Genomic DNA, 65,112 nt, shown 5'->3' on the forward strand with positions numbered 1-65,112 from the left:
TTATCTGTTGTAATGAGTAAGCATCAAGGAATTATTTCTGTGGCTACATCCATTTGTAAAGTCTAGAGTTAAAGTATTTTTTTAATTATAATTTGTATCCCACCTTTTTTTAAATAGTATTTATTACATTTTCAACATTTAAAAGACAAAACACAAATTTACACTTGTAACAGCTTTTCCATATCAGTATCCATATTTTCCGTAACTCCTATTTACAAAAAAAAATCTATTTCTATATCATTATCCTATCCTTATTTAGATACTCTCTATACATTTATACATTTACCCTTTAAGCTGTAAATTTGGTCTTTACTCTCAAGCCAGGAATACCATCTATTCCAAATTTGATAGTACTCAGTTTCTTCCCCTTCCTTCGTTTCCAAAGACAATCTATCCATTTCTGCACATTCATAGATTTCCCTTCTTATAATCGGTCTGGGTGTATCTTGCCTTTATTATTTTCACAAATAACTCAAGGAGGTGAACATGTCTACACACCTTTCTTGTCCTGTTTTGTGAGGTGTGGCTTGGACTGAGAGAGTAGGACTGGCCCAAAGTTATCCAGCTGGCTTTCATTGCTGGGTGGGACTAGAACTCAGGATCTCCCAGTTTTCTAGCCTGATGCCTTAATCACTAGACTAGCCCAAACTGGTGTGGAGAAGGCATGTGCTGAGCTTCTTCTACACAGCTTTCTGCACAGTCCTCTTCTACCAGTGTAGCAGTGTGTCTGATCTTTGATTAAGGGTATTGACTGTACACCTATAAAACTTTATTTAAAAATGACAATGCAGAGAGGAGAAAGGAGAGGGAAAGAAGAAAGGGAAAAGGAGTGATGGAGGGAAAATAAGAGTAGGAGAGAGGGTAGGAAAGGGAAGAAGAGGGGAGGATGGGGGAAAGGAAGAGGAAGTAGAGAAGGGAAAAGAGAGGAGGAAAGAAGAAAGGAGAGAAGAAGGGAGAGAAGGAAGGAAGGAGAAGTAGGATTGTTGTAAAATAAGACGGGTATATGGGATGGTAGAAAAGCAATCTCAATTATATTGTTAATTATAGGGGAGAAAATTGTTATAAATATTACAAGATAACACATATTATTAATAATAGTTATGAGATTGTATATTTGTGAATATATATGAGAAATAAAAATAAAAAAAACTTTTCTCAAAAAAAGAATGACAAGGCAGGAATAGTGGAGTGGGAGACCAAGGCAAGGCAGATCCCTGCTGTAAGGTTTGACAATATGTTGAGACCCATAGAAGTTTGAGAAGTCACAATGAGCCAAACATGAGATTGCAGATTGATAAGAGTTCAAATGGCAAGGATCACACATGTTGACATTTGCCAGATATTCTACAGACCCTAATAACAGGGACACAGGAAGTCAGGTGCAGGGAACAAAATGCACTTACAGCATGCAAGCATATACCTTACAAATACAAGGCATAATATATGTGTGTTACCGAAAACAAATGTTTCTACTAAAACCAACAAGTTTGTGTCCTTATTACTATTCCCCTTCACTACAAGACAAGTCCTGCTGCTTTTGTGCATGCATCAACAACACACACACACAACATGCAGAGTTCGGCACATACACAAATCCGGAGAGAGGGAGAGCTTGGGTGCTGGTGGTCTTATTATCCTGCAAAGTTTGACATCCTATAATCGTGATTCTCAGAGATGTCAGCGCCAGCTTGGGGGGGAGGATGACAAGAGAATTGTGCAGGGAGGGGGGAGAGGAAATAAGCGTAGGGTTTCAGTCTTCCAATCCCACTGGAACAAGAGGGGAAAAGAAAGTGAAGGAGATGGCAGAACAGGCATAGCATCAGCTGATCCGCAAGGCTGAGCCATTGCAGTTTACAATTACATTGCAGCGGTCTGGCAGTAAATGTTTAACCCCATGTCAGAAAAAAAAACCCACCCTGATCCACGGGGGGGGGGGGGGGGGCGGGATAGTTACTCTGGAGGGAACAGTGCTGGGGAGCAGATCTTTTACTGTGGGACCAGACAACTGGAAGCAAAGGAGAGGTTTAAACACACACACACACACACACACACACTTTAAAAAAAAATTCCCCTGAGCTGCTTCTCTGGCATCCTCACTTCGCCCCCCACCCACTTTCCCCATGGCAAGAAAAGCAGAGGACAAGTGATGGAGGAGAAATGGATTTTTTGGCTACCAGTTGCAAAGAGATGTGTTCCCTCCACATTTTTCTCATAAAGGTGGCAGCTGAAGAACTATTCCAGCCCCCTTTCCCATCTCACGTGTCTTCTCTCACGGAAGAGAAACAGAGGAGAAATAAAAAAAATCCATAAAAACAAAAGCCAGCCAAAGTTCTGTGTGTTACCCTGAGACATCTCCCACCAGGGTTGGTGTCCATGTTCCTCATCTCTTACTAGCTCGGATCTTGGAAGTGGAAATGTAGCGCACCTCTGGAGCACTAAAGTAGAAGAGCTTGTCTTAAGCCCCAAAGAGATTAAATCAGTTGATCTCAAAAAGGAGAAGGAGAAAATTCTTCATGCTTTTTGTGTTTCCCGTCTGACCAAGAAGGGGCGGGGGACTGATCAAGGAGAGATTCAACCTAGAAATAAGGAGGGACTTTCTTTTCCTGCACAAGTTTTTTTTATTTTTATTCTTCATACATACATTCACAAATATACATTCTCGTAGTTATTATTAATATTGTGTGTATATATTTTAACATAACAATTCTTTTCTCCAGCTAAAAATGTAGATATATAATCCAGGACTGCTCTTCCTGCCATCCCATTCATCCATCTTATTTTGCCACAACCCTACTTTTTCCCCTTCCTTTTCTCCTTCCCTCCCTTCTTCTCTACTTTCTTCTTTCCTCCTCTCCTTTCTCTTTTCTTCTTCCCCTTCCTTTCCCCCACTCCTCCTCTCTTCTTCTCCTTCCTGCCCGCTCTCCTACTCTTACTTCCCCTCCATGTCTTCCTCTCCTTTCCTCTTTCTTCTTTCCCTCTCCTTTCTTCTCTTCTCCTCTCCTATAAGGAGGAACTTTCTGACAGTGAGAGCAATCAACCCATGGAACAGAAGTGGCCTTGGAAGTGATGGGAGCTTCATCGCTGGAAGCTTTCCAGAAGAGACCGGACTGCTATCTGTCAGAAATGGTGTAGAGCAGTGTTTCTCAACCTTGGCAACTTGAAGATGTCCGGACTTCAACTCCCAGAATTCCCCAGCCAGCATGTAGAGTCTCCTACTTGGGCAGGGGGGGGGAGGTTGGACTAGATGACCTACAAGGTCCCTTCCAACTCTGTTAATTTAAATCTATCTAAGGAAGCTTTTAGCTGCTACACCCATGAGATAAAACGGGAAGATATCAGATTGTGGTGCCTGGAAAAATTGTCCCTCCCTCCTCTTCCCCTCTGCTTTTCTTGCCTTGGGAAAGGAGCAGAAGCAGGACTGGAGGTGGAGAGAAAGCGCAGAATCCCCTGGTTTCATTACTGAGCAAGAACCCAACTACGCAAAACATCCCATTTTTGGAGCAAGTTCTTTTTCACCGCATGTGTTACCGTAACTTTCTTTTCACAAAATCACCCTAGCCAAGTGGGCATAACTCCGCCCTTCTTTAACCAAATTGTCTCTCTCTCTCCCGTGTATTGTACACACACAAACCACAATGCAAATCTTTTTTCCCCTCCTGTGGTTAAGGTGGCATCTGAAAGTGACATCATTGATTCTGCATGCCTTGTAGCTGTTTCTGAAACTGTGTGTTAATAACCAGATTCTTCCTTTTTTTCTAATCAAGAAACTGAATCCAGATAATCTGGCCGGTCCCTTCCTTTCAGCCCAATCTGCCTCACAGGTTTGTTACACGAATAAAATGGGGGCTGTTGTTCCCAGCACACCGTCTTCAGCTTCTGAATAAAAACAGAGAAAGCAATCTAAAAAAAAAAATGATCCTCAGGCAGGATGTTGGATTAAGATCTGAAATTAGATAAGGAATTATACTGGCAGGTTTTCTCCCTTCTATGGATACAGATGCAGTCTGCACAGCATTTATTTCTAGACAGCCAAGTGAAGGAAGTTAGCATCAGTGGTGGGTTTCAAAAATTTTTTAGAACCTCTTCTGTAGGTGTGGCCTGCTTTGTGGGAGTGGCTTGTTGGCCATGTGATTGGGTGGGAGTGGCTTGTTGACCATGTGACTGGGTGGGCGTGGCCAACTTGTAAAATGTGGTGAAACTCACTTAACAACGCTCTTGCTTAGCAACCAAAATGTTGGCTCAGAAACTCTGGCATTGAAGTGTGCAAGTCTTAAAGCTGTCAAGTTACAAGACCCTTGCACCCCTAACCCTTCAGAAAAAAAAAAACCAGGGGTGTTCAAACTAGACAGCTTTAAGACTTGTGGACTTCAACTCCCAGAATTCCTCCTCTCGCTCTTCATCTTGATGATGTGCGGGGGGAGGGAGCTGGAACCGGTTCTAAACGGCACTGTACATTTGTGGAACCTCTTCCACGAATCCAGTATCTTTTCCCCCACTTGGAACTGGACCCTGAAGGATATTTCTTCCAACACAAGGAAAAGAAAAATTGAAAGATATATGAGTCACATTGGATTGCAAAGTGGAAAACGTGTTTCATCAGCAGTGTGAACACACAAGGATGTAATAGTATTGTAGGTGTTACGTTGACTTTTTTGACCATTCCATCCTTTTTCAATGTCTACAATATTTTTTTCCTTCCAAATATCTTTTGACTAAGGAGCTGAACTTCAGTGTCACGCTCTTTACTTTGTTTTATATTTTCCGCACACTTTGAAAAATTGTGATAAAAGTATTGACATATTGACAGACATAATTCCGGGAGATGAGGATTATAGAAGTTGAAGTCCAATACAATTGAAGGTCACCTCTTTGGCAAAAATCGGTCCGCCCTATTATTTATGGCAAACCAAAGGCAAAGGTGACTGGGTTGACATATGGTTAAAAATCCTGGTTTGCTTAATTATGGTTTGTGGAATAAGTCACAATGGCTGGTTTAAGTGGTATATAATAAGAAGAGAGATACGCATTATCTAACACAGGGGCGTCAAACTTGCATCATCATGCAAGAGCCGAGGTGGCGCAGTGGTTAGGGTGCAGTACTGCAGGCCACTTCAGCTGACTGTTATCTGCAGTTCAGCGGTTCTAATCTCACTGGCTCAAGGTTGACTCAGCCTTCCATCCTTCCGAGGTGGGTGAAATGAGGACCCAGACTGTGGGGGCAATGTGTTGACTCTGTAAACCCCTTAGAGAGGGCTGAAAGCCCTATGAAGCAGTATATGTCTAACTGCTATTGCTGTTGCTATACTGTATGTTCTTATGAAATTGCACAAATGAGGTTATGAGGTTTAGCAATCTTACAGATTAAGACATAGAGATTCGGTAGATAAGATGTTGCAATCTGAAGTGCAGGGGGTGGGGGTCAAACTCAATTTCATTGAGGGCTGCGTAAGAGTTGTGTTTGACCTTGGGGGGCTGTGGGGCATGGCCAGCTCGACGTCAACTCGTGTCGGGGGGTGCCAGCAGTGGCCCAAGCCCTCTGTCAGCAAAAACAGGGTCCTGAACTCCATTTTCACTGGCAGAGGGTTGCAAGAGGCCATTGCAGCTAAAAATTTAATTGAGCCGAGGTGGCGCAGTGGTTAAATGCAGCACTGCAGGTTACTTCAGCTGACTGCAGTTCGGCTGTTCAAATCTCACTGGCTCAGGGTTGACTCAGCCTTCCATCCTTCCGAGGTGGGTGAAATGAGGACCCAGACTGTGGGGGCGATATGCTGACTCTGTAAACCGCTTAGAGAGGGCTGAAAGCCCTATGAAGCGTTATATAAGTCTAACTGTTTTTGCTATTGCTATCATGTGACATATTGCGACTAAACTGGGCATGGGCGTGGCCAGCAAGTGATGCATCTGGCCCATGTCACGCGGGTTTGACAGCCCTGATCTAACATATGTTCAGTTTGTAATGGATGGGCTCCCTTTGAATTAGACGACTGCCTATATATATAATGATCAAAATATATAATAATTAAAATTATTAAAAACTATCATGGCAAGCAGAAAAAGAAAATGATGGAGGGTGTTAATAATAATGAAGCCACCTCACACATTTCGCCCATCCCCAGCCAGGCCTGCTAGCATAACCAGATCTTCAGGGACCTTCGAAAGACTGATGAGCTTGATCTCACCTCTGGAGGAAGAAGATTCCACAATGCAGGGGCCATCACGGAAAAGGCCCTGCCATCTAGGGCCCACCACATGTAGCTCCCTAGGTGATGGAACCTTCAAACATGCAGTCGCAATCCTGTGCTGTATAGGGCTTTAAAGGTCAACAAACAGCACCTTGAACTAGGATCAGAAGCAAATTGGAAACCAATGGAGCTCGCACAGCAAAGCTATAATGTGTTCTCCACCAGAAACACACATAACTGCTCACACTGCTGCATTTTGCACCGACTGAAGTGTCCAGATAAGTTGTGGGATTCAAAAAATGTTTTTCTACCAGTTCTGTGAGTGTGGCTTTGTGGGCGTGGTGTGGCTTTGTGGGTGTGGCTTTGTGGGCATGGCAGGGGAAGGATACTGCAAAATCCCCATTCCCGCGCCATCCCACTAACCTGCTATCCTGCTCCGTTCTCCTGTGCAGGACAACAAAAGAAGATCAGCTGGGAGGAAGCACAGCTGCGGCCAGCCTATTTGCCCGTTCTCTGAACTACTACAAATTTCCGCTACTGGTTCTCCAGAACCTGTCAGAACTGGCTGAATACCACCTCTGGTTTAGATATTCTTCAAGGGCAGCCCTATGTAGAGTATATTGCAATAGTCCGGCTGGAAGTTAACAATTGAATAGGGTCCCTGGATCCAAGAATTGGCCCAATTGGTACACAATACAAAGTTGGGCAAAAGGCAGTCGTAACTGCCACAAGTAGGAGACATGAGTCCAGAAGAGCCCCCAGGTCTGTTTTTAAAAATCTACTTTTAAGTAATATCAGGCTATATTAAAGCTCCTTTATTAATCTTATGAAGCTGCTATCTCTGTGATCTTTTGCAAATACTCAGTGTAAATGTGCACAACCAACTATCCTTGCTTCCAGTGTCTTTCACACCAAAGAATAGCAATAGAAATAGCACTTAGATTTATATACTGCTTTACAGTGCTGTATAGCCCTCTCTAAGCAGTTTACAGAGTCAGGCTATTGCCCCCAACAATCTGGGTCCTCATTTTGCCGACCTTGGAAGGATGGAAGGCGAGTCAACCTTGAGCCTGGTGAGATTCGATCTGCCAAACTGCAGGCAGCTGGCAGTTAGCAGAAGTAGCTTGCAATACTGCATTCTAACCACTGCGCCACCAAGGCTCTTTCAACTGCAGTTTGCCCTCAATTTAGGAACATTCATTTAACAATGGTTTGAGATTATGACTGCCTCAGAAAAAGTGACTTGTGATCTGTCCTCAAAGTTATGACCGTCATACCACGTTCACATGATTGCCATGTGGGTGCTTGGCAACCAATTCAGAATTTACGATGGTTGCAGCTTCTTGCAATCATGTATTCGCAATTTATGACTTTTCTCAGTCGGCTTTTGATAAAACAATTGAGGAAGCCAGATTCACTTAACAACCACAAGAGAAATGATAGTCAAATTGCGTCCAGCTGTGTGGTGACTTGCTTAACAACTGCACGGCTTAGTGAACAAATTTCAGTCTTGGTTGTGGCTGCAACTTGAGGACTACCTGTAATGTCTATAATAGTTGTGCTCGGCAGGCTGCACTTTTCTTGTGTTATACAGCTAGTCCTCAACTTATAACAGTTCATTTAGTGATCATTCAAAGTTACAACAACACTGAAAAAAGTGATATGATCGTTTTTCACACTTACAACCGATGCAGCATCCCCACTGGTGGTGGGTTCCGGGAGGTATGGCCCAGTACGGGCGTACTGGTGGTAGCTGGGAGCAGTGGCCACCATACCGGAACGGTGGCTCGTTTGGCGCACCCACCTGCTGGCGTTCCTTACCGGGTTTTGATGCAAATTGGCAATTGCGCACACGCGCACAGCATGCTGCGCCTGCGTGAACTCCACCAAGCAGCTGGGTGTCACAGGGCAGAGGTGTGTGCAGGCGTGCGCAGTGCATGTGCCTGACTATGACGCCCAGCCCCAGTTGCAACGGGATCTGGAACCAATCTGATCCCCACTGTCACGTGATCAAAATTTGGATGCTTGGCATCTGACTCATATTTATGACGGGCTCATATGATCACCTTTTGCAACCTTCTGACAAGCAAAGTCAATGGGGAAACCAGATTCACTGAACAACTGTGTTACTAACTTAACAACTGCCATGATTCACTTAACAGCTCTGACAATATAGCGTGTAAAAGGGGGGAACAACTCACAACTGTTTCACTTAGCAACAGAAACTTTGGGCTCCGTTGTGGTCGTACGTCGAGGACCACGTGTATGGCCTAAGAAAGAAAATGCAGGAAAACTCTTCACAGAGTGATGATATATTTATATATGCTGCTGGAGTAGACAAGAATGCAATTGATTAAGCTCCACTACTATGCTTCTTTCGTCCATCAAAGACTTGCGAGAACTTCGTTTGTGGCCCAAATACGCACAGCTGGGGGCCGTTTATATTTTTAAAATTCTTCCCCATCATTTTCTTCTTCCAAAGAATCCGTGCCAACTTCCTCATAGTCTTTCTCCAATGCAGCTAAATCTTCCCGAGCCTCCGAGAACTCTCCTTCCTCCATGCCTTCACCAACATACCAGTGAACAAAGGCTCGTTTGGCGTACATCAAATCAAACTTGTGGTCCAATCTGGCCCAGGCTTCAGCGATGGCAGTGGTGTTGCTCAGCATGCAAACAGCTCGCTGCACTTGAGCAAGGTCACCTCCTGGCACTACGGTTGGGGGCTGATAATTGATGCCAACCTGGAAAACAGAAGGAGAGATAAAAGATCATTCAAAACGGCCTTAATAGGAAGAGTAGAATGGCCTTGGGGAGGGCGGGGGGAGAGAGCAATGAGAAATCTGAACTACCGTTATTTTTCGGAGTATAAGACAAGATTTTGAAGAGGCAAATTTAAGAAAAAGTTTTTGCACTCTGCAGGCCTCCCAAAAACAGCCCATTTTTAGTCAAAAAAAGAGAGCCTGCATAGCTTTTAGGAGGCTTATAGAGTGCTCCTGGAGGCTGGGGAGGGCACAAATGAGCAAAAAACAGCCCATTTTTAGTCAAAAAAAGAGAGCCTGCATAGCTTTTAGGAGGCTTATAGAGTGCTCCTGGAGGCTGGGGAGGGCACAAATGAGCAAAAAACAGCCCATTTTTCACTCATTTTTGCACTCCCCAGGAGCACTCTGGAAGCCTCCTAAAGGCTATGCATGGCCATTTTGATGAAGGGGGCGCGGTTTTGGGAGGCCAAAAATGCTGTGTATAAGACGCACCCAGATTTTCATACCCTTTTTTTGAGGAAAAAAGGTGCGTCTTATATTCCGAAAAATATGGTAGGGAGATTCTGATGACACTGCAACAAATTTATTCCCATAATTTCCTCTAATAGCTAACCTGAGCAATGCCATATTTCAATTACTTTAGAGAAAAAATAATGGCACAGTGTCAGTTAAGATGCTGGGTTTGTCAGCTGGAAAGTCAGCACTGCAGCCCATGTTCGAGACCCAAATGCCACGGGTGAGCTCCCATCCTCACCCCAGCTCCTGCCAACGTAGCAGTTCGAAAACATGCAAATGCGAGTAGATAAGTAGGTACCATTTCAGTGGGAAGGTAATAGTGCTCCATGATGTCAGACTGGCCACCTGACCATAGAAATATCTTTGGACAGCACTGGCTCAATAGCCTTGAAACGGAGATGAGCACCACCCCCTACAGTGGATAATGACTAGCGGAGTAAAATCCAGAAGAAGGAAAAGTAACTTCAGGATATTTTTGCTGTGCAAAAGCCTGTGATGTTAAAAAGAAAATATTTGCAACTCTGCTAAAATTGATTGCTAAGGGCTAAGAATATGGGCTCTCCAACAAAAGGCTGTTTTTGACAAACCCCGAGTCGATCAAAATAGAAATAATAAGATAGTGCTTGTTTAAAAGACATGTTTTTATAACACTTTACACATACTAAGTTTGGGGATAAAGTATTGGGTTTTATAAATATATTTACAAGGACAAAAGCTAAAACATTCAGATGATAATATTCTTTTGAACTGCAACTATATGAAGTCTTCTTTCATTTGATTACCATTGAGTTTAAGACACAACAGTATTTGGCAACTTTCAGAACTTTCAACTGGCTGAGAAATTCTGAGAATTAAAATCCACCCATCTGAAAGTTACTGAAGGTGAGAAATACTGGAATAGCATATGACATACTGTCTTCACCATGGTTGCTTCCTCTCAAAGCCCTCCATGTTTCATCAAGTACATAGTGAAATCATCCACCCACTGTAGCAGGTGACCAGGCTGAACACAAGGGAGGAGTCAAACACGCCATCAGTCATGAGTCCCTTTACGCCCACAAGAGAGCTACTAAGTCCGGCCCACCGTGAATTCTGTTGACTCTTATCTATGCAAATTTGCTTTGACTGTTAGTGGTTCACATTCTTGTAGAGAGCTTTAGTTTGGAAGTTTGGAAGTTTATTGACATTTGTATGCCGCCCACTCCCTAGGGACTCTGGGCGGCTTACAGACAAACAAGGGAATATATAAAAATTAAAATAGAAATACAATTATTTAAAATTCCACAACATACATACTACTTAAAGTGGGGCTGGATGCTAATCAACAGCCCCAGGACTGCCGGAACAGCCAGGTCTTAGTGGCATTACGGGAGGCCGGAAGAGTAGTGAAGGTTCGGATCTCAACGCGGAGATCATTCCATAGGGCTGGGGCAGCAACAGAGAAGGCCCTCCCCCGGGGGAGTCGCCAGCCGACATTGACCGGCCGATGGTAACCGGAGGAGGCCCAATCTGTGTGATCTTATCGGTCTTTGGGAGGTAAATGGCAGGAGGCGGTCTCTCAGGTAGCCAGGTCCTAAACCATGTAGCATACAGTAATCAAGTGCTGAAAATTCAGACACTTAGCCACTGGCATATACTGTATTTTTCAGAGTATAAGACCACCTTTCCCCCCCTAAAAGAGCGTGGAAAAGTTGGTGCGTCTTATACACCGAATACAGACATTTTTGGCCTCTCGAAGGCCCACCCCCACATCCCAATTTTGTGAAAAATGGAGGCATTTTCCCCTTCCTGCAGCCCCCAGGAGCACTCCGCAGGCTTCAGCAAGCTGGGGGAAGGGGAAAATGCCCCTGTTTTGGGGGGAAACAGTCCATTTTTCCACCCACCTGACTGGACGTGGTGGCTTGTGTGAGCAAAGCAAGCATGCACACTCTCACATTTGTGAACCAGCAGCGAAGGTAACTTGATTTCACCCCTGCTGTATTACTGTTGTTCTTCTCTTCCTTCCTAGTACCAATCTCTTCCCAGTTATGACTATAACCATGTTGCTTGTATCTTTAAAATTTATATTGTTTTATTGTTTCCTAGTACAATTTGATTGCTTATTAGTAACCTATGACTATCACTAAGTGTTGTATCTTATGATTCTTGATGAATGTATTCCATTTTATTTTTCTTATGTAGACTGAGAGCATTTGCATCAAAGACAAATTCCTTGTGTGTCCAATCACATTTAGCCAATAAAGAATTCCATTCTATTCCATTCCATTCCATTCTATTCTATTCTATTCTAAATTGATGTTACTTACATTTAATACTTACCTTGGGACATGGATTATACCCATTATGTCAATGTGCATCTTTTTAAGAAAGAAGGAAGATATTTAATTATTTGCTCCTCACCTTGAAACCAGTTGGACACCAGTCCACGAACTGGATTGTCCTTTTAGTCTTGATAGCAGCGATCGCGACATTGACATCTTTGGGCACCACATCTCCACGGTAGAGCATGCAGCAAGCCATGTACTTGCCATGACGGGGGTCACATTTGACCATCTGATTGTTGACCTCAAAACAGGAGCTGGTGATCTCGGCCACGGAGAGCTGCTCGTGGTAGGCCTTCTCAGAGGAGATGATGGGCGCATAGGTCACCAAGGGGAAGTGGATGCGAGGGTAGGGCACCAGGTTGGTCTGGAATTCAGTCAGGTCCACATTGAGGGCACCGTCAAAGCGCAAGGAGGCAGTGATGGAGGAGACAATCTGGCTGATGAGACGGTTCAGGTTGGTGTACGTGGGGCGCTCAATGTCCAAATTACGACGGCAGATGTCATAGATGGCCTCATTGTCCACCATGAAGGCACAGTCAGAGTGTTCCAAGGTGGTGTGGGTGGTCAGGATAGAATTGTAGGGCTCCACCACTGCTGTGGACACTTGAGGGGCCGGATAGATAGCAAACTCCAGTTTGGACTTCTTGCCATAATCCACGGACAAGCGTTCCATCAACAAGGAGGTGAAACCTGAGCCCGTGCCTCCTCCAAAACTGTGGAAAATCAGGAATCCTTGTAAACCTGAGCAGGAATCGGTCTACAAAGAATTACAATCCAAGGTGAGCTATGTGTATCTCAACCATTCTTTGTAGCCCACTCACTATTTGCTACATGCAAAGACCATTTCTACAATTCCAATGTTTGGCAACAGACTCATATTTATGATGGTTACAGTGTCCCCAGGGGTCATGTGATCACCTTTTGTGGACTTCTGACAAGCAGAATCAATGTGGCAGCCAGATTCGCTTAACAACCATGTTACAATGTTGAGCTGTGGTGGCGCAGTGGTTAGAATGCAGTACTGCAGGCTACTTCTGCTGACTGCCAGCTGCCTGCAATTTAGCAGATTGAATCTCACCAGACTCAAGGCTGACTTAGCATTCCATCTTTCTGAGGTTGGTAAAATGAGGAGCCGGATTGTTGGGGACAATAGGCTGACTCTATAAACCACTTAGAGAGGGCTGTGAAGCGGCATATAAGTCTAGGTGTTATTGTTATTGCTACTAACTTAACACCTGCAGTGATTCACTTAACAAATGTGGCAAGAAAGGTTGTAAAACGGGGCAAATAACAAATGTCTCACTTAGCAACAGACATTTTGAGCGCAGTTGTGCTGGTAAGATGAGGACTACCTGTATTGTGACTGCCTTATAATAGAAGAAGAATATAAAATAACAAGATAACAATTCCTCCTTCTCTACAATATGAGGAATGTATAGTTGGCATAAAAAATATTTGTCAAACAAGATAGCCTAGCAAGATTTTCCTAGAATTGAAAGTATGAGATCCACGAGTTTTATAGATATTTAGATTTAACTTAAACAGATTATTATTTCCCAGCTCATTCTGCATCGGTGGGTTCTGGAATCCGTTCCAACCGCTACAGTTGGAATGGCCCCGGAGTTACCCACATGCACGTGCGCGATGCGCGCATGTGTTGTAGCATCAAATGATTACGCAAGCCTCCTTGATGCTCCGGCTGCTCTGCAGAGCATCACGCAGGCGCCGTACATGCCATGCACATGCGTGGAAACGCCAACAGCATAAAGCACCGGTAAGGAGCATGGGCAGGTGGGTGGGCCCTCCGGAGCACCATACCGGAACAGTATTCGGTGCTCCAGGCAGGATCCAGTACGCCCGTACTGGGGTGTATCGCCTGCAACCCACCACTGGTCTGCATATTAATACAGCTCATGGCATATCCAGCTGGCATGACTGTAACTGGACTTCCTATCATTAGATTTCTGCCTCTAGCCCTAAAACCATGTCACTTTTAATTGTCATGCATGTGCTTACCAGCTTGCGAATACGATCCAGCACCATATCAATGCTCTCCTTTCCAATGGTATAGTGGCCACGGGCATAGTTATTAGCGGCATCCTCTTTGCCAGTGATCAGCTGCTCCGGGTGGAAAAGTTGGCGGTAGGCGCCAGCCCGTACTTCATCTGTTAAGAAATGGAAATATATTGTGACAAATATAAGACATTTTTTGATAATCGTGATACGTTCCTTCCTAATTGACTTCTGACACCATTTTTGTTTGCTAAATGGCAGAAGCTTTTGTGTGTAATTTTGGCTTTAACGTCATTTGAAATGATTCCGGCACAGATTATTAACATCAAATATGATCTTGCTTAATTCTTAGTATTCTGACCCAGGCTTCCTTAAAAAGCAAGAAGCAGAGTTTTGGTCCCCTTTTATTTACATGACTGTGAATTCCTTTCATTTACTGTCAGCAAGGCTTAGCAAACAGTCTTTCAGAGGAATATTTATCTATACGAACCTTATCTCGTTTGGAGAACTGCCAGATAACTAGTTTCCAAATGCAGGGCAAGGCAAAACTGGGCACAGAGTCTCTTATAGTCACAAACAGAACTTACCATTCTTGAAACGACTGAATGAACGGATTGTTTCCTGCAAAAGCCCACTCCCCTCTTTTGTTTCCTATGGGAGGGGCCAATCACCTCCTACGTGTGGCTTATCTCCTAAGTCGACCCTGCTTTCTTAGTTGCTCTTGTCTTCTGGCAGCTCTGCGCATGCGCACACTGCTGTCTAGCTCCCTCTCTGCCTCCGATGCAGAGCCCTTGTCTGAGCTTTCCTTAGCCCCCAGGACTGGCCCATGTTCCTCCCCAACCTCCTCACTATCCGACCCTGCTGCCAACTCCGCAGGCTGCCAGCAGGCCACAACACTTAGAAACCAAGTAGGAACTATATAGCAATGCTCGATTTGATCCTTGGTGAGCTAGGTTGCGCAACTGAGGATAGAATTATTAATACAGGTATTCCTCAACCACAATTGAGCCCAATACTTACGTGGCTAAGTGAAACATTTGTTAAGTGAGTTTTGCCCCATTTTATTACTTTTGTTGCCACAGTGAATCATTGCAATTGTTACGTTAGTAACATGTTTGTTAAGTGAGTCTAGCTTCCCCATTGAGTTTACTGGTCAGAAGGTTGCAAAAGATAATCACATGATCCCGGGACAATGCCAAGGTGACGCAGTGGTTAGGGTGCAGTACTGCAGGCCACTTCAGCTGACTGTTATCTGCAGTTCAGCAGTTCTAATCTCACCGGCTCAAGGTTGACTCAGCCTTCCATCTTTCCGAGGTGGGTGAAATGAGGACCCAGACTGTGGGGGCGATATGCTGACTCTGTAAACTGCTTAGAGAGGGCTGAAAGCCCTATGAAGCGGTATATAAGTCTAACTGCTATTGCTATTAATGCAACCGTCATAAATGTGAACCAGTTGCCAATCATCTGGGTTTTGATCATGGGGCCATAGGGATACTGCAATGGTCATAAGTGTGAAAAGCGTTCATAAGTCACTTTTTCAGGGCCATTGAAACTTTGAACTGTCACTAAATGAACTGTTGTAAGTCAGTGACTACCTCTACTGGTGGCACATTTTGAGTTGTTAAGTTAAAAATAAACTCTGATTCTTTTTACTTCCCCCCCCCCTTACAATACCTCTTTCTTTTCCCCATACACATATACATGCAAACAAATATACACAAACTATTTAAACTAGACATTTAGTGTATCCGAACTTAAATCCAAACTGTTTGAAAAGTAAACAGGCGCAGGGTACCTTCTTTCATACATGGTGGTTATGCCCGAAAGCTAAAAAATATTGGACTAAAATACAAAAATGGTTACAGGAAATTACAAACACTCAAAGCAGAATTGTTACCTCTGGGGATTATTAAGGGAAAGTATACGAAAGAGATAAAATATTTAATTTTGCACATAATTACAGCAGTGAGAATAGCACTCGCACAATGCTGGAAAAGGGATACCATGCCGACAGACTGTTTGATAATCCAAATGATTCTTGATTGCGCAGAGATGGATAAACTCACATTGTAGTTAAGGGACAAAGAAGACTCGGAATATTATACAATTTGAGAAAACTGGTATAAATGGATAAATTACAGAAACATGAAATGTACAGCTTAGAAACATAGATGTATAGATATAGGAATCATTAGGAATGTATAAAAGTGTATTTGAATAACAAATGCTTATGCTAGTCCTGTCAAAAAGGATCGTAATTTATACAAAACTATTTTTAAAGATATTTGTATTGTAATCAGAGGTGGGTTCCTACCAGTTCGCACCTATTCTGTAGAACCGGATCGTCAAATCTACCGAACCGGTTAGAAGAGGTTCCACCAGTGAACACAGAAAGCAGGCTACACCTACAGAAGAGGTTCCAAAATTTTTTGAAACCCACCACTGGTCCTTGGATATGATTATTCTACACTATCATGCTCATATTTATAAAACTCAGTGCCTCTGTGAAAGGTAAGGATGACTACTGCGTTTGTGGTGCAATCAGAATATTGCGTGTGTTGAAGTTGAAGTTGTAACGCAAACCAAAGATGCCTTTTAAAAAACAAGTTTACATCATATTCTTATGCATGCCAGTGCTGTGTGTGAGGTAATCTAAGGTGGTTCTGACAAGTGTCGTCAGTATCTTCATATCCAGTCACATGGGCGGCAAGCCACTCCCATCTGGTCACATGGGCGGCAAGCCACTCCCATCTGGTCACATGGGTGGCAAGCCACTCCTACAAAGGAGGCCACACCCACAGAGTAGGTTCAAACAATTTTTGAAACCCACCACTGATTGTAATGTATTAAATTTTCAATAAGAGGTTTTTTTCCAAAAATAAAAAATAAACTAGACATTTAGATATCCAACATATTAAAAGGCTCTACCAAGTAAAATCCTGTCCCAGATGGATATAATGAAATATTCACACAAGGTAGCCAGAAGGATGCCCTTTTCTTTTTCTGTTTACTCTTTCAAAATTCAGGAGAAACAAATTTTCTCATATTTCAAAAACTAATATATATATAACTACCAGAACAGGGCTAGAAGCCCCCTACAATAATTATAATAATAAAACAACCTGCTTAGGGCCTTGTTGTATAAACTGTTGTTCCAAAGCTGTATCAACCTCTGTTAATAGTAATATTGGTGTTAGGTTATAGTATATAGAATAGAATGGAATGGAATGGAATAAATAATAATGTTATGACTAGAGAGCTAAAATGGAAACCCAATTCATTAAATTAGGAACATGCAAACAGGTACGTTCCCAACATTTATTAAAAATGGTACATAATTGAATTTCTTTCAATGTATTCATGTAATGGAAAGTATGGAATTAAAGTGAACCAGAGTACAATTATCTATTTTAATAATTTTCTGCCTATGATATTAAAAATTAGAGGCACACATTTGTAGAGCATATGTGTGGAACTTGGGCTATAGATTGTGTTCCTCTAATCTTTAACTACACAGTATAATTAGTCAGAGTTAAGTCAGTCAACTAATTTTAGAAGCCAGAAAGGGCAGCATATTCTGGTCTCTTTTTTCCTGCCAGGGAGGGGGAGGGAAGGCGTAAACATAAGTGGTTTTTTGCATCAGGTATCCAAATTACCTGATTGACTGGATATTATTTTTTGGTTTATTTTTTGATGTGATTCATTTGCTCCTTCAATTAATCATTTGATCTTAATTCAGTCAAGCTCCCCAGTAGTTAAAACTGTGATATTTATCCTCTCCTTCCCGGTTAAGATAGAAAAAAAGATTAGCTCTGTAAAAATACCAGTAAGTGAGAAGTTCGCCCTGACCAAATTAAGTTGCTGCAAAAGAAAATAAAAACAATTTTCAGCATAAATAGGCTTACGGGATTGGTTTTAGCATGAATCACAATTTTTTTTTTTTGCCTCAGCATAGGCTCAGAAGTGCTTTGATTGTAGATATCTTCTTAGCACCTTGATTCCCCAAAATCTCAAGGACGTTTCTGGTATAGAATTCTGCAAAATAGGACTTGATGGCTGAAGACATCCCGTTAAATGTTAGGTTTTTTTTTTTTTTCCCCATCCTTGAATTTGCCATCAGAAGTCACCTTTCCATAACTGGTAAAAGACTAAGATACCTGATTTCTCCCCTCTTATCTCCAGCACTGCAAATGTTCAGTAACTCCCACTCTATTTGCAACCACTCATGATTTCACTGACCTACTACTGTGGGTTCTAGGTCCACCATAACAGCTCGTGGCACGTGCTTCCCCGTGCGGGTTTCACTGAAGAATGTGGTAAAGGAGTCATCATTATTAAACTTGTTGGGTTCGGCCTGAAAGGTGCCATCTGGCTGGATGCCGTGTTCCAGACAGAACAGCTCCCAGCATGCATTACCAATCTGTACGCCAGCTTGACCAACATGAACTGAGATGCATTCACGCTGTGAGGGGAAAAAAATAAAGATAACATTAGAAGAACAGGACGCATACAATGCCCGTTTATCTCCCCTTCCCACTCTTCTAGAGAAAATTATCATTGGGCCTTCAGGGATAGAGGACTTCTTATTTTCAATTCTTCAATCCAACTTGGAACTCTTAAGAGAATTCGGATGAATACCCCATCATTTCCACTTCATAACAAACAACTGGGTTGACTACGTCCACCAGATCATGTCCATCATCACAGTTGCAGGATACCATGTTGGAGAAGACTAATCTAGACAGTGATGTAAAATTTCTGAGCATCAATATCTGTGTAATCAAAATGAATAATATCTGTGAAACCACTCAGGGAGAAGATAAAGATGCTAGCAGTCTTGGGAAAGCCCTTATTTTGAAGAAGTACAAACAATATTGACAAGAGTAACCAACACTTGCAAAATGCAATGAGGAACAAGATTAAATTTTGGCCATAAAATGCTGTTGGTCTGTTAAAGGATAACAGCAGTGAAGAGGGAAATGGCATATTTCTACACTGGGCTGGCTCAATGTTTTTATTGCGGTGATTAGTCTGTAAATAATTAAATTATGGATGCTATTTCAATGATAGAGCCAGTGGTTAAGGCCCTTGGCCAAAAACTCTTTGAGTTCTTCTCCCACCTTAGGCACAAAGACAACTGGACAATCTCTCAGCCCTAGGAAACAGACAATGACGATGCACTTTCAAAATCTGGGCCACAGCCAGCATACATTTTTTTTCAGCAAAAATAACATAATAATGAAACAATGAGCATTTTTCAGGATTTGTTAAACATTCTTAGGTTTCATCTGCATACAAAAAGCAGATTTAATATCATACAGATTGTGATAAATCTCAATCCCATAATATGCGTAACGGGTTTGTTTTTATTTCTGCCTGGCTCTTAACTTAGCTAAATGATATTACTGCATGAACTGTAACTTAAGAAGGTTGTGGTCTTTGGATTCCTTAACCCAGTGGTCCCCAACCTTTTTATCGCCGCGGACCAGTCAGCCTTTGATAATTTTACCGTGGCCCGCTGAGCGCGCGCAGGGGTGCACGGGGCTCTCTTCCCTGGAGCCTTTGCGCACGGCCCAGGAGCTTTTGCGCACGGCCCAGGAGCCTTTGCGCTGCAGCCTGGTCCTTCGCCTCCCCCCCCCCCGGAGAAAGCCGGTCCGGAGAAAGCCAGTCCCCGCGCCTCTCACTCCCACACGTGCCACCTCCGAGCGTCACAGCCCCACCAGCCCCGCATAGAGCGAGCGAGCAGCTCAAGGTCACCTCCGGACAGCGGCAGTGGCCCCTTCCAGAAAAACCTGCAGCAAAGGCGCCAGTTAACCACCACCTGCTTACCAGGGTTGGCTGCCTCGGGCGCTTGGGCAAAAGTGGCCCCGAGGAGGCTGACGCGCGTCTTTCCGAGCTCCACAAAAAACCCCAACGGCCCCCTTTCGGTGCGGGCTGGAAGCCAGGCGGGAAGTTCCCGTTCTCTTACCTGGGCTGTGACGACTATTGGGGAAGTGTGCAGCGCCTCAGAAGTAAAGCTGCCGCCGCTGACGCCGTTCCTTGGAAGCGACGGAGCGGCTGAGGCAGGAAGGTGTGCGGCGGTGGCAGCTGTTCAGCCAGCCGCCTCGCAGGAGAAGAGCCACTCTTGGGTTTCGCAGGGGGCGGCGGGGGCGGCGGTACCAGCAGCGCCCGGGGATTCCACCAGCGTGCGCACGGACCTTTGGGCAGCTGTTCATGTCCCCCGGCCGCTGCGCGGCCCGGTGCCAGGTACTCCACGGCCCGGCACCGGTCCGCGGACCGGGGGTTGGGGACCACTGCCTTAACCCATATGATTGATAGGAAGAGTGGCAATGCTTCCCTCCCCACCCCCCATCCACATTTTTTTTTTGTTATTTCTATTTCATATGTTTAACTTAAGAAATTAATGCTGGCCAGAGTCATTATACATTTACTGGCTATAAAGATCAGGTTAAACCATGCAAAATGAAGTTGGTTACAGTAAAAAAAAAAAAAGTAAGTTTCTCTTTTGTTTCTTGCAAAACTTCCAGTTTAGCAATTTGGAGTCATCGAAGTTGGATGGGAGGAAGGGACAGAAAGTCGGGAAATAGATTAACTTTCAAAGTTACCTAACAAAGAACGAATTAGTTCATGGTTTTAGTTCAAGTTCTAGGCTACATCATACAGTCAAGTAGTTAGTAAGTAGTAGTAACCCTTTTATAGGAAAAAGAAGTGTATTGCTCTAAGCTGTGATGTTTAAGTATAGATTGCTTTGCTAAGCCAAAGTGATCCAAATCACACATGCTAAAATCGTGTTCTCCTCTTATCCAACTTCTTTGTGGCACCTTACGATACTTGAGGTTATGCTGGTGGATTTTGGTGGTCATTTTGGATATTTGAAGGGTGTGGAAGGGTGGAAATGTAGTGGCTTGCTCTCATTCCCAAACATAAAGATAAAAGTAAAGGTTCCCCTCGCACATATGTGCTAGTCGTTCCCGGCTCTAGAGGGCAGTGCTCATCTCTGTTTCAAAGCCGATGAGCCAGTGCTGTCCGAAGACATCTCTGTGGTCATGTTGCCAGCATGACTAAATGCCAAAGGCGCACGGAACACTGTTACCTTCCCACCAAAGGTGATCCCTATTTTTTTACTTGCATTCTAACTGCTAGGTTGGCCGAAGCTGGGACAAGTAACGGGAGCTCATTCTGTTACACGGCGCTAGCAGGGGTGGGTTTCTCACCCCGTTCCAACCGGTTCGGTTGGAACGGGGCCGGCGGCGTCCTCATGCACGCACGCAGTGCACGCATGCATACTAGCGCCTGTGCGATGCTCCAGGTGCTCCTGGAGGATCGCGCAGGCGCTGTATGCTTTCTGCGCATGCGTGGAAGTGCAGAACTCGTCAAAACCGGGTAAGAAACGCGGGCAGGCGGGTGGATCCTTCGGCGTTCCCGGAAGTTACTTACTTCCGGGTTCGCCGACCAACCGGTTTGCGGGGACCGCCGCGAACCGCCTGAAACCCACCCCTGGGCGCTAGGGATTCAAACCACTGAACTGCTGACCTCTCTGATCGACAAGCTCAGCGTCTTAGCCGCTGAGCCACCGGGTCCCTTCCCCAAACATAATACCACGATAAAAGCTAAAAGAGGATACAAAAACCATGAACCAGTGTCTTCCAGTTATGGTGCCACAAAACTGGACAATCTCTGGCAACTTTCCAGAGGCTAGAAAGACAGAGGTGAAACCTCTGATTCTTTAAAAGTTCTCCTGTCTTGGCTTAGTGGAATGGGTGATCCCAGCCAGTATCATCTGGGCAGGTTATGAATTCTAGGTTTCCCACTTATTCTCAGGGTAGAGATTGCCGTTTCTCTTGTTGCAATTCATCCTAGAGGTATTTTTTTTAACTCAGGTTTGCTGCTGACTTCTGCTATCTCCTGTTTATTCCCAGGTAAGCATGCTTAGGATTGCACTGTTAACCACTTCAGCTTACTATGGAATCTATGCTAAAAAACTGTACAGTCTGGCGAAGGAAGTAATGCCTAACTAGTTTTGGGATATAAACATTACAACCTTTTAGAGCCAGTGGCTGTGAATTTCTTCATTCTTGTTTCCCCTCTGTTTCTTTAGCTTACCATAATGCTTTGTCTGATTGTGGCTTCTTTTCTTGATCAGGAGCTAGAAGGTTTTGTTTCTGTTTTCCCTGTCTCTCCACAATTCCTTCTGCCACCCGTTGAGCTGTAATGAAGGAGGAGACTGGCACCAAACACCTGTTGTTGCCTCTCAGTGTCATAGAGCAGGGGAGGGAAGAGGTCATAATTCCCAACATGTACACCCTCTGGACCAACTTACATCACCAGCCTCTGAAAGTCATAGCTTCAGCAGCTTCATTACGCCCAAAGGGACACACGTCCTAAAAATTCTAAATTATCCACTGTTGCCTGTATCTGGCAGCATTTCCAACATTCTGGTGATCTGGTTGGAAATATTTTTGCTAGTCTTGGTGGGGGTAGATACCATCTATAGAACATTTTATATAAGTTTTCTCTATAAGCTGCTGACATTGTCAATTTATAATTTCCCCCCCCCTCACAATTTCTCCCACTTGTCTAACTCTATGGTGTAGCCGAATTTTTTTCCCTTCCGTTTTAAACCTCAATAAATCATTATATAATTTTTAAATCCATTTTTCATCCATCCCCTGTAATATCTTGTCTAATTCTTGTGATTCTTTATAAAACCCCATAGTTCTCTACATCTTTCTTATATCTCATCTGGATTTGCATATAGGACCACCAGTCCAAATCCCGATTTTTTTAAATTCCTGTTTTTAGCTTCATCTAATATATCTTTATAAATTGTCCACTGTTTGGGTTTAATCTGCCCAGCCACGAGAAATAGTGGTCTTTAAATAAATTAAGATGAGATTGGATATCTTTATTATGGTCTTTGACCAGCCTTTCCAGTAAAAGACATAGCTTGATGCGACAATTTGTTATTGCAACATGAAGGAAAATAATAGAATAAAAAAAAATCTATTTAAAGGTTTTGCACATTTGTAGAACTCGGTGAAGATATTTCACTATGTAATATGTGAGGGTGGATATTTCGCTAAACCGGGCAGGGATGGGGCCAGCCCATGACGCATGTGGGCTGCGGGCTGCGGGCTGAGGCCGGGGGCCACAGGCTGCAGGTTTGACAGCCCTGACCTAGAGCGCTGCCCCCTCCCCCTTATATTAATTTAATCACAGACATTCAGGCTCAGTGTCTTAATTGTCTTAATTGAGTGGTCCTCATGAAATAAAATTGTTAATGATTATGTGTTATGTAACTGAAGGTCTGTCATTCATTTAGGACTGCACTGGAAGGATTATTTTTTTTAATTTCCCAGGAAGACCCACCAGTCAGAGCCAGTTCCTGGATCTCGCTTCTCAGCAAAAGCAGAAGTCCTTGTTCCCCAAAACAGGGAAGAAACAAGCTAGGAAGCTTCCACAAGAGGCCCAAGTTGGAGTCATGCGTTGAATTAAGTCATGCTTGCTTGAGGCCTCAGATGATATGGGACGCCATCCATCATGACTTAACATTCTACAGGTCGTCCTCTATTTATGACCAGCTGCTTAGCTGCTGTTTGAAATTCCAACGCACCGACCTAAAGGGGTATTTATGACCGAGATTCAAAGTTCCAACATTCACCCCATGTTCATATATGACCACATTTCAAATGCTTGGCAACCGGTCTTCATTTAGAGCCGTTTCCAGCACCTTGTGAACAGATGACCATGTTTAATGAAGGTTTTGCTGAAAACTGGTATTCACTTAAGGTTTTTTAACAAACCCTACAGCAAAACATTTGTTCACTTAACCTTGGTGTTTGCTTAATGACCACGGCAAAAGGGGTTTGACTGAATAACTTTAAAACCCCCATGAGTTAATAGGCAGGCTCCATTACATTCATTTCTCGTGGACTACTTCAGAGGTCATATTCAGCAGGTTCTGACCAGTTCTGGAGAACCAGTAGCGAAAATTTTGGAGAATCAGTAAATACCACCTCTGACTGGCCCCACCCCCATCTGTTCTCTGCCTCCCGAGTCCCAGCTGATCGGGAGGGAATGGGGATTTTGCAGTAACCTTTCCCTGCCACGCCCACCAAGCCATGCCCACCAAGTCATGCCACACCCACCAAAATACGGCCACAGAACCAGTAGTAAAATGTTTTAAATCCCACCACTGTACACAGTTCAAATGATCATTGTTAAACACTTCTAAAAGAAATATTCTGGCTTGCTCTAACTTGTTACAGGAGGAGGGTTTCTTAGTTAATTTTCACTTAGTTCTTACTTAGACTAGAATAACTGAGCTGGAAGGGACCTTGGAGGTCTTCTAGTCCAACCCCCTGCTTAGGCAGGGAATACTACACCACTTCAGACAAATGGATATCCAACATCTTCTTAAAAACATCCAGTGTTGGAGCATTCACAATTTCTGGAGGCAGGTTGTTCCGCTGATTAATTGTTCTGACTGTCAGGAAAATTCTCCTTAGTTCTAAATTGCTTCTCTCCTTGATTAATTTCCACCCATTGCTTCTTGTCCTGTGGTGCTTTTGAGAATAGCTTGACTCCTTCTTTGGGGCAGCCCCTGAGATATTGGAACACTGCTATTATGTCACCCCTAGTCCTTCTTTTCATTAAACTAGACATACGCAGGTTCCTGCAAACATTCTTTATATGTTTTAGCCTCCAGTCCCCTAATCATGTTTGTTCATCTTCTCTGCACTCTTTCTAGAGTCTCCACGTCTTTTCTACATTGTGGTGACCAAAACTGGGTGCAGTATTCCAAGAGTAGCTTTACCAAGGCATTATAAAGTGGTATTAACACTTCATGTGACTTTAATTCTATTCCTTTGTTTATGCAGCCTAGAACTGTGTTGGCTTTTTTTGCAGCTGCTGCACACTGCTGGCTCATATTTAAATGGTTGTCCACTAGGACTCCAAGATCCCTCTCCCAATTACTACTGTTGAGCGAGGTACCCCATATACTGTACCTGTGCACTTTGTTTTTGTTTTAGCCAGATCTGGTTGATATCACATAAAATGAACCCCTGACCAATAAATCTTTGTAGGCATGAATATGCTTTAGCCACCCACATAACAAGTCTTCTTCTTAGAGATCTACAAATGTTTCTTTTTTTAAAAGAAAATTAGAGCGGAGACAAGTTAGTGCAGAGAGAGGAGCAAACTGTTAAATTTCTTCGCTGTCAAGAATCGAATCAAAGGAATCAGTTGCCACTTCCTCATAATCTTTTTCCAAGGCGGACAAATCCTCTCGAGCTTCTACAAACTCTCCTTCTTCCATGCCTTCGCCAACATACCAATGTACAAATGCTCTCTTTGCAAACATGAGGTCAAATTTGTGGTTCAGCCGTGCCCAGGCTTCAGCAATGGCCGTGGTGTTGCTAAGCATGCAAACGGCACGTTCTACCTGGGCAAGGTCTCCTCCAGGAGTCACAGTAGGGGGCTGATAATTGATGCCAACCTGGTGGGGAGGGAAAGAAGAAAACAGCAAAACAAAACAGTCTCTTTGAAACACAGGGGGAAAAGGCAAAAGGGGTGCATTGCCTGATTTTTGAACTGAGATCAGAGTCCATCATAGGTCCAATTTATCTATGTCTATCTATGTTCTATGCAGCCAAGTAATCAAAAGACGCTTGCTCCTGGGGAGGAAAGCTATGGCAAATCTAGAGAGCATACGAAAAGCAGAGATATCACCCTGCCAACAAAAGTGTGTATAATCAAGGCTATGGTTTTCCCAGTTGCAATGTATGACTGTGAAAGTTGGACCATAAGAAAGGCTGAGCACCAAAGAATTGAAGCCTTTGAACTATGGTGCTGGAGAAGACTCCTGCGAGACCCTTGGACTGCAAGGTGATCCAACTGGTCAGTCCTAGAGGAGATCAACCCTGACCGCTCTTTAGAAGGCCAGATCCTGAAGATGAAACTCAAATACTTTGGCCACCTAATGAGAAGGAAGGACTCACTGGAGAAGAGCCTAATGCTGGGAAAGATTGAGGACAAAAGAAGAAGGGACGACAGAGAAGGAGGTGGCTGGATGGAGTCACCGAAACAGTTGGCATGAGCTTAAGTGGGCTCCAGAGGATGGTAGAGGACAGGAAGTCCTGGAGGAACATTGTCCATGGGGTCGTGATGGGTCAGACACAACTTCACAACTAACAACAATAATCTATGTCCTTTTTGAATCCACTACATCTGTAGAGTTAAAAAATATGTGTGTTGCATTGGGAGTTAGGAGCAGAAAATCAGCCTCATTTTAGATGAGAAGCATCCATAAGGAGCACATAAATTCAATAAATCAATTTAATTAATTAATAAACCCTCTGGCCCAAAATCAAGAGCCACAAGTTCTTAGCTCTCATCTACTCTTATTTCTACTGCTACTGCTACCTACTAGTAGTTAAGAGATCCTGGCAGCTTTTAATTATTTGCTCCTCACCTTGAAACCAGTTGGACACCAGTCCACGAACTGGATTGTCCTTTTAGTCTTGATAGCCGCGATCGCGACATTGACATCTTTGGGCACCACATCTCCACGGTAGAGCATGCAGCAAGCCATGTACTTGCCATGACGGGGGTCACATTTGACCATCTGATTGTTGACCTCAAAACAGGAGCTGGTGATCTCGGCCACGGAGAGCTGCTCGTGGTAGGCCTTCTCAGAGGAGATGATGGGCGCATAGGTCACCAAGGGGAAGTGGATGCGAGGGTAGGGCACCAGGTTGGTCTGGAACTCAGTCAGGTCCACATTGAGGGCACCGTCGAAGCGCAAGGAGGCAGTGATGGAGGAGACAATCTGGCTGATGAGACGGTTCAGGTTGGTGTACGTGGGGCGCTCAATGTCCAAATTACGACGGCAGATGTCATAGATGGCCTCATTGTCCACCATGAAGGCACAGTCAGAGTGTTCCAAGGTGGTGTGGGTGGTCAGGATAGAATTGTAGGGCTCCACCACTGCTGTGGACACTTGAGGGGCCGGATAGATAGCAAACTCCAGTTTGGACTTCTTGCCGTAATCCATGGACAAGTGTTCCATCAACAAAGAAGTGAAACCTGAGCCCGTGCCTCCTCCAAAACTGTGGAAAATCAGGAATCCCTGCAGCCCTGAACAAGTGTCAGCCTAAAAAGAACATCACAATTTAGATACTTATTTTCTATATCCATAATGTTTTTAAGAGTGGTGGCGCAGTGGTTAGAATGCAATCCTGCAGGCTACTTCTGCTGATCACCAGCTGCCAGCAGTTTGGCAGATCGGATCTCACCAGATTCAAGGTTGGCTCAGCCTTCCATCCTTCCGAGGTGGGTAAAATGAGGACCCAGATTGTTGGGGGACAATATGCTGACTCTGTTAGAGAGGGTTGTAAAGCACTGTGAAGCAGTATATAAGTCTAAGTGCTATTGCTATAAAACATTTTTTACATTTTTGGGTTCCCCGACTGAATTCTAAAACAGTGTTCTGGAAGAACTGGAGGTTCTACTGCAAATTGACTAATTTTAGTAGATCTATGTCAGTGGAAATTCTAGAGGTATATTTCTATTCACTTACCAAACGTGAGAAGGAGAAGCTGTTCTCTTTTTCAAACTAGACTAGTCTGATAATCTCAGTTTAATTAACCTGCATTCTATTTACTAGGACTGAGATGAAAACAAGGCAATCTAACAAATGTTGCTAGATAGAAAGAGACCCTCTCCACTCATTGATGTAGCATGGAAACAAATTGTGCAAGTCAGTAAATCTTGTATAGATTACTACATCCTGACAAGGCTATGAAATTTTGGACAATCACAGAACAGTGCAAAAAAGGCAGAACAGGAACCTCCTTGTTGCTATAATGGCTGTTTTGATTTTTACACTCCTTATCTGGTTACCCTAACACCGTGATGGTGAACCTATGGAACACATGCCACAGGTGGCACGTGGAGCCATATTTGCTGGCACACCAGCCAACCACGCCAGCTGATTTTCAGCCCTCTGGAGGACTGGGGGAGGCTGTTTTCACCCTCCCCAGGTTTAGGAAAGCCTTCAGAGGCTGGGGAGGGTGAAAAACAGGCCCAGCGGGTCAACTGAGAGTTCATTCCTGAACCTCCGGTTGGCCCATTGGAGACATTTTTCACCCTTCCCAGCCTCCGGATGCTTTCCTGAAATCTAGGGACAGTGAAAAACAGCCCCAACAGTCCAACCGGAAGTTCAAAAACGATCCATTTCCGGCTTCCGAAGGGCCTCTGGGGGCCTGGGGGAGACTGTTTTTGCGCGGGGGGGACGCATACGCAGATGGGCTGGGAGAATTGAAGTGGTGTGGGCATGTGTGCACGCATGACAGCGCATGGGCACACAATTGTGGCATAACATAAGAAAAAGATTCACCATCACTGCCCTAATAGAAATGCCACTGGTGTATCAGTGACGTGCGGTGAGGTTTATGGCTGGTGAGGCAAAAAGAAAGCAGCTTTTGGCCACCCTGCCGCTATGTCCAACATAGAGGTGTCCCGCCTCTATGTCAGACATAGCGCCACTGCCCCGGCGGGACGCCTCTATGTCAGATATAGCGGCAGGGTGGCTTTTGCCCGCTTTCAAGAAAGGAAAAAGGCAGGAGCCTCATCTACATAAGGAATTTTTCGGCTTTTAACCCTTGCTTAACTCTGCTCGAGTGATCATAAAGTCAGACTAAATGAGGCACGTGGTTCTCCCGACTCCTCCTATAGAAGGCACTTTTTAAGAGGCTTTTTTAAACAGTTAAGCACTAAGCAGAGTCATCCACTGTGACTCTGGCAGCAACTACCTCAGCCTTTTTCCTTTTACATTTTTTTTTCTTTTCATGATGACAGTGGTGAGGCTCTGCCTCCCCTGACTGCATATCACTGTGGTGTATGATGACTGCCTTCTAAGGAAATTGAACACTTTCCTTGGGTCATTTTCCAATTCTTTTCCACTTACCAGTTTTCGAATGCGATCCAGTGACAACTCAATCCTGTCTTTACCAATGGTATAGTGACCGCGGGCATAGTTATTAGCCGCATCTTCTTTGCCAGTGATCAGCTGTTCTGGATGGAAAAGCTGGCGGTACGTGCCAGCCCGCACTTCATCTGTAAATTTTAAGAGATATGTTTTTTGAAACTTGGTGTTCTAAAAAAATCGGGAAGATTAATGGCATATACCCACTCTGATGGCCTTCAGGAAAGCCGTAAAAACTTTGCTGTTCAGCAGGCCTGGGCCGGCCCCGACTAGAATGAATTTATGAGGGATGACTGTTGTTTTAAATTGTATTGTTTTTATGTTTTTTTATATTTCTTTGTAAGCCGCCCGGAATCCTTTGGGATTGGGCGGCATATAAAAGCTTTAAATAAATAAATAAAATAAAATAAATAAATAAATAAATAAATAAATTGAAATGAAATGAAATGAAATGAAATAAAATAAAATAAAATAAAATATATTTGAAAAATTCATATCTAGGAGCCAGAAATGTATTTCAACATAGATAGCAGTACTAACTTCCCAAGGACTGTAAGCTATGGATGAATATAATATAGCTGTCTTTTGGTTATGGGTATAAGGAGAATTTTCTATGAGATTCCCAAGGTCCAACATACATTTCCAACAGGGGTGGATTCCGGCTGCCGCTACTGCCGGTTTGCTCAGGGATGCGCACCCCCGTGCATGGGTTTGATGTGTGCTGCGCGCGCATGTGCAATACAACAAAATTGCTCTGTGCAAATGCAGAAGGCAAACACAAGATGGTGGTGCCTATGGCGGCGTCGAGACAACTGGTTCGGGGTCGTGGTAGGCCTGGGTCACTGCCGGTTCCAATGACCCAGGCCGCCAAGTTACTAAGGATTCGGTTTGGCTGAATCAGGCCGAACTGGTAGGAACCCACCTCTGATTTCCAGCTACAAAACTATAACATATTTTGAACAATGTACTCTAAGGTTAAATATATATTGACTACCAAAACTGAATAGTTTACGATATGTGCTTCAAAATTTATTTGGAAGAATTACTGCAAAGCTTGTGAGCATACAAATACTGCCAGCACCATACACAAGCAGGTCAAAATTATCAAGATGACAGGCCGAATTTTGGGGTGTAAGCCCTGTCTCTTTTAGGTTAGCCTATCGTCTTGGCTATTTGTGAGTGCCTTGATTTTTGATGTCACGGCTTACAGGCTTTGTAATGGTCATAAATCGAGGACTTCCTGTAATGTGAAAGATGTGGTAGTTCTGTGACTTTAGATCCTAGGTATTTAGGGTTTCAAAGGTGATGGCAAAACCATATACCGGAGCTGGACTGTAAGTTAGTATTTATATCGATAAAAACTTGGATGTGGTGGAATGTAATCAGAGGTTGCAGGACGGAGTGGCTCTTTCTCAGAGAGCAAAGAGACAGCAAAGTTTGGAAAACCTGGTAGGCAGGAAGAGAGGAAGTGCTGTGGCCTGTCGGCCGGCGGCCCCTCCAGCAGCCAAATCAGAGGAGGGGGAGTCGGAGTCAACATCCAGGCAACCTGAGAGCTCCGAGGGGGAAGAGGGAATGGAGCTGGCAGAGAGAGACAGAGAGAGGCGGAGCCTGGGCCATCTATCCTCAGGGGGAGAGTCAACAGCCCTCAGGTCTGGAAGTGGTTGATGAAGAAGAGGAACAGCTGGGTCCAGTGTCTGATGCACGGATGCACAGAAGGCAGAGGAGAGGAGAGCAATGAAAATCCATGGGCCGATCCTTGGGAAGGAAGAGCCATCGCTGCTAGCGAAGCCCCACCTTAGCTCTAGGGATAAAAGGCAGGGGACAGAGATGAATAGATGTGGCAGACAACTATTCATCTTCTGGCCGGCCAGACTTATCAGCCTGAGAGAGAAACCTTTTTACTGGGGCCGCCAGCACTCCTAACAAAGGAATCCTTTGAGTTCACTTCAGAGGGTTTGTCATGTTTGGGGAGCTGGGTCAGAACAGAAAGGTTGAACCCCTTTAGCAATTCACAGAGTATATCTATAGTTATTACAGATAATTGCTTTAGTCTGGCAAGATTCTGTCTGTAGGTGTGTAGCAAAAAAGAAAATACTCAGAAGTAACTCTACATGTTGTTCTTGATTCGTTGACAGGATACACACCTTGCACTAAATCAATACCCCAATAATTTAACCTGAAGAAGCCCCAGTTGGTTGGGTTCCTTCATGACTTAGCCTAAAACCATCATTTACCAACAATGGCTGGGATTATGCAACATGATGAGCTCCAGATAAACAACTATGTTATGGCATAACATTACACATAATCCAATTTCCTAAATCAAATTAAGCCACATCATTGAAGTATGGGGGGCGGGGAGGGGGCGGGAATCAATAATATTAGTCCACAGAAAGTCATGGATTTGACACAAGGCATGTTCCTTAATGATTGACTCACCAACTACCGTTTGCTCCAAGTCCACCATGATCGCCCGTGGCACATGTTTTCCAGTGCCTGTCTCTCTGAAGAAGGTAGCAAAGGAGTCATCATTATTGAATTTGTTATTCTCAGCAAAGGTGCCATCTGGCTGGATCCCATGCTCCAGGCAGAAGAGTTCCCAGCATGCATTGCCAATCTGAACTCCAGCCTGGCCAACGTGAACAGAGATGCATTCGCGCTGTATGATACAAAAAGTATAGCATTTAGATGACACACAACAAATTATTTTGCGCCCTTCCTCTGGAATCCCTTAAATTAACTTTCACGCATAGCTTAGAAAAGGCTAGTTACGGATTTAGTGTCCAAATACAGCCACACGGGCTGAGCAAATCTACAAGTGAATACATGCGATAGGACTGATTGCTGGAAATTGATCATATTGTGATGGGTCCTGAAAAGATAAATAGGTGAATCTACATACCATACTTAGCTTTGGTTTGCTTAACTGCAGTTTAGTTAAATAAGCCATAATTGATTCAATTGACACAACGTATTAAACCATAATGCATGCTGTGTTTTGCTTTTTGGATTTTCAGTAAAATTCAATCCCTGGGATTTGAAAATCATGGTTTATGTTCGACTAACACAATCATAGGCTTCCAGTTAAAATCAATTTGAGGTCATGTGTCTCGTGCCATCACACAAAAACAAGAATTATGTTGTCAGTGCAGAACACCTGCTGTTTGGACATACCTAAATCTGAACCCTGTTTAAAAAAATGTTCAGAAATTGTTCTTGTGTTGAATTGAAATCCTTATTTTGGTGATGTAAAGGACCACCTTCTTTTCTTCTGTGTATCTCCATGCTGAGCAGAAGCTAAATGTCAACCAAAGTAAACAAATTCTCTAGCCCTATCATCCCTGAGATGGCATCCTCCAGATGTCTTGGTCTCCTATCATCCCTAGCTAACAAGCTGGATCGGTGTCTCTGAGGCTGAGAACAAGAGCAATGCAATCCAGTTGTGGAAGAGTTATCCAATGAGCATTCTAGTTCTCTAGGACCTCTCTATATTCCATTCTTCACCTGGACTGGTTCTCTAACAGCCTGCCTACTCCATCTCTTTAGGCACAGTCAAGGGTAGAAGGCAAATGGAGGAAACCTTCGCTTTGCCCATCCTAGCTTCCCGGGCACTTGGGCACTTCCCTACTTACCATGGCGCTTCAGTGGTGCTCACGTCCCTTCCAGACTAGCACAGCAGCTACGGATGTTGATGCTCCACTGCTGTCCTGCTTCTAAGCAGCTTGGCAACAAGGGGCTCAGTCCATGCATGGTACCTCCAGGAAGTGTCCTTGAGCATCATAGTGCAAGAGGAGGTCACAATCACCCCTGGCAACTTCCCCTGCTCTCCTGCTTTCCTGCCCATTGACATCAATGGACAGCCACCCCAGTCTTTGGAGGTGGGTTTCATAGGATCCATCTGCCTTGTATTCACTCAAAAAGTGTAATTTGTATCTTCTCCATCTTCAGCTTGTTTTATGAAATCACCCAAGTGCTGACATACGTAGACAAAAATGCAAAGAAACATTCCATTTTCTCCCTACACTTTATGGATTCCAATAAAAGCATAATGAGAATCCCATGAGTCAAAATAGCAATAGCAATAGCACTTAGGCTTATATACCACTTCACAGTGCTTTACAGCCTCTCTAAGCAATTAACAGAGTCAGGCTATTGCCCCCCAACAATCTGGGTCCTCATGTTACTCACCCCGGAAGGCTGAGTCAACCTTGAGCCTGGTGAGATTCGATCTGCCAAATTGTAGGCAGCTGGTGTTCAGCAGAAGTAGCCTGCAGTACTGCACTTTAACCACTGTGCCACCGTGGCTCAAAGACCATTTCTGCTGGGTTTTCTTATCTGAACAGAACAGGATCTTTCTCACTATCGCTGAATGGTCTCATTTTCATCCACAAGGCATTCTAGGTGGTAGTGAAATGCATATATTTTATACTACCGGTTCTGTGGGCATGGCTTGGTGAGCATGGTGTGGCTTGGTGGGCATGGTTTGGTGGGCATGGTAGGGGAAGGATACTGCAAAATCTCCATTCCCACCCTACTCTGGCGCCACCCAGAGGTGGCATTTGCCGGTTCTCCAAACTATTCAAAATTTCCGCTACCAGTTCTCTGAACTACTTAAAATGTTTGCTACCAATTCTCCAGAACCTGTCAGAACCTTCTGGATTTCATCCCTGATGCTAGCACAAAGATCCTGAGCCCTGGGATCCACCATTGACCGTATCCAAGATGGGTAGCTCTTGTTTGATAGTACAGCAATCCGAGAATCAGCCAAATAAGAAAATTAATGAGTTTTATCATTGATATAATCATGCAGTTTCAATTAAGAAGTCACTGAGTAACATTCAATCATACTTTCATCTGAACTGGCTTTAAAAGCAGTTAGATTTACTATTCTGTGAGCTGAACTATACGGTAAAGCATACTCTGGTCTGTGCCCTAACATCAGCTGGGATTAGGTCTTGTGGGAATGGGGACATCCCTGTCCATAACAAAATATATCTGAAGAAAAGTTGGCATGATGATTCTCCTTACCATGTTTTTTTTTCTGCCCCTGGACTGGATTATTAGAACTACACTATCTAGTGGTGCAATGTGTTGCTGATGTGACAGCATATTACTACGCAACTGGTTTCCAGGTAAGAAAATGGGCATCTATTATGATTTGCTACGAAGGCACCTGTGAAAAAGATGTGCATCCATTTTGCCTTAGCCCTGGTATACCCAATCTATGTGCTATATCACGAGTTGTTTGATTGTACATGTTTTATTTTTATTTATTTATATAATATTCAATTTTCATCAAATGGTGTGTGGTCTGGGTGGGTACAGTTATATTTAGTCATATTGCACATCTTTGTTGTGATATTCATCCCCATCATATTGAAAATATAGTAACCTAATGATATAATAACATTAATACTTCTTCTTTACAACTCTCCACTTTACCATTTCCTCTTTTATATCTCCTCCTTTCTGTTCTGTTATCTAGACAATGATAAAACATGTCCCTTATAAAAAAAAATATTTGGTTTCTTCTTCATCCTTAATAGTAAGTGTTTATCTGTCCATTTCTACACATTCTAGTGTTTTCTTAATTACATTCCCTTTGGATGGAATCTTATCATTTTCCCATTGTTGCGCAAATACAATTCTTGTTGCAATCAGTATATGCAAAATCAAGTATGTAGTCTTTTCATCATAGTTTTCTGGTGGCATTGGCATCCATCAATCTCAAAAGACTATGGTATCATGCTCTAGAAAGAGGTAAAGCTGGAGTGTTCCTCTCCAGAACATGAAGCCTGGGTAAATTAATATGGAGGATGGACTGTTATCCAAGCAGCAGATCCCCCCTCTCCACATCGTTGAAATACTCCAAGGGAATGGCAGAGCCAATACGATTGATTCCAGCTACGTCGCAGAAGTTACCAGAACGTGATTGTACACAATCACGAACTGCTTCCGGGACTCCGACTCCGGATTTTGCCTTGAAGTTGACTCCTGAAGCCTTTTCCAGTAGCGGATATAGCCACAAGGCAGTGGAGGTTTGTAATCAGAGTTTCCCTTCTCCTAGAAGGTGGTCCTGCCATTTTATCTGCCTTTGGGGCGGAGAGCCCTCTTCTGCCTTCAAAACTCTTGACCATCTTCTCTTGTAACCCTGGAAAAGGGCTCTTATGAGATGCTACTAGCCAGTTTTTTTTAGGGAGGTGTAACTCCTCCATCACTCACCCTTTGTCCTGGCTTGTGACAGGCAGAGCCTGGCTTCCCAAACGTTGGGCCCAGGATGGCGGGTTTAATTTTCTGGTACAATGCTTGATTTAGCTCAGTGTGCTGTTAAACAAACCATCACTTATTTGGTGAATGAACCCAGCCTTAGAACCAAAGTGAATTAGAGCAGGATGATGTGCTTGGTTATTTTAAGAGTTGTTGCTTCCTAAAGGTTTAATCTGAAAGAAATAGTGGGGAGGGGAAGCTTAGAAAGTTTGAATGCCTCTTGAGATTTGACCTTCCTGATTACAGTTGCTATGAGATTGTGGGCAGATCTGAGTAATTTGTGTAAATTACTCTCAAACAGAATCTTCTTTGGAATCTATTATGAGTAGACAGGTTTCAGATGAATAATTTGTGAGATGTGTGAGGGGAACCGTTCCCTTTCCCTTTATACACAATCATATAAAAATTAATTTCCAAACATTTCACCTAGCTAGGAATGTCTCTTTGGAATTCCGCTGCCCACTAAAGACTCAGACCTCTTCCATTTGGCAGGTTTTTTCAGCTTTATTTTGTTCTGCTTTGTTAAGCTCCACTTTAGCTACTAGTGTTGGGTCAGCATGTCCTCCCCAGAGTTCCACTTAGTATTATCCTTAGCGTTGTGAACTATAAAGTCGTGATGGCGAAACTTATGGCATGCGTGCCACAGGAGCCATTTGTCAGGGCACGCGAGGCGTTACCTTATCAGCTGGCCAGCATGCATGCACCACTGGCCAGCTGACTTCAGCCTTCTTTTGAGGCCATTTTTTCGCCTTCCAGAGGCTTCCTTGAAAAGCCTCCTGAAGGCTCCGGAGGGCTAAAAACAACCCTATGAGCAAGCCGCAAGTTTGTTCCTGAACTTCTGGTTTGTTCGTAGGGCCGGTTTTTCGCGCTCCGGAGCTTCAGGGAAGCTCCTATAAAGCCTCTGGAGCCTGGGCAAAAAAAAGCATGCCAAAAACAGGGGGGAGTGCTGGTCCTGCACGCATGCACACTGGGTCCTGCGCATAGCATTATGGGTGTGGCATGCCCGTGCACGACCCCCTGCGCTCCCCCCGCTTTTGGCACGCGAACCAAAAAATGTTAGCCATACTGCTATAGAGTATGCTGCTGCCTGCAGGGGAGGTATTTGTGGTCAAATATAACTCAATTTATCTATTGCTATTAAGGGACATTGAGCTTGTCAATCAGAAAGGTTGCCAGTTCGGAGGTTCGAATCCCTAGCACCGTGTAACAGAGTGAGCTCCTGTTACTTGTCCCAGTTCCTTCCAACCTAGGAGTTTGAAAGCAAGTAAAAATGGAAGTAGAAAAATAGGAAAGGCCTTTGGTGGGAAGGTAACAGTGTTCCGTGCTTCTTGGCATTAGTCATGCCGGGCCACATGACCACAGAGACGTCTTGGGACAGCACTGTGTCTTTAGTTTTGAAACGGAGATAAGCCACCGCCCCCTAGAGTCGGGAACGACTATCATGTATGTGCGAGAGGAACCTTTACTTTTACCTATCTATTGCAATTGCATAGACAAAGCCAAAACAAAAACTGGGGGTACAGATCAGCGTTACAGAAGAAGGAAAATAAATAATTTATTTCATTCGTTAGCTTTCTAAGGCTGTCTTATTGCAGCCTTCATTCTGACTCTGGACAGCATTCAATATTCAGAACAAACAGCTGAAGCGTAGAAGTATACATCAGCATTCTTTGCGAACAGATGTTTTGTATCCTGAGTGAAATAAAAATGTAGCTTCCTATGCTTGGGAATACTTTTGAAAACAATGCAGTACAAGCCACTCTGCTTTAGTGGTTAAGGCCTGGACCAAGGGCAAGGGATTTTGAGCTCTAATCCTGCCTTACACACGGAAGCCAATTGGACTGACCTTGGGACGGTCACACCCTCGCCGCCCTAAGAAGCAGGAGACAAGGTCAAAGTGCTTCTGAAATAATTGTTTAAAAAGCCCCTGGCATTTGTCCACGTAGCTGCCAAGAATCAAGATTGATTTGAAGGCAAGAAAATAAAACATTATAAGTGGGTATCCTCCCTTGGCAGTATGCCATTCTTCTTTGTTTACTCTTTCTTTGGTAGAGAAAGACGAAAGATGCCAAACAAATAAATAAAACACTTTTTAAAACATCAAATAGACATTAAATGGGTACAGCAACTAGTTTAAACAATATGTAATATCATTTGCTTAAACCAGGTGCTGTACTCATTTAACGTCTATTTAATGTTTTTTTTTAAAAAAAAAACATGCAAAAAATGATGTTGTAAAAAAACCAAAATGATATTACACGTTTTAAACGACATGTAATATCATTTGCGAAGTGATGCGGTAGCTCAGTGGCTAAGACGCTGAGCTGGTCTATCAGAAAGGTCAGCAGTTCGGAGGTTCGAATCCCTAGTGCTGCGTAACGGAGTGAGCTCCTGCTACTTGTCCCAGCTTCTGCCAACCTAGCAGTTCGAAAGCACGTAAAAGTGCAAGTAGAAAAATAGGGATCACCTTTGGTGGGAAGGTAACAATGTTCTGTGTGCCTTTGGCATTTAATCATGCCGGTCACATGACCACGGAGATGTCTTTGGACAGCGCTGGCTCTTTGGCTTTGAGATGAGCACCGCTCGCTAGAGTAGTGAACGACTAGCACATATGTGCGAGGGGAACCTTTACCTTTTTAATATCATTTGAAAATTTCTCCCACTCCTGAAAATGATTGTTGACCCAGCCTAACCCTTACAAAATAATGAGCAAAGTTGCTAAAAGCATTATAGCTCTTCCTTAAATAAAGACCTGCACAGAAAGTCACAAGAATCTGCTATCACTCATTAGCAAGGACTTTTTTTTTTTGGTTATATTTATATGCTACCCATTTCCTGGATAAGGTGACTAACCTTATTATAAGGTGACTAACAAGTCACGAAAAGCAATGTCTGCTCCCCATGAAAAGGCCAGGGCTCTGATGAGTAAGGGATGAAAGCAAGGTTGGGGTTAAGGTGATTAATTATTTCATATCTTGCATGCTGCACTGGCAGCTCAGCCATGAAAGTTAAAGAGGGAACTACTTAACCCGATATGGCTTCTTTGCTTTCTCTGGAATCGCTTCTTCTTGAGCAAAAACACTCATACATTTTAAATGGAATCTGCACCAACTGTTTGCTCTCCAGATATGATCTGATGAATGAGGGCAATGGGGTTGGTTTGTCATCCCATCTGGAGGCAGCAGTATGATGGAATGTTGTGGACTGGATCGCCATGAGAAAAGGGTGTATTCCAGAGCAGGGGTCTCCAACCTTGGCAACTTTAAGACTTGTGGACTTCAACTCCCAGAATTCCTCAGCCATACAAGTCTTAAAGTTGCCAAGGTTGGAGACCCATGTTACAGAGGAATAAGAGGCAGTTCAGTTTAGTTTTGTGAGACCAAAAAGGTGAACATTGCCTCCTTAATAGTTTTCAAGAGAATATGCTTGATGTAGATAGTAGAATGCTTTAGTCAGGCAAGATGCCGTCTACAGGCATAAAACAATAAAGAAATCTACATGGAAGAATCCACAGGTGTCTTTCTTGGTTTGGAGGGCCTCACAGCCAGGTAGAGAAGGGAAGAAGAACTTCTGCATGACAAATGTATATCAGGAGAGGAGAGGCAGGCACAGTCTTGCCCAGATAGAAAAAAAAGTTTAATGTCTCCTTGGCAAAGTGAAGATTTTAAAAACACCTGAAATAGTCTGTCATGCCTTGATCTCAATGTTTACTTGGAAGCAAATGTCACTCACTCAAAATGTACATGCTTCTAGACAGGAATGAGCACAAAAAGCACATTCTAATGCAAAAGACACCTCTTCATATGGACTCTTGTATGTCATCCATCCATATCTACTGTCAGAAGACATTCTTGTTCTTGGAGGAAACTCCTGTAGCTTTATGCTCAGTATTGTCCCCAAACTTGCAGTGTTGGCTTGGGAGCATTTCATGGTACCCAGAGATGACAATAGAGCAAGTTAGTCTTGAATAGGAGGTCTTCTACTTGGAGGAAATAAAGCCAAACGAGCTTGATAGAAAAGTTGGGTCAACCTGTAGAGGAAGGGTAGAGAAGATGGGGATGCTAGGAGGGAGGGGAAAGAGAATAGAAGAAAAATAAAATTAATGCCGTATGTTAATTTGTTTGTGGCTACAATACACCTCCAACTAAATTGGGATCCTTTTGTGATATTAACATTGTTTTGAAAGGCAGCAAGAATGTTCTTTGCCCCCAACTAGAAAAACAGGGAAATTCCACAAGAAGAGGAAGTAATTAGGAAAATTCTGACGTGTGCTGAAATGGATAAATTGAAGTGGGGACTGAAGAATAAAGACAAATCAGAATATTATAAGATCAGGGACAAATTTTATCAATGGTTGGAACAAAAAAGGAAAGACCCAAAATAAGCAATGACTAAGATTTATAGAATGGAGATTAGAATTACATCAGACGTTAAATATAGTATGAAACTACCACCAGTGAAAATGAATAAGATAAAAACAAAGCATCATGGTTGGAAATACGATATTTTTATATTTGTAAATGCTGAATAGATCAACTGGTTGCTAACATTTTTCAATCCCACCCCTGCCTGTGTCCCCTACCTGGATCAAGTCTCACTACAATGAGACATAACAGGAGAGCCACCAGAAGTGTCTTTTTGAGGGGGATGGAACTGAAATGGCTTGCCAAAGACTCCAGCGCTCTTCTCAGCTGGACCAAAATGGTCAACATCCTTTGAGACACCGAACCTGCAGCACAAGAGAAAGAAAATTCACAAGGGAGAAGACAAGGGCCAAGAACACCAAAACTGAGCTTTCTCATTTCACTTTTTTAAGATGAATAACTTTATGTATTTTCCTTGTGGTTTTAATGGAGATTCTTTTAAAACATGAACTGTTATTTAGTGTGTTATTTATATAACCTAGTATTATAGTAGTTTCTAACATTCAAAGTTGAACACAATGTGTAAGCTTCACTCAATTCTTTCTAAAATATCTCAAAAGATGGGATCTATATCTATCTTGTTCATTGTTTTTAAACAACTGCATAATTTTGCTTTAAAAGGCACACAAAGTTAATTTCTTCCAAGTCTGTCAAACATTTCTTGGTGAGTTTGTTAAACACAAATAATCATAGTTAATCAAATTAAGAAGCTGGTTTTCTTATTCTGAAATAAGGTGTAACCTTATTACACCTTATTACACATTAATTAATCTGCTGTGATAGGACAACTTTGTTGCCCCTTATTTACATTAGCCCTGTAGATTATAAATTACAGCATCCTTGTTTGGAGTTCAAATAACATGTTACACTTTAAAATGACTGGGCTCTTTATGTGTTGCTGTGTTTTTCAAGATTATTAATCACTGTTAGATTATCTGGTCACCTAGCCTAGTACCAACTCCTCTTAGTGACAGTGATATTCTATGATTCCAGTCTGGGATCTTTCCTTTTCCTTTAACTAAAATTGTAAACATACAATGTTTCATGAATTAATTGTACACCTCTAAGCTAAGGAAGCTCAGTGACTAAAATGCTGAGCTTGTCAATCAGAAAAGTCGGCAGTTCAGTGGTTCGAATCCCTAGCGCTGCGCAACGGAGTGAGCTCCTGTTACTTGCCCCAGCTTCTGCCAACATAGCAGTTCGAAAGCATGTAAGAAATGCAACTAGAAAAATAGGAGCCACCTTTGGTTGGAAGGTAACAGCGTTCCGTGCGCCTTCAGGTTTAGTTATACTGGCCATATGACCACAGAGACATCTTCGGACAGTGCTGGCTCTTTGGCTTTGAAACGGAGATGAGTAGCACCCCCTAGCGCCGGGAATAACTAGCACATATGTGCAAATTGAACCTTTACCTTTACCCTTAAGCTGAATGGAATCTACTGTAGACCTGTTTTTGCTCGTGATTGAAATTACTGTAGTTTCAATCTGCCTCAAGGGGAAAGCTGCTGGGAATCAAAGGCATATAAATTAAATCTATAATTAGCAAATCCAGCTGTTGTGAAATACAGAGATCAAAACTATGTCATGCAAGAGAGCCAAACTATGTGAGGCAAAAGGAGAGAGAAGACTATGGATCTTTTTTTCTCCTTGGACCTGTTCAACAATTTTATCAAGAGAACTCTTTGCTTGTGCAATCAATCATTCAGATGTATAAGGCTCCTGCCTTGAGGAGGGGGGTGGACTAGAAGACTGCTGAGGCCCCTCTTCCAGCAATATGGTTCTGTGTTCTACTGTATGTACCTAAGGAAACAGAACTGCCAAAACAGCCAAATTCTAGCACTGAATGGTGATGCTTTAACCAACCATTAGTTTAGCCGAAGCTCAATGCTCATTGCAGGCAATGCTGCAAATGATTTCACAAGGCCAGACAGAATGTTTGGACACTCGGCGTTCCATCTACAAGAATCCTACCCAACAGCGGCTTCCATGACATCTCTGGCTGCTCCTCGGGAATTGGAGATGCTTCTTCTATCTTTAGCCACTGATCCTTCTTTTCTTGAAGGGTTTTGTGCATATCTTCTCGCTGCTCCTGGCTCAAAGCTTTGCAACCTTGGATCAGCTCCTCTGCCTTTGAAAAGTGTCCGAGTGGCAGGAGCACATGGAAAAGATAAAGCTGAGCCAAGAGGCCATAACTTGACAAGTCCTGATTGGATGGGCAGTATAACCAGTCCCCACCAACATCTAACATCACTTGAGGTTCTTCCACTTTGCTATGGAGGAGGATGCTAAAAGAGAATAGAACGAATAAACACTCTAAGTCATGTTTAACACATTCATATTTCAATTGGACATGTCTTAGACATTCAAAAGTGCCACATACAAAGTACCAATAAAATATAATCCATGAGCTCAAAGGATGCAAAATATTGTACTAATTAGACCTCTCAGCTTTTTTTTAAAAAAAAGAAAGAAATGGGGAAGCTGGCAAAGTGAAGGATGTGCCTCCAGCAGAATCTGTATTTCCAGAAATTCTTAGGGTTTAATAAGGATTTTCAGAATATTGAAAATTATGAAAAGGCTTAGTTTGGCCATTCACTTATCAGGAAAACCTTTTCCTGCCATGAACTACGTTCCAGTGAAGATAATTTGACAGAAGCCAAGAAAGGTTCTCTTCTATCTCTCTTTCTCCCCATCCCACAGGATGCCATAAATCTGCTTTTAATAGAGACCTGATGTTTCCCGCCTCATTTCCAGGCCTCCATCTTATTGTCTTTTCTTCCTTTGAGTATTTGTCACCTGCACGGAATCACGCTGTGATTCTGCAATATAGTGGACTGAGTACACGAGAGAGGTTACGTTTTACTTTGCCTGGATCATGGACTGCACTGGTTGGCCATCAGCCAATCATATCTTTTCAGCTTAACCCACCTTACAAGCTCATTATGACCATGACCATGAGGTAGCCTTGTATAAACCATCCTGACCTGATTAGAGAAAAGACAAACATGACTGCAGAAAAATAATAACCAGAAACTCTCTAATGTATTTAGCCAAGCATGCCACTGCAAGATAATTTAAGGCGGTGCAGTTTTGCTTCAATTGCCAAAACATTTTAAGTAGTTGCTCCCAAAAAGTTAACATCTAGAACAATGATTTGAGTTTTTTTTTAAAAAAAATTGAATTCCATGCCTACTGAAGATTAAAGCTGTCTCAGCGAGCATAGAAAAATCTAGTCTCAACTCATTCCTGATTTAAGCAATATTCATCTAAAAACATGACAGAATTGTTGCCTATTATTAAACTAGAAACCAGGAGCTACGTTCCTGGAAGTACCCATAATTCTAGAGCAGTAATGGTGAACCTTTTCATCACCGAGTGCCAAAAAGTTCAAGCGGAAAGGTTGCATGCGCACATGCGCACTCATTGGGTCTGCAATTTGGAAAAGCCGAACGTCCTGGTTCTAGCACACATGCACGCCTGACAATCAGTTGGCTGGCGTCCATGCGCAGGCCCGTTTTCGGCACTGCTGTGCATATGAAGGGATCATGTTCCAGAAAAGCTGAACTTCCGGGTTCTGCTGCGCATGTGCACCTAAAAATCAGCTGGCTGGTGTGCATGCGCGCACTGGTTTTCGGCACTGCCACATGTGCGAAGGGCAGCTGATTGTCACTTGCTCATGCGCGCCAGAAACCCAGAAGACAAACAGGCAAGACCACACCTGCCGGGAGATATGGCTTCACGTGCTACTCTGAGCACGCGTGCCATAGGTTCGCCATTACAGTTCTAGAGTAAGATGAAGTTGTAAACATTCTTAATGTTTAGCTTATTTTAGGTGGAAGCTATTTACAGAACCTAATATTCCTCCTTGGGATGGAGCAGTATCTGATTCGCCATTCAGGTGCAGAAAAAGGGGAGTCGACTCACCAGAGCTCCATAACTTTGGGGGGCCAACCTTCAGGTTCATGGTAGTACTGAAGAATCCATGGGAGGACCTCTCTCCATCGATCCATTTCTGCCAAAGCTTGGATGCCAATAATACACAAGGAACATTTCAGATCTTCAGAGCTGATTCTGGAAGACAGATAACACTCTATGTGTACATTGGTGTACAATTAAAAAAAAACCAGAAAAACTATAGTCCTATAAGCGATCCAATTGCAATATCTGCTCCAATTCTAAGGCTGTAGTTATCCTCTAAACTACAGCTTGCTTAATCAACCACATTAGGGTTTATGGCATAAAACTCAATCATTAGGATTCATTTTCCAGTTTGCAAATCTGCTAACAAAAAGCTTGACTTCGGTATTGAGTGTGTGCTTGGTTTAGACTTGGCAATATAAGTACCATATTTTTCGGAGTATAAGATGCACTGGAGTATAAGATGCAGCAATATTTTGAAGATGGGGGGGGGAGTTTTTGCACTCTGCAAACCTCCCAAAAATGGCCCATTTTTCGCAAAAATGGGCCCGTTCCCCCACCCAAAAAAGGCACGAGTAGCCTTTAGACAGCTTGCAGAGTGCTCCTTGGAGGGGTGGCCAAAAATGAGCAAAAAATGGGCTCGTTTTTCGTACAAAAAGGGCATGGGTAGCCTTTAGGAAGCTTATAGAGTGCTCCTGGGGGCTGGGTGGTGGCAAAATTGAGCAAAAAAAGGGCCCATTTTTTGCTCATTTCTGCCCTCCCCAGCCTCCAGGAGCTCTCTGAAAACCTTCTACAAACTATGCACAACCATTTTGGTGAAGGAGCAGGGTTTCAGGAGGCAAAAAATGCTGTATTCAGTGTATAAGACGCACCCAGATTTTCAGCCTCTTTTTTGAGAGGAAAAAGGTGCGTCTTATACTAAGTAGTCTTTGACAGGACCAGCCGCTTAACAACCACTCAAAATTAAGACTGATTCCGAAAAGGTATTTACCACCTGGTTCTGAAGTTCCAACAGCATCACGCCTTGCAATTATGTGACTACTTGTCGTGGGCTCAGCAACCTGCCTGCTTTTACAACTGTTTGCAATGTCCTATAGTCAAGTGACTGTTTTATGACTTTTTTTGCCAAAAATCAGCACGTATTTCCAGTTTTGACAAAAATGTCCCATAACTAGCGATGGGTTCACTTTACAACTGCAACAGTTTACGGCTGCTGCAAAAAAAGGTCACAAAATCGAGTCCGTCATGTGGGCGACCCACTTTATGGCCATGATGACTTATGACCATAATGAGCAGGCTCCATTACAGTCTGAGGATTACTTGTATTGTTACCGTTTCACTTTTTTCCAAGTTACATTTATTGTTTTGCTGTTATACATTTATAAATTACTTTGCGGGCTTTTATATACAGGTCAAAAGATTTGGAGACCCGCTGCCCCAAAATTAAATAATAATAATAATAATAATAATAATAATAATAATAATAATAATAATTTATTTGTCTTGTATGCCGCCCACTCCCGGAGGACGCCGGGCGGCTCACAAAAGACAACGAGAGAGGGAACAGATAAAGACAACATATTAAAAACAAAACCAACATTCACAATTTCTATGGAGGTAGATGCTTCTCAGCTCCCCCAGCCTGCTGGAAACAGCCAGGACTGGTGGCTTTGTGGAAGGCCGGGAGGGTAGTAAGGATCCGGATCTCAACAGGGAGCTCGTTCCAGAGGGCCGGAGCTGCACAGAGAAGGCTCTCCCCCCGGGGAGTCGCCAGCCGACATTGGCTGGCAGATGGAATCCGGAGGAGACCCAGCCTGTGCGATCTAATTGGTCTGAGAGAGGTAATCGGCAGGAGGCGGTCTCTCAGGTACCCAGGTCTGATGCCATGTAGGGCTGTGTAATGTGTCTGCCCCAAAATTAAATAATGTGTCTACCATTCACTCTTTTAGTGTCCCCATATAATACGTCCCCTTCATTCTTTAGACTTCCATTCCTATTCCAGATCAATAAAAATAGATAACTATAAACCATTCCCTTAAAAGCTAAGATAAGAACATAGGTTTTGTCTAATTCCAATTTTGATCAGCCCAAGCAAGCACACCTAATAAAATGGATGGGTCAAATAGTCCAACAACATCTAAAAGAATGCATGCTGTTAAGAACAATCAATTCCCAGCCGGTTCTGAATTCTCACTCTTCATCCCAGTTGGCACCTACCTGTCAGAATCGCCATCGTTTTCCAAAAGGCTGTGGAAGCCTCTCTCACATCTGTCCACCGCTGCAGCAAAGTCCCTGTCCAAAACCAGGAGTTCAGCCGCCTCCTCTAATAAGGAAACTGCTTGGGGTGCCGCTGGACAGAGAAGGCTGGGCTCGCTGCTTCTTAATAGGCCTCTTGCCCTAGCGACGGCAGACAACGTCACCGGCGAATCGTTCTTCATTATGGCATGATCCTCAAAGTCAGCTCTGCTGGAAGCCTGGGGAAATTTTTACACAACAGGGCGTCAATCAAGTTTTGGAATTTGCTTTGGTGATTATTGGGTTCTCCTAAGACACTCCCAAGATCACCGCAGATGGGGAGTGCGGCCAAGAAATTAAAAGACACTTTCCTCCTGGGGAGGAAAACTATGATAAATCTGGACAGCATTCTAAAAAGCAGAGATCTCACCCTGCCAACAAAAGTGTGTCTCATCAAGGCTATGGTTTTCCCAGTTGCAATGTATGGCTGTGAAAGTTGGACCATAAGGAAGGCTGAGCGCCAAAGAATTGAGGCCTTTGAACTATGGTGCTGGAGAAGACTCCTGCGAGTTCCTTGGACTGCAAGGTGATCAAACCTAGAGCAAATCAACCCTGACTGCTCTTCAGAAGGCCGGATCCTGAAGATGAAACTCAAATGCTTTGGCTACCTAATGAGAAGGAAGGACTCACTGGAGAAGAACCTAATGCTGGGAACGATTGAGGGCAAAAGAAGAATGGAAAGACAGAGAATGAGGTGGCTGGATGGAGTCACTCCGCTTGAGTTTAAATGGACTCCAGAGGATGATAGAGGACAGGAAGGCCTGGAGGAACGTTGTCCGATGGGTCGGACACGACTTCGCAACTAACAACAACAATACACTCCCACGTCTAACCCCACCCCAGTCCATGTAATTAGTTGCTAACAAAATGGGGGAGGATTGAGGGGATTGCAACAGCTAGTATTGTATCTTACCAACAGATTTCACCTTGCAGTCTTCAGTACCCAAGAGAGAAAGAACCGAGCAGCGATAACGATCTGGACAAAGCGAAAGACCAGCTCCAAGTGTAGCTAGGATGGTTTATTGGCTCTTGTAGATCCTTGTCCCCAACCTTTTTCTCCCCCTACAATCCTTGCAAAAACAACCGAAACGAGTTTTTTTTTCTCCTTCCCCGCCGGCTGCAAAAGAGATCCCAACAAACCGTCTCTGCTTCGCCGGGACTGCACAAAGTGCATGTGTTGCAAGCAAAGCCCGAGGGGAAAATTCAATAGGAAAACACGAACGAAAAACCTGGCAGAGGAATTCCGGACTACAAAGACCAGAAGGCTCCTTTTTTACAGGAAGTAGTTTTTTTTAAAAAAAAGGGAGGAGCAGGAAGTGGGGTGGGGATTCCTACCGTGCCGGCAAACCTTAGTTTGTCTTTATTTTGCGCTTTAGTTGTTGCATTTGTGCAAAAAGAGCCTGAGGGATGATTCAGTAGATCTGCCTTTTCTAAAGATTTTGCAGATCTGATCTTTCTGGAGTTTTTTTTAATCTGCATGCTCCAATATTGATATATGTCCATCCAGCTCCTCCCGCCCAAATTTCTAATTAGCAGCCAACGACCTCATTCTATGCCAGGGGTGTCCAAACTTGGGAACTTTTAAGACTTGTGGACTTCAACTCCCAGAATTCCCCAGCCAGCCATGCTAACCTTAACCCATGCTGGCTGGGGAATTCTTGGAGTTGAAGTCCACAAGTCTTAAAGTTCCCAAGTTTGGACACCCCTGGTCTATGCTAAACTTGAATAACAGAGTTGGAAGGGACCTTGGAGGTCTTCTAGTCCAACCCCCTGCTTAGACAGGAAGCCCTACATCACTTCAGACAAATGGATATCCAACATCTTAAAAATGTCCAGTGTTGGAAGTTGTTCCACGGATTCATTGCAAACTGGTTTATGTTCATAATTTGGGTGGCTAATCTGACACGACTACACGCGATGGACTTCAGTGAGATGTGGGCTTTTGTGGAGCTTTGATTCCGTTTCCTCGTTTTACGTAGAAAAGAAACTGGTTTGCATGGGATAGTAGGCTACATGTGGTTCCCTAATTTGGGGTCCTGTTTAGTAAAAGGACCATCGAAGTCTGGGATAGTGTTTCTCAACTTTAGCAAGTTTAAGATGCGTGGACTTCAATTCCCATAATTCCTCAGAGTGGGGTTGCAGTCCACCATCTTAAATTTGCCAAGATTGAGAAGCTGTGGTTTAGGAAACTTTGTATTAAGCTCCCTTTGCAAGCAGGTGTTACTAGTCGTCACTTATAAAGCCCTACATGGTATTGAACCTGGGTACTTGAGAGACTGCCTCCTGCCGATTACTTCCCATAGACCCATTAGATCCCATAGATTAGGCCTCCTCCTCCGAATTCCATCTGCCGGCCAATGCCGGCTGTCGACCACCCGGAGGAGGGCCTTCTCTGTGGCTGCTCCGGCCCTTTGGAACGAGCTCCCCATGGAGATTCGGACCCTCGCCACCCTTCAGGCCTTCCGGACAGCGGTTAAGACCTGGCTGTCCCAGCAAGCCTGGGGTTGAGTTCCCCCCCACTCGAATTTGTTGTGCTTGCTGTGTTTTTTAAATCGTTTGTATCGTTGTCCTGTTTTTGTCTTACTTTTCTGTATTTGTTCCCCTTCCCTTGGTTTTTGTTCAGCCGCCCTGAGTCCCTTCGGGGAATAGGGCGGCTTACAAATCGAATAAATCCAAATCCAATCCATATCCACAGGGATTAAGGGGGGGGGGGAATCGACCATTGAGATTTTTTTTTTTGAGAATTTTTTTATTGTTTTAATTAAACAAAAAAAATAAGAAAATCATCTTTCGTTACATCTTGTTGAAAGCGTATCGATTGGTTACAAATATATTCCGTGCGTTTCTTCCACAGTCCTTACATATACTTCATTCAAATCATGTTGTACATTTTAAGTCAAGAAAGAAAAGTTATGTATTTTACTATCCCTGTATCATAATTCTCATTTTGGTTACCATTGTTTAAACATGTTTTTATCTAGAATTATTTATATTAGAAGACACAACCACCTACTGGCGTTCATTTACAACTTCAATAGATCTCCAATGCCATTGCACCTTTATGACATGTTCTAAAATTAATTCGGTTAAGTAAGATATCTCCCATCCCCCCCCCAACACACCTGTATGTATCATTAAATATTGTCCATTAACATTTCATTGTTATTACTGTAGTTAACTAAAGCTTATTTACTGATTATCTCACCTCTCCTCTCCAGGCCCAACCATTGAGATTTTGAGGCAGCGTTGAGTATGGATTATGGGAGTTGAAGTCCAGTACATCTGAGGGCACCTGTTTTTTCTTTCATTGCATTTTTTCCAGCTTTTAAGGAAGTTTTTAGACAAATGTAGGATGTCTAGCCACTCCTCTGCAAGAAAGCTATATCTCATGAAAATTTATGTCTTTTGATATGATTTATTAATCTGGAAAAGTGCTTCCAGACTCTGATTTTTGGCTATAGTAATCTAATATTGCTGTTATCTTACAATGAATAGAAGGTGCACTTCTTCTTTCTGGTCACAAGGTGTCACTCCAACCACGCGTTGCCTTGAATTTAAAAATAAGAAAACAAGACTTGATAAAATTAAGGCATGCTACACTTGAGTAGCATGGATCATAGCATGGATCATATATGGTGGATTTCCATCACACACGAACCTAAATCCTACTGTGGGCTCATTGGCATAACCCAACTCTCTGAAGAAGACACTAATGCCTGGAAAGGTGGAAGGAAAAAAGAGATGAGGACTATCAGCAAGATGGATGGATTCGGTTACAGCGATGACAGCCTTTAGACCTGAAGTAGGTTAGAGATAAATCACCATGCAGAAAATCTATGTGGTTGCTAGGAATCTAAAATAACCAGGTGGCACAACATCAATTAAGTCTATATTGTATGAGTGGACGTATACATGAACACAATTTCAGAGTGGACTTCAAGGGAAGGAGGGGGCGTTCCTTTCTTCAGGATTACTACTTTAGTATCGCAGTTTATTCACCAATGCTGAGAAGGACGGAGGGGATTTTGGATAAACTAGGTGACTATTTGGCAAAACCTGATTTAAGTCCAGGATAGGAAGAAAATATTCGAAAGAAACTCAAAGTAGCTCGGCGTTAGCTCTGCAGTAAAAGGGGAAAAGGGGGGGGGATATATTGTGAGGCTTCAAAATGAACACCAGTCCTTCAAACTGGGCCAGGTCAGCAAAAAGATTCCACAAAGAATATGGAAAGTCAACTTAATTAATACAGGTTATCATAAGAGCATCTGGAAAGGCTGACAGGATTGTCCCTCCCTCCTCCTTATACTCTTCTTTTTAACCCTTTCTTCCTGTTGTTGGAAGAAATGTCCTTCTGAGTTCAGTCCCAAATGCGGGGGTGGGGGTGTGTGGAGAGACACTGGAAACATGGAGGCTGATTGGAAAGATGGTTTAATGGTGGACAGGACCACATGGGTTGAGCTCCTGAACAGAAAAGGGGGAATCACATGCTTCCAGATGTTGGGTGAAGAAGAAAAAGAGACCGAGATGCTGAAAGTCCCTGGTTTTATGCCCTCTCTGGCCTTTGATCTTGATCTTGTATTCTGATTGGTTGTCAGACTCCCATGGGGCCATGCAGGGGCAACTCTGCAGGCTGTGAATCCACGTTTGGTTGAGCATTGCTTCTTCCCAGGTGTCCTGTGGTGAGATGGGCAAAGGGCTAATACTATCATGCCTTAATCCCATCTCCCTGGAACTGAAGGGGGATAACTTTGTTATGTAGAATAGACTGACCCAAGTTTTTTAAAATGGCCCATTGACAAAGGTGGAGGCTATTAAGAGTGAGTCTGTTTCTTGCCTAAAAACATTTCTGATCCAGGGAAATATAACATTCTGTCTTTTCAATATTTCCCAGGATATTTCATTTTTCTAGTGGGGGGGGGGTTAACTTCCTACACTTTTTTTTGGCATGAGTCATGTTTTGCTAACTGCTGTGGCCTAATTAGTCCAAGGTCATCTCTGGCTCTTGAGAATAAACCAATTGTGCACTTATCAATAAGTTCCTCTAAAAATACTATCAGGATTATGCTTTGCTTGGAGAATTAGAACTGATCGATTTTTTTTTCTAATTGTTTATCAGAATCTAGCTAATCTGAGATGGGAGATCAAGAAATCCTATCATGTGGCCTATGGGAGGCAATCCTACTTTTATTGTATTTGGTTTTATTTCAGTAAAGACCAAATCTTTTTCAAGTATGGAATTTAAGGGCTTATGATAAAATAAGAAATTCTGCAGAACTTTTAATGTCACAATAATGTATCTAATCTAAAGCTGCATTATAGGACCTTCTGACTCCAGTGTTGGCACCATTCTGAACTGGAGCGAATAAATCAGTGCAAAAGTTCAGAAAAAGTCCTTAGCTGAGAACTATATTTCCCAGGATGTATTATGACAGATGCCTGACTTATACTAGCCTGTGCCCAGTTTGAATTCCCTAATTTGGAAAAAAATTATACAGTTTTGACAGTTGCTAAGTCTTCAACAATTTTTCCACTCTGTTGAACAATAAAAAGGAACAGACAAATTGAAGTAAGAGGCTGAGGTAAATAAGTTTAACAGCTGCAGATGTTTGTTTCTAGACGACAATTGGGATTTAGTTTACAGCAATGCTTCCAAAATATAGGTAAATTACCCCAAATTGGGTGAAAATGATTTTTCTTTGGGTAACAACATATGAACATCCCAATATGTTAAGTCATTTTAAATATCACTATCAGAAATAGGGATATTTACATTGATTTAAGCTGTTTTACCTACAAAGGACTTTCTGATAAATGGTTTTGAGCAACAAAGGAAAATGTTTGAGAAGAATTGCTCTACAAGGAGGATAAAAGATTTCATGACTGGTTTTTTGAACTGGAACTCTGAAATTAGTCATATTCTTATTTCCAATTAAGACAGTAAGGAATAAGTAATTGTAAATGTCCAAATCTCAGCTTCTTCTAAATACCAAGCAGTCCAGCATAAATTAATCACAGTTTAAAAAATAATTAACTGTATAGCCTGGCATGAAATCAAGCCCCATTTAATGATAGCGGAACAATGCCTGGCCTAATTTTATTTTATTTGTTATTCTTTAATAGCAATAGCATTTAGACTTATAAACCACTTCACGTATTGTCCCCCACAATCTGATCCTCATTTTACTGACCTCAGAAGGAGAGAAGGTTGAGTCAATCTTGAGCCGGTCGGAATCAAACTCCCGACAGTTGGCAGAATTAGCCTGCAATACTGCATTCTAACCAAAGAATGCAAAGGAAAGGAAAGCCACTGCCTCAGGCATAACCGTAGAGAGATATTCCTAGAAAATATAGTAATTACTGCATAATCCAAGTATAGATTCTTGTGAATGGCTGCACCAACAACAGCATCCGTTTTGTGAGACTGGACGTGGCATGCTCTCAAAATTCCACATTTATCTTTAAGGGCATTTTGCATATAGTTTCCCATCCAATCCAGCCTAAAGGCAACATATTTAAACCTAATCAGTTGCAGAGAGACAAAGCTATTGCTTGCATTAAATTTCCCCACTGGGATCAATCATTGCCAGTGTAAAAGAAGAATTTTGTGTAAATGACAGATTGGCATTCAATATTTTGAATGCAAGTTCGTTTCATAAAAGGTACTGACTCACCTTCGTTGTAGCACAATCAATCCAATTTAAAAATGTCTAAATTAGTGCTGTGGAAGAGATTAATGACATTTTCTGTCATGCCAGATAATTGTTTTGCACAAATACAACAAATATTTCCGGGAATGCAGGTTTTCCCCGTTTCCTCTTTTGTCCTACAGAGTGTAGTGTGGGACCACACAAATTGATTGTCGTACCACCTAGACTAGTAATCTAATATTAGAATCTGAAATAGGAGCAGGTGAACATTATCATCAGCACAACCACACAGTAAGTGACACCAGGCCAGATGTTCCTTTTGGAAAGACAAAATAAACCCCCCCCCCCCCCCGGGGATCCAAGGTTGGGAAAGAATGAGCTAAGCTAAGGAGACCCACTTAGAATAAAGTACCGTATTTTTCAAAGTATAAGACGCACCTTTTTCCCTCAAAAAAGAGGGTGAAAATCTGGGTGTGTCTTATACACTGGATACAGCATATTTTACCTCCTGAAACCCCTCCCCCTTCACCAAAATGGCGGTGCATAGCTTTTGGGAGGCTTTCAGAGTGCTCCTGGGGGCAGGGGAGGGCAGAAATGAGCAAAAAACAGGCCGTTTTCTGCTCAATTTTGCCACCACCGATCCCCAGGAGGACTCTACAAACCTCCTAAAGGCTATTCATGCCCTTCTTTTGAAAAAAAGGGGGGGGCATTTTTGCAAAAAACGGGCCATTTTGGGGAGATTTGCAGAGTGCAAAAACTTTTTTTTTAACTTGCCTTTTCAAAACCTTGGTGCGCCTTATACTCTGGTGCGTCCTATACTCCAAAAAATACAGTAGTTTAAAATACAGCAATAGACATATATGCCTTCACAGTGCTTTACAGCCCTCTCTAAGCAGTTTACAGAGTCAGCATATTGCCCCCACAATCTGGCTCCTCATTTTACCGACCTCGGAAGTATGGAAGGCTGAGTCAACCTTGAGCCGGTTAGACTTGAACTGCCAAACTGCTGGCAGCCGGCAGTCAGCAGAAGTAGCCTGCAGTACTGCATTCTAACCACTGCGCCACCACGGCTCTCATGCTACATTTTTATATTTTAAATATTAATGTTAAAATCTAATATTTTTCACACAAGCACAACAATTTATATTACTTTGAAAGAAAATCATTGTCAGCTTTTAAAATCTTACTCGATGCTCCCAAAATTGCTTTTTCCAAACGGCAATTAGACTTCCTTGTTTTTTTTCTTTGAAAATGAAAATGTTTCACTTCTCATCCAAGAAGCCTCTTCAGTTCTGCTTCTTGGATGAGACGGGCCAACCAGGTTGTAGGTTTGAGACAGCCATGACCTGGATAATTGAGAATTTCCACAGACACTTACTGGGTACTGATTGCATTGTACTTATCTCCTTTTACCCTCTTCTCCAATAACCTCATATTTTTGAAGTTAAAGGCACAACTTACTTTCTTGCTATGCATGATTTCCACCATTACCTGCCCCTCTGTTTTTAGCTGCTTTTATGTTGTTTTCTAATTTTGGACACCACCCAGAAACTACCGGAACATTTTTCACATTTTTATTCATTTGTTTATCAAATTTAGGTACCACCCATCCTCTCAGAGTGACTCATACACTGATATGGAGACCTGGACCATACATTGAATACAGCAACCAACATTTGTTGGTCAACTGAAATCAGGCTGATCCAAATCGCCAAATCAAGGATTCATTTGAAAACCTATCTGAACCAGTTTCTTCAACCACCCAAAGCAGAATTTGCCACCGCCAAGACAACAATCAGGGACAGGAGGAAGGGGATGTTTCCATCCCAGCCTAAACTGGTCCAGAGGCCACCTGATTGCAATACAGCCAGTGATGCTTAATGAAGTACCTCAGATTGTTCCATGACAACATCTGTATCAGTTTAGGTGATTAAACATTAGTTTTATGCAGGTAGAGACAGGATTGGTTCATATTTAAATTGTGAATGAAGACAATATCACAAAGACACAGTGGGGAAAGTATTTCCTGGGGAACATTTGTGTTTCAATTAGATCTAAATACTAAGGGAACGCGGTGGCTCAGTGGCCAAGACGCTGAGCTTGTCAATCAGAAAGGTCGGCAGTTTGGCGGTTTGAATCCCTAGCGCCGCGTAATGGAGTGAGCTCCCGTTGCTTGTCCCAGCTTCTGCCAACCTAGCAGTTCAGCTTCTGCCAACCTAGCAGTTCAAAAATGCAAGTAGAAAAATAGGAATCACCTTTGGTGGGAAGATAACAGTGTTCTGTGTCCCTTCAGCATTTAGTCATGCTGGCCACATGATCACAGAGACATCTTTTGACAGTGCTGGCTCTTTGGCTTTGAAACAGAGATGAGCACAGCCCCCTAGAGTCGGGAACGACTAGCACATATGTGCGAGGGAAACCTTTACCTTTATCTAGATCTAAATACGGAATCTATCCAAGATGCATATATGACCTACCTGTTTTTCTTGAAGCCCTTTAAATATTTAAAGTAATGTTTGGGGAGGGTGATTAAGTTCCCAGAGAATAATAGTGTTAATTGCATTACATTATATTTTATTTTAATCAGAATTCAGTCAAATATATTTGTTTGAGCTCTGCTCATTTTTCAGTTCCAGCCTTACTGATTTTATAATGGATCTCCACACTACAGGAAGTTGGCAGGAAGCCTAATCTGGATTCAAACCTTCCTTACATATTCAGAGGTATAAATCCTTTTGCATGCTTATCTATCTGACATCATGTGTGAAATGGCCTTGTAACTTATTTTTTTACTGTTCAGACTGGAAGAGCTTGAGGACGATAACTTGGAGCCACCACAAAAGGGTTAATGAAAGCTTGCTTGGCAAAAGCTTGCAGTTTTCCTCAGTTGCTAGGAGATGTCGTCCAAATCTCCAGGATGGAAGGCTAATTAAAGATCATCCTGGTGATGAAATGCTCCTACCTTTGCATCCCATTGGCCAATGCAACTGTCATTCCAATTTCTACTTGAGGAATAGCTGAATCGATTTCGGGAACAGAATCTTAGATTCAGATATATGTGTATAAATTATATATAAATTAAGTATAGACAATATTGCAGCCACCTGTTTGAAACTAGGAAAACCTCAGGCTTCTATCTGGCAGAACACATTAATTTTAAAATACATATGTGGGGATAGAAGGATACTAGAGTTGAACAGAAGAGAATAGAATAGAATAGAATAGAATTCTTTATTGGCCAAGTGTGATTAGACACACAAGGAATTTGTCTTTGGTGCAGATGCTCTCAGTGTACTTAAGGAGAATAGATGCAACAGATACAGAGTGAAATGGACCATCTACATTTGTAAAAATATTTTTTTGTATTTACTTAAGTAAAAGCTATTGCAAACATGAAATTGTTGCTAAATAATTTCTATAAGTGATTTTAATTTCAAAACCATTAGTTTATTTTGAAGCTACACATTAGATGCATATTCCTTAGGTTATATTGTGCTTCTCTGGCATTAAATTAATAGAATTCATAATAGAAATGTATTGGAATCCATTTTTCACTACAAAATTTTTGTGTGTGGGTGGGGGGGCTATATTGGCTAGAATAGATCATGCATCATGGGCAGTTCTAGAAGCTGAAATCCACACATCTTAAAGTTGCCAAGGTTGAGAAACACAAGACTAGATCTTTTTCCTCTCAAAAAGTCCTAGAGTTGGACAAACGTGGAATCTGATTTCGAATTAATTATCTCTGGGCACTGACTTACCACTCAACACTGGAAAAGCAGAAGGAAGTCAGGACAGTATAAAAAAATGATACTGATTATCTTCTTCACACATTCATGTGTAAGTGACACCTGAACTCAGAGGCAGGAGTTTTAACCTACCTGTAGGCAAGCCCATTTATATTCAGTGTGCAGATAACTTTTCCCCATTTAGCACTTTTCAGATAAGTTGGACTAAAATAGGATTTTGTTCCTTTTTGGCTTGCAAAAAAAGATTTTACCTGCTGTTGAGTTTACCATGTTTCTCCTAAAATAGGACAGGGTCTTATTTTCTTTTGACCCCTGAAATAAGCACTTGGCCTTATTTTGGGGGAGGTCTTATTATTTTTGCAGTGCAGGAGGCGGCCAGCGTGATCACCTCATGGCTGCTTCTGTGTTGCAATATTTTCGGTGGAGGGCTTATTTTTAGCGCATGTGCTAAAAAGCCTGATTGGGCTTATTATCCGGGGAGGTCTTATTTTCAGGGAAACAGGGTAGCGTAGCAGTTGATTTTGCCTGCTTATTTTGGCTCACACTTTTTAAAATTGCTGAATGGATTAATATTCAGTCTAGGTTAAGTTTAGGATTATTGATCAATGGTGGACAATTATCTCTGTGAATTTATGCACTTACACCATAACTGCAAGGATGTTGCACCAATCCTTTTCATCTGTGGCAGGCAACAACTTTTCCAATCTGACAATTTCAACCTACAGGTGAGCAAAGAAGGGAACAAAACCCTTAAAACATTTAAAGAGATCCATCTTTGCAAGCTTAAGGGCTAGAAACTTTTGAAAACTAAAAACGTGAGGGTGGGATTCTTAACTGAAAGTCCAAAACGCAGCCTGAGGGTTGCAGCTTGCTTGCTCTTTGGGACTTGAGTGAAATTGGAGAAGTTGCAAGAGAAAAGTTGGCAGGTCAACTGGGGACCACCAACTCCTAGGAACATTGCTCTGAATAATCTAGAGGTGTTGACTCTTTTCTGGAACCCTTCCAGGGCTCCTGCTCAATGGCTCCACGCTCCCAAGACAAGAGACACTTAACATTCCTCTTTGTACATTGGTTCTCTTTATCGATGAGCCCTAAATGGGTTCCTTTAAGAGACAGCTGGATTGTGTTGAAGCAGCCCCTGAGCACATGTTGAAGTGTGGCTGCCATTAATAGGATTAGTGCAAACTGATCGCATAGAAGCAACCCATGCAGAGATCCTGAACTAAAATGAAATGTATGATGTATGATGAATAATGAAAGCAGATTGGTTGTTGTTGTTGTTGTTGTTGTTGTTGTTGTTGTTTTTGCAAAGGTGTGGTGCTTGGTCTAGCATAGCTGTCATTATGATACCGTTCTTTGGCTGAAAAGTATGGAAGAGATCACTGCTTTGGCAATTGGGCAGGTGTGGAATTATGGAGTTCAGCCTTGAGCTACTGATATTTCTCGTATCTTGGGAGTGTAGAATTGGGAGTGTAGAATTAGTAATAGAACAGATCTGGCAGTCCTGTAGACCCCTCCTGACTGGATCTTCTCCATCTAGCAAACCATCCATCTATGGATGTAGGAGAAGAACAGGCAAAGCAAGGGGGGGAGTTAAATGTGTCATTGTAAGAGTCCTTATGTTGCCATAAATAACCCAAGACCAACCCTCCTAGGTGTTCTGATCCAGACTTCCCAAGAGCATGAAGCAAACTCCTTGTCTCGACAAAAAAGCCCTTTATTAATTTATTGTGAATTCTTCTCATTCACATCCAGCAAAGTGTTTCAAGAGAGGATTTACAGTCACAGACCTTATCTTGGTTGGAGAGCTGCCAAGCCGATATCTGCAAAACCTGGCAAGGAGTCTTGGAGAGTCACGAACCAATTAAGCAAACTAATTGTCTCCTGCAAACTCCACTCCCCTGTCACTCCTCTTTTATTTCCTCTGGGAGGGGCATTCATCATCCACCTGTGACCTTACTCTCAAGTCGACCCCTGTTCTTTAACTGTTCCCTTCATCTGGCAACTCTGTGCATACGCACATTGGGAACAGGCTCCAGCTGTTCGTCTGCCCCACTGCTGTCTGACTCTGAAGGCAGCTGATAACTGGCATACGGCTCTGGCCTCCTCTCTGCTCCGACATAGAGCCCTCATCTGAGCCTTCCCAGACTCCAGGACTAGCCCATGTTCCTCCCCAACCTCCTCAATGTCTGAATATGTTGCCAGCTCTGCAGGCTGCTGGCGGTCCACAACACTAGGGCCAATTTAGTGCTGACCATCTAGGACCAATTTAGTTGGCTAGATTCCTGTGTATAGGCTAGAAAATAATAAATGTTCTGTGCTGCAATTTAATGAATGCTCCTGTTCCTTTGCACCTGACAATTCCCCATTCACAGTGGCAAGTCTTTTCTCGAAGAAATTATTATGCTTATGGCTGTTTTACTTTCCTTAAGCATGGGTTAGTAGCAATAGGTCAGACATGACCTATTGGTTTTATTATGTCTGATGTTGCCATTGCAGTGTTTTTCGTAGGCTTCACTTAGGAGTGTTTCGTTCTGGGGTCATATAATCACCATTTGTGACTTTCTCAGCTGACTCCCAACAATAAAAGTCAATGGGGGAAACTGGATTTGTTTAACAACCACGTGATTCACTTAACAACTGCAGTCATGTACTATTTTACAATCTTTTTTGTCATGCTTAAGCAGATCACTGCAGTTGTGATCCACTTAAGCATGACAAAAAAAGATTATAAAATCGGACATGACTCACACTTAACAACAGCTCTGCTTAGTAATGAAAGTTCTGGTTCCAGTTGTGGTCATAAGTTGAGGACTACCTCCTGAATGAAGAACCATCCTTGGGAGGAGGCAACCAATATAAGGCAATCAGGCAGTCAGGTACAGATAACTTGCCCCGATGGTAGGAGTGGTGGGGTGGCTGAGGCATCAGTTGATTACTTTGTGAGCTTGGGATATAGTTCTTGAGACAGAACAGGCTGAGTTCTGGTTCCACATGAAGAAGCAGAAAGCAGTGGATAGAAGACTTCTTGAGAGAAACCTGGCTTTGAAATCAGGAGGCTGAGAATTTCTTCCACTAAGATCTTAACTGAGTTAGTGTTGGAAACCCCCTAAATATAGCTTCATGTTATATTTCTGGTACTGATAGAGGAGAATATTTATACTTCAGGGTTGAAACGAGAGGTCTTGGTGCTCTCTGAGCTTCGTTGCTTTCTTGCAGACATTACCCAGTGCACTGAAATGATGGTTACCTAATTTGGTTCATGAAGTGTCTCAGCGGTGGGTTTCACATTTTGTTACCACTGGTTCATCGCGTGTGCCTGCTTGCACACGCACGCCCTCCGCGGAAGGAATCCAACCTTCCTCGTGCTTCCTTTGCTTGTACACATGCCTTCCTTGCATGCGCCTGGCTTCAAAACGTGCCTAAATGGGATGGCATGGAGCTGGGGGCGGGGGGTGGGGGAGGCGGGCCCACCGGCGATTTCCACTACCGGTTCGGCCAAATCGGTCTGAACCGTTAGCATCTGCAACAAAACAACCAAGTTCAGACGGCATGGTGCTATTTGGAAGCCCCGGCTCGCTTCCTTCCTATGAAATAAGGCCTAGGAGTATTTCCTGAGCTCATGAACTTCGCCTATTCCTTTTGATCCTAGATTTCATGTATAGCTTTGCCTTTGCCAGCTGGATTTATAACCTTGTACTTGATGATAGTTAATTCCAGCTTCAGGAATCCAATCTGCAAGCATTTTTTTTCTTTCTTTGTCCATCTTTCCCACAAGGTCAGAGGTTCTCGAGCTTTGTCCCGTACTATTGTGACCTCTTAAGATGAGCAATGAATTTGTGCAACACTCCCCCTCCCCCAATAAAATGAATATTTTAAAGGTTGAACCAAAAATATCCCTCTAACCTTTTATCATCAAATTTCAATCTAAAGTATATGTTCTCAGTATCTCAGTTTACATCTCGCAAAGTAGAGATTAAACAATAAAATACCAGGATAGAATCTGATGCAAATTAAGGTAGCCACAGAATAAAATCAAAGTCATCCAAGAAGTGTCTTAAAAATCTAAGAAACACTGTTTTGTTGCTGTTGAATGTGGGATTTAAAAGCCTAAAAAAATGAAGATTGTATGCTTCCATGAAAAAAATTATAATTCGCTTTTCATACATCATTATAAGCTAGAAGTCTGTCCCAATATGCCTGCTGGTGAAGCTTAATTTAATATGTAATTTGGGATTCAGTTAATAGAAACCAGAGCACAAAAGCGCTCTTCATTTTAATGTTTGCTAATTGCTTTGCCCCTTGGTTGTCTTCTGGGCAAACAAAGCCAGAATTCTACATTCATAGAATGGTCTAAGTTTGTTTTTCTAAGTCTTGGAGAACAAGTTGGCCATCTCTGCTTATAGATGGACTAAATGAATGTTAAGATTTAGTACTATGTGCAAATGAAGTTAGTATACAAACACAATAGGGATTTCATGACTGAAAAAGCTTCTGTCTTGAATCCTCTACATAACCTCATGTGGTGATGTGCTTGTGGTTGCAAGCTTTATACTGACAATTGTATCACGGAACAACTATAGACTGACGTGGCTTTCTAATCCAGATTTAAGGTGATGAAAGAAATGTCCTTCTGTGTTCAGCTCCAAGTGGGGAAAAAGACACTGGAGACATGGAGGCTGCTTGGAAAGATGGTTTATTGTTGGACAGGACCACATGGCTTGAGCCCTGAACAGAAAAGGTGATCACATGCTTCAATGTTGGTGGAGAAGAAAAGAGAAGGGCTGAGGAAGGGGCTTGCTAGGCTTTTTATAACCTGTTCAGTCCCACCTCTCTGTTTCCTGTTCCTGTGTAAGAAATGTATTCTGATTGGTTGTCAGACTCCCATGAGGCCATGCAGGGGCAACTCTCTAGGCTGTGTTTTGAATCCAGGTTTGGTTGAGTTCTCAGATGCCATGTGGTCAGTTGGGGCCAATATTATCATGCTTTCCTGTAGCTGAAGTGGAGAAGTCTTTATTATGAAAAGTGGACTAGCTTGGCCTTCTTAATGGCCCATCCATCCAGAGAAATATTCTGCCTTTTCAATATTTCCTAGGATATTTCATTTTTCTGGGAGTGGGCTGGGTGATAACTTCCTACAAAGGAATGCAATCAAGCAGAATGCCGTTTTCTACTTCATTTTGTATTATAATAATAATACAAGGAGGGGAACCTTGACAACAATACAGTAATAAGTAGGGGAAAAGAAGTATGTGAGAAATTCTTTTTGCAGCAAAAAGTAGGCAAGAAAAATAGGTGGGAAGGTAACAGCGTTCCGTGCGCCTTCCGTGTTTAGTCATGCCGGCCACATGACCAACGCTGGCTCTTTGGCTTTGAAACAGAGATGAGCATCGCCCTCTAGAGACGGAAATGACTAGCACATATGTCTGAGGGGAACCTTTACCTTTACTTTATGGAGCTCATCTAAAGGATGTTTTTTTTTCCCTTTTCTGTTCTTTTCATTTCTTCTTTTTAGGTCATTTGTTCGCTTGACACAGTCGATAGCCTTTGAATCTTCTGCTGTAGTGATAAAACATTAGCACAGCTGTATGGCATGGGAGGGAAAAGGCACCAAGGAAAGCTTGTCTGACGTATTTTAGAGCTGCAAATCACTGTTAATTGTAAGCAGAGATGGCTTAATCTCTGCCTCCCTTCAGTCCAAGACATCTTTGGTTCAGCTGTTAGCCATTCATTCATCCTCCTCTCCCTGCACACCAAACTTTCACACACATCTTGATACGATCATAAAACCATTCATTCCATCACTGGGACAACATGAATGACGTAACTCAGAAATAAAACTAGCTTTAGTAGAAAAGAAGGCTCGAAAATAGTAGTGAGGAAGAACCTGTATGAATTGACAGGATTTGAAGGAAAGAGCCGCCCCTCATCTGGGATAATTTTTTATTTTAACTAGCAGCTGTTTCCATTCATTAACCAAAAATACATGAAAAGGGAAGAGGGGAAAAATGTTACCTTCACTAATATTGGGGTAAAGGTAAAGGTTCCCCTTGCACACATGTGCTAGTTGTTCCCAACTCTAGGGGCCGGTGCTCATCTCCAGTTTCAAAGCTGAAGAGCCAGCGCTGTCCAAAGATGTCTCCGTGGTCATGTGGCCAGCATGACTAAACGCTGAAAGCGCACGGAACGCTGTTACCTTCCCACCAAAAGTGGTCCCTATTTTTCTACTTGCATTTTTACATGCTTTCAAATTGCTAGGTGGGCAGAAGCTGGGGCAAGTAATGGGAGCTCACTCCATTACACGGCGGTAGAGATTTGAACCGCCGAACTGCCGACCTTTCTGATCGACAAGCTCAGTGTCTTAGCCACTGAGCCACAGCCTCCCTAATATTGGGTAAGGCATCTGTTTATTAAAATTAAAATTACCTGCCTTTCGTGCAATCCTAATCCCCCAAACTGGGCATAAAATGCCCTTTAAAACCATAACGTTACAACTTTAAAAGCAGGGAAGCCAAAGACTTAAAGCAGTATAGTTCAATTCAAACCTTCGGTGGCCGAGGAAGTTTCTCCTTTCATCCAAGCTTTCTTTCAAATAAGTCTCCCTGCTTCCTTCAAGCTCAGTTGGAACTAGAATGCCTATTTCATAAGGACGGGATGGGAGGGCAGAGAGCCAATTTTGCTTCATTATTGTTTCGTTCACTTTTTAGGAGAATAAGCAGCTTTGCCAGAGACTTCCAGCCTGGAAAGCCCCATCCAAGTGTTATAAATAAAAGAAATAAACCCGGATTGCTTTCTTTTGCCTTAGCAGGCGAGCGTTGAAGGGATTATGCCGCTCCATCAGATACGGCAACCTTTTGCACAGGGAGCTGTGATGATGAAGCGGTTGATGAGAATGGTGACTGCCATCAGCTGCTGTCACGTTAATGTCGCCCTTGTGACTGATGGAGCACACGAGGCCTCTCATCCCATTAACCGCTCCGGCAAGATGTGAAAGTTGCCAATTGCTGCCAAGGGGAGGGGACAAGGCATGCTGCAGGTGGAAAGAAGCCGCAGGTGACCACACCTGCAGAAAAAAACAGGGCAATTTTACAGGGCCAAAAGCAGGGGTGAAATCCAGCAAGTTCTGACAGGTTCTGGAGATCCGGTAATGGAAATTGTGAGCAGTTGGGAGAACCGGCAGCAGAAATTGTGAGTAGTTTGGAGAACTGGCAAATGCCACCTCTGGCTGGCCCCAGAGTGGGGTGGGAATGGAGATTTTGCAGTAACTTTCCACGCCATGCCCACCAAGCCACACCACGCCCAGATGGCGCAGTGGTTAAATGCAGCACTGCAGGCTACTTCAGCTGACTGCAGTTCTGCAGTTCGGCTGTTCAAATCTCACCGGCTCAGGGTGGACTCAGCCTTCCATCCTTCCGAGGTGGGTAAAATGAGGACCCGGATTGTTGTTGGGGGCAATATGCTGACTCTGTAAATCGCTTAGAGAGGGCTGAAAGCCCTATGAAGCAGTATATAAGTCTAACTGCTATTGCTATTGCTATCAAGCCACGCCCACAGAACTGGTAGTAAAATAATTTGAATTTCACCACTGGCCAAAAGGATCTGAAAGGCGATTTCTACACTGGATTGTAAGCCCAAGATTTATCTTGGAAGGTACATGGAGAAATCAGGCTTAGGGTCCCCCGCCCCAATGCAAGTAGTCCTTGACTTGCAACCATTCATTTAGTGACCGTTTGGAGTTACAAAGGCACTGAAAAGGGTAACTTATGACCATTTTTCACATTTATGACCATGGCAGTATCCTCACGGTCACGTGATCACATTTAGGACCTATTTACAATTGCAGTGATTGACTTAACAACTGTGGCAAGAAAGGTCGTAAAATGGGACAAAATTCCCTGTCTTCTTTAGCAACATAAATTTTGGGCTCAATTGTGGTCGTAAGTCGAGGATTACCTGTATGATGTTTGGTGCTCTCAACCACCTATTTGTAATACTGACACATAACTTTGTTTAGGCTTACAAGCTAATCCTTGACTTACGACTGGTTGGCTAGCGACTATTTGAAGTTACAACAGAACCAAAGAAATGGGATTTACAACCCAGATTCGAAGTGTCAACACCCCCACACCTCACAGTGACATGATCACATTTTTGGCCATTGGCAACTGGCTCACATTTATGGCCATTTGCTGCCTCCCGCAGTCACATGTTTGTACTTTACAGTGTTTTGTGCTGCCGTTTACTTCTGTTTCCGGGGGGGGGGGGGGGGAGTGTGGAAATGGCTCCATCAAACAAATCCCAAACATTATAGATTTTAATTGCTGTCATTTTGGACGCTCTGTTGTAACCTAGCTGCTAAATTGCACATTGAAGGAACAGTTAATTTTTAAAAAGTAAATTATTACTGAGCCCCTACAACAGGATTGCTCAGGTTAAGGATGCCAGGTAGATTCTCTGACAATAAAAACTTCCAGCAAATTATCTCTCTATCCATCCAGGGATGGGATGCTACGGGTTCACCTGGGTTCAGGAGAACCTGTAGCTAATGTTACAGCCAGCCCAGAGAACTTCCAAATCCCACCCCTGGCTGGCCCCGCCCACCGTGCCCCTCCCCTCCCAGGAGTCTCCACATGGTCCATTTTGGATGTGAGGTAAGTGCAGGGAGGCTCAGGACGGGGGAAAAACAGGTCTCCCAGAGGTTCTGGAAGGCCTGAAATGGCCGGGGGAGGCAGTTTTTGCCCTCGTAGAGGATTGAGGAAAGCCTCCAGAGCCTGGGGAAGGCGAAAAAGCCCCCCCCCCCAGTCATGGTGCAGGCGGCCAACTAGGCGATGCCCACTATGGACATGCCACCCAGCAACCGGGCACAGAACCCATTGCTGAAGTTTTTGAAGCCCACCCCCGTATCCGTCTTGATGATAAAACTTTCCACATCTGTGGAAAGACACGAAAGACTAATCTTGGATTTATGATCATTCATTTAATAAAGTCAGATGATCAAAATTCAGGCATCATATTTATAGCAATAGCAA

At 43.0% G+C, this 65,112-nt stretch overlaps 3 protein-coding genes across 4 annotated transcripts; all 3 read right to left on the minus strand.

The window, feature by feature from the left end:
• Positions 1 to 2,790: 2,790 nt before the first annotated feature.
• LOC116511099 (tubulin alpha-8 chain) lies at positions 2,791 to 18,274 on the minus strand. 2 transcript variants are annotated; one of them, XM_032220908.1, is made up of 5 exons: positions 18,034 to 18,250; positions 13,798 to 13,946; positions 11,858 to 12,538; positions 8,661 to 8,923; positions 2,791 to 2,914 (listed from the first exon to the last, which is right to left on the minus strand). In XM_032220908.1, exons 1-5 carry the CDS (start codon positions 18,059 to 18,061, stop codon positions 2,791 to 2,793), a joined length of 1,245 nt encoding a protein of 414 aa, XP_032076799.1. In that variant the 5' UTR covers positions 18,062 to 18,250. The 2 variants fall into 2 exon arrangements, with proteins under 2 accessions (XP_032076799.1, XP_032076800.1); XM_032220909.1 differs by lacking the exon at positions 2,791 to 2,914 and having other exon boundaries at positions 8,630 to 8,923; positions 18,034 to 18,274.
• Positions 18,275 to 25,000: 6,726 nt separating this feature from the next.
• Positions 25,001 to 31,642, minus strand: LOC116511658 (tubulin alpha-4 chain-like). Its single transcript, XM_032221829.1, has 5 exons — positions 31,622 to 31,642; positions 31,223 to 31,442; positions 28,766 to 28,914; positions 26,270 to 26,950; positions 25,001 to 25,294 (listed from the first exon to the last, which is right to left on the minus strand). Exons 1-5 carry the CDS (start codon positions 31,640 to 31,642, stop codon positions 25,001 to 25,003), a joined length of 1,365 nt encoding a protein of 454 aa, XP_032077720.1.
• Positions 31,643 to 37,630: 5,988 nt separating this feature from the next.
• Positions 37,631 to 46,945, minus strand: PEX26 (peroxisomal biogenesis factor 26). The gene is made up of 6 exons (XM_032222150.1): positions 46,601 to 46,945; positions 45,610 to 45,866; positions 43,399 to 43,545; positions 41,446 to 41,759; positions 39,633 to 39,779; positions 37,631 to 39,111 (listed from the first exon to the last, which is right to left on the minus strand). The coding sequence occupies exons 2-6, from the start codon at positions 45,828 to 45,830 to the stop codon at positions 39,008 to 39,010; spliced, it is 933 nt and encodes a 310-aa protein (XP_032078041.1). The 5' UTR covers positions 45,831 to 45,866; positions 46,601 to 46,945; the 3' UTR covers positions 37,631 to 39,007.
• Between the last annotated feature and the right edge of the window lie 18,167 nt (positions 46,946 to 65,112).

The sequence above is a fragment of the Thamnophis elegans genome, chromosome 7 (genome assembly GCF_009769535.1).
Source record: "Thamnophis elegans isolate rThaEle1 chromosome 7, rThaEle1.pri, whole genome shotgun sequence".
NCBI lineage: Eukaryota > Metazoa > Chordata > Lepidosauria > Squamata > Colubridae > Thamnophis > Thamnophis elegans.

Coding starts and splice junctions, on each gene's coding strand:
- LOC116511099 (XM_032220908.1), bottom strand. CDS start 18,061: ATGGTGGACCTAGAACCCACAGTAGTAG. Junction 8,924..11,857: donor GGTGTCCAACTGGTTTCAAG/GTGAGGAGCAAA, acceptor TCTGTTTTCCAG/GTTGGCATCAATTATCAGCC. Junction 2,915..8,660: donor GAAGTTGGCACGGATTCTTT/GGAAGAAGAAAA, acceptor TAGGAGAGCGGG/CAGGAAGGAGAAGAAGAGAG.
- LOC116511658 (XM_032221829.1), bottom strand. CDS start 31,642: ATGATCAATTTCCAGCAATCA. Junction 31,443..31,621: donor TGATCAATTTCCAGCAATCA/GTCCTATCGCAT, acceptor TGTATCATACAG/CGCGAATGCATCTCTGTTCA. Junction 26,951..28,765: donor TGGATCGCATTCGAAAACTG/GTAAGTGGAAAA, acceptor TGTTCTTTTTAG/GCTGACACTTGTTCAGGGCT.
- PEX26 (XM_032222150.1), bottom strand. CDS start 45,830: ATGAAGAACGATTCGCCGGTGACGTTGTCTGCCGTCGCTAGGGCAAGA. Junction 41,760..43,398: donor CCCAAAGTTATGGAGCTCTG/GTGAGTCGACTC, acceptor ATTCTCTTTTAG/CATCCTCCTCCATAGCAAAG. Junction 39,780..41,445: donor GTCATGGAAGCCGCTGTTGG/GTAGGATTCTTG, acceptor CTTGTGCTGCAG/GTTCGGTGTCTCAAAGGATG.